The sequence below is a fragment of the Sinohyriopsis cumingii genome, chromosome 9 (genome assembly GCF_028554795.1).
Source record: "Sinohyriopsis cumingii isolate HCF-2022 chromosome 9, ASM2855479v2, whole genome shotgun sequence".
Lineage (NCBI taxonomy): Eukaryota > Metazoa > Mollusca > Bivalvia > Unionida > Unionidae > Sinohyriopsis > Sinohyriopsis cumingii.
Window position 1 is genome coordinate 70,023,140 of NC_142969.1, and position 72,089 is coordinate 70,095,228.

The 72,089-nt window shown below is 34.8% G+C and overlaps 2 protein-coding genes across 2 annotated transcripts; both read left to right on the forward strand.

Annotated features, from left to right (window-relative positions):
• Positions 1-6,993: 6,993 nt before the first annotated feature.
• LOC149791994 (uncharacterized) lies at positions 6,994-15,548 on the forward strand. Its single transcript, XM_089969513.1, has 5 exons — positions 6,994-7,115; positions 12,566-12,655; positions 14,575-14,734; positions 14,985-15,128; positions 15,469-15,548. The coding sequence occupies exons 2-5, from the start codon at positions 12,605-12,607 to the stop codon at positions 15,546-15,548; spliced, it is 435 nt and encodes a 144-aa protein (XP_089825639.1). The 5' UTR covers positions 6,994-7,115; positions 12,566-12,604.
• Positions 15,549-16,233: 685 nt separating this feature from the next.
• Positions 16,234-51,893, forward strand: LOC149791995 (metalloprotease mig-17-like). The gene is made up of 9 exons (XM_089969315.1): positions 16,234-16,318; positions 16,770-16,847; positions 22,726-22,880; positions 23,630-23,673; positions 26,462-26,570; positions 27,352-27,519; positions 45,723-45,858; positions 50,350-50,460; positions 51,771-51,893. The coding sequence occupies exons 1-9, from the start codon at positions 16,235-16,237 to the stop codon at positions 51,804-51,806; spliced, it is 921 nt and encodes a 306-aa protein (XP_089825441.1). The 5' UTR covers position 16,234; the 3' UTR covers positions 51,807-51,893.
• The last annotated feature ends 20,196 nt before the right edge of the window (positions 51,894-72,089 follow it).

Sequence of the window (72,089 nt, forward strand, 5' to 3'; positions counted from 1 at the left end):
TAATTATGTTTATGCACGTGAGGTTTAGTTTGGGGTTGGTACTCATTAAAAATACTGGGTATATTTCCAGGGACCTAATCGTGTTTTGCTCCTTTTATAATTTAGTTCTTTCTGTCTGTAGCTTTGACAGGTATTGCATATTTGTTACGTCTTCTGGAGCCAGTCAGTGGTAGCATTTAATGTTGGAGGGTTTAGGTCTATGTATTGCCAAAAGCTGCTGGCCAGTTTAGTTATACCGGTGTAGAATCTGTTTATGAAATTGTTGACTTTCGGTGAATTCCTAGTTCTAGTAATGTCTTTTAGAATTTAAATTTTAGTACCTTGTCTGTTTCGGTTCTAGTGTCCCTTCCATTTGGTATTAATATAGTCTTTCGCTATGCTTAGTAATTAGCTGACACTGTAATTAATGACAATATAGGTTGCGTTGTTTATTTTTCTTTTGTTTCGCTCTTTGGCTTGCTAATTCGTTTCCTTATAGATCAATGTGGGCTGGTATCCACATGAAGTCAATTTTGTGTTGGTTATTATTTAGTTCTTTGATTGATATGTATATTTGTCTGAGGAAATTTCCCTTGATTTTGTGTTATCGGTAAGTAAAGATGAAATGACTTCGTTTAGCTAGTCACTCATTCTTACTATTTTATGTATTTCGTTTTCTTTAATCCACATGACGGCTTATGTGATGGGCCAGAATTCATCTGTTTATATAGAGCAGTGGTAAGGTACTCCGTTTCCCATTTTAATGTTCAATTCGGCTATTGCTACTGATGCTGCTGTTTTGGGGGAGGGGGGCTCTGATATTTTGTTCCCATCAGAGTATATTTTAATCGAATTAGGATATTTGGCCGTAATTTCCATTTTAGGATAGAGTTCGCAAAGTTTTCAGGCATAATTTATGTCAAATATAACCAACCTGGTCTTCTCCTGGTGATGTTTCCATTTTTGATTCCAGTGCAATTTCCCACTCAATAATGATATTTCGCTCTTTACATTGAATTCTTTTGAACCTAGATCCTTAAATATATGTTTATGAGTTTTTCAACTTTATCCCTGTGTTGTTTGAAGGCTGGGGTGTTGTTTAGATTGCTACTAAATACAGTAAAATGGTTGGCTAGCTTGTCTGTATTAGATTGCTTTTAGTTGTGTGCCTTTCATAGTGGTATGTGACCATTTAACGTTTGTATTGAAATAAGGGAGGGATAAGGGATGTTGGCTAGTAATTGTTTGATTTGTCCTTATATTTGCTCTAAGTTTAGTTTGTTTTGATAAGGCTGTTGATGGTTTCTGTACGGATTTATTGCATGATCTCTTCTGCTGAGGGCGCCGTTCTGATTCCATTATTTATATTTGGGTTTGCCTTAGCTGTTGATGGGGGTTGGGGTGTTTGTTTACATTTGTCGTGTTTAAGTGAGGCTGATTCCCTTGAATTATGGTTGTCTGAACTTGATGATTGTTCTGGTTGTTTGGGTTTGGCAGCGTTGATTGATTTCAAGTTACTGTTTTATTTGGATATTGCGATTCCTGTCTGTTTCTAAATTTTGTTTAGATATTTGTGATATATTTTTGCCTGAACGGCATTACATATTTTTGCTGTTCATAAGTTATATGATTTTGCACTCCCAAATTGCATAATGTCATTCAGGGGATTAAGGTGTATGTTGTCCCCTCCAGTTTGTGCACTTTCCCTTATGATTATCCCGCATTGTTTAAATTGTCTGTTGAGTTTGCATTTGGACGGGTAGTGCCCCCAATGCCGACAGTTACTGCAAAATCTGAGTTTGTTAAGATATTTATGAGTATTCAAAATGTATAACCTTTCAATGGGCGCCCCATTTACCTTGCGTTTTTTGCTATCGTTTGATTGTCCATCCATTTGCTGGGGTCTTCTAGTTTTATGCCTGGCTTAAATTTAGTATTTTCCATCGGGGGTGGTTTGTTCTGGTTTTGTTGTAATGTTATTGTCAAGATGGGATTTATTCTTGGTTTGTAGGTTAGTATATTGATTTTTTATATTTTGTGGTGTCTTTCCGTTTGTTTGATATTTTTGATTGCCTCCTGTTCTAATAATTTGGCTACTTGATTTTACTTGGTTTTCTGGTGCTGTACTACACGATTATGTAATTTGTGTTAGGCAGAAATATCGTAAATTGGCCCTCATGTACACTTTGAAGGGCACCTGTTAAGCTGTTGATGCTTAAGTTGATGAAATGGTACTTATACATACATTGTGTTCTATTGAAGGGAATGGGAAACTAGTTTGACTGGTTTTATTTTGGGTATTTGGGTTGTCTTGTTTATTTGGTTGAATTGCTTTACCTGTTTCTACTGTTGCTTGGGTTGATCGGTTAGGTTCTTTAGAAGATTTCCTTCTCAAGGGTTAATTTGATTTCCAATTGGTTGGATTTCCGTTATGAACAGCGGTTTCCTTATTTGGTGTACGACTAACTGTTTGTTACAATTTCCTCACTAGTGCTAGTTACGATCTGACTTTCGGTTATTAACCCAGGGTGTCCTGGGAATTTATTGTTGTGGTACTTGCTGGTGCTTGTTTTTACTGGATTGTATTTGAGGGAGTGGGGTGTTAGGTGGCGCTTCTATGGTTTCAGTTGTTTGTTTTTTCTTTATTATTTGTTTCATGAGCCGTAGATTTATTTCCACAGGTTGTTATATCTAGGTTGTTTGTTGGGCCAGTGGGTACGGAAATCAGGATTTTAATCGGTGATTGTGTTAATTGTTTTTTTTTTTTTTCTTGTTTATCATGGATTTCCCTGTTGCCTGTGATAGGGGATTGTATTTCTAACTCTAACATAGGGAGGGTTTCATCCAGTTATTCCGTTTCGAGAGTTAGTTTGAGTCCGAAAAGGTTACTGGGGATATGGAGCTTAGACGGAGTCTAACAGCTAGTGTTTGTATTTGATTATTACTTTATGTAGTTGTGTCGAAATACATGAGCTATTTCGCGTATAGCTCCTTGTGGTTTGGTTTTGAGCTGAAAGCAAGTAGTCCTAGGTTTATGTTTGGTGGGGATTTGTGCCTTGGCGAAGATATAGACCTGCTATATTGTTTTCCTGACTTACCAAGCTTTCTCATGCAATATATGCCATGTCGATGGGTATTAATTTGTTGAGCCATTTATTGTAACTTAGTTTGAGATGATTTATTTAAATTGCTAGGTTTTTATGTTTGTTATAGTAATTTAATGTGCAAGAGAGACTGTTAAAGATTAGTGGTTGATTGAAACAGTATGGCATAGTTATAAGTAGCCCTCAACAGAAAATATCACATTCATACATACGTACATTCATACACACATGCATACATACGTACATACATACGTACATACATACATACAATAATGGAAAGATTGTGATGAATTGCTAAAGAGTCCACCGCCATCTAGCATAAAATGTGGTCAGTAATAGGTATTATATATGTCCAAAACGTTGATTGCTGTTGAAAACGCTAATATATATATGTGTACTAATATTTGTACACCTGACACAAACATGTTTAACTTGATACTTAACAAGCATTGACAAAACAACCTGGGATTTATTATGAATCGCTGTATACATAAATTGGAAAGTAGAGACGACAAAAACAAATGATGTAACGCTGGACTGAAAACTAAGTGCATTTACTTATTCATTCATTGTATAAGGATCAACTCTCAATGCCTCGAAATTGTCCCAAAGCATTTTCAACTTTAAAATAAGAAATCACATATATTAAGCTAATGGACTACCGCTTCATTTCAGACTTACATGCATGCATACAGACGTACATGCACCGTATTTGGCAAACACTGAACAATGTTCCCAATCTCCATCACATTGCCCTCATTCGTCATATAAAATTGGATAAATAATTATTTTTGTATGACCCATATCCATAACGAGTGTCATATATGAAACATCGTTCGTACTTGTGTCAATACAATCATTCGTCCCTGAAGCATTTCATCAATCCATACATCCATCCATATATTGATCCATTGATCCATCCATCCATGCATAATAGTATGCATATATATATATATATATATATATATATATATATATATATATACAACAATATATTTAACAATACATCCATTCAAACATACATACGTCCGTCGAGCCATCTGTCCACCCAAGCAGCCAGCCAGCCAGTTATACATACCTATAGATACATATATACATGCATGCATGCATACATACATACATGCATACATACATACATACATACATACATACATACATACATACATACATACATGCATACATACATACATACATAGCTACATACATACATACATACATACATACATACATACATACATACATGCATGCATACATACATGCATGCATGCATACATACATAGCTACATACATACATACCTGCATGCATACATACATAGATTCGTACAGACATACATGCATACATGCATGCATGCATACATACATACATCCATACATCCCTAAATACATACCTACATACATACATGCATGCATGCATACATACATACATACATACATACATACATACATACATACATACATATCAATGCGTATATGATTAGATGGAACGAATCTTCGTTTCACCATGATTGCAAAATATAATTATCCATATCTCTCAAATGTCTAAGTTTAAAAAAGTATTTGAGAAATTTTAATACATTACATTTATTGTCGCTTTCCTGTTATAACCTATGTAATATGGGACACATGAACTTGAATAAAGTGTTCTTCTATGTTCACAGACGTTTTATTACGTAAACGAAAGTGCACTAGACAACTCTGCAATGTTTGCCACGTTGCTGCTTACTTTATGAATAAATTGAATAGGAAAGCTGAAACGTGTCAGTTCTTCCTTTCAGACATTGCCCACAGCAAATTGTATAAATAAGAGTCATTTTAGTGGATATTCAAATCAGTATTGTCATTTACGCCAACTAGACATGGCAGTAAATACAGGTTTCTACATGGCTACCGTGTCTTTTCTGGCTTGTATTCTGTCAGGTAGGTACAATTAAAAATATTCACCTCAACGTATGATAGGGAAATATGTGAAACCATAATGCATATATGCTATTATAATCTTATGAAATGAAAGCTGTTGAGAGTTTAGATTTCCTTTACTTTTCATCGTTTGTTTTATTTCGGAAGACGACTTATTGATGCCTTATTTTCATTTTCCGATTTGTGTCATTATGCTATCTGCCATTACATGTATTTGTTTCGCGGTCTTTTAAAGAACGCTGTGCACTTTTCGTCATGAACATTTTACACCAAGCCTTTATGCATTAACTTGGACTTTTAAGCGCTAATGAGGTTGAATGAAAGATCATATGTTGCAAAAGAAACAAGAAGAATCCGATATATATATATATATATATATATATATATATATATATATATATATATATATATATATATATATATAGTCCTGTCAGGGATGTTTTAGCCTTGGTTAATTGATGATGATTGCATCAGTTTAATAATGTTCATAGTTACCCTGAGGACAAAAGTTCAAAGTAAAACTTTCATCCATTTTTCGATAATGTTAGACAAATTGCGCGTCTTCTATGATGTATAACCTTTCAAACCAAGGCATCGTATTGTTTTTAACTTCATTACAATATATTACCCTATATGAGTAGCGGTACTTAGCACCGGTGCAGTCTTACACATTCGTGGAGTCGACGATCTCGATAAACACACAAATATGTTACTGGCTTAGCTAAATAGTCCTACACGCTTGATCACGCTTGACGGCACTAGTTTGTATATTATAGTGACTTGCGTCATACTTGTATATGAATCGATTCTAATTATTTAAGTCTTTCCGTTAAAATGTATGTTCATGGATTTTTGTTAAACTTAAAGCTATCCGTACTTAACGGAGGAGTCATCATATGAAACCCTGCAATTTCTGATGTAAGCAGTTGTAGTGGTGATTAATGTCAGCTGTTTATATAAAAGGTAGCTTCTATAAGTTTTGTGCAATCCAATCATGTCTAAATGAAGGCTATTAGAACTTTGAAGTTGAAATTAACTTGACTTACATCCGACTTGTCATACAAGAATGAATCATTATACAGCGATAGTGAAACACATTCTACATTTGTTTACTTGATATTTCCATTTACAGAGACACGACACATCTGGATAAACTTACTTATTCTGACGTGCATCTTGGTAACTTCATTATTGCTTTCTGTATCATTATATTTACTTTTTGAAAACAAATGGTAGGGTAGGTTTGTTTGCCTCAAGGTTTAGTTTCGTGTTCATTCACCATCATTACGGCAGGTGATATTATGTCAATATCGTGCCCATCCGTGTGTCCTTGTCCTACCAAATTGGTTTCAACACACTGTGTTGTTAACATTACGGGTACAAAAACTGAGGTCCATTATATAAATGACTAAAAACGAATTTCTAACAGCAAAGTCTCTATTGTAAGCACCTCGTACAGTTATTTGTATTCTACAAGAGTCTTGGACACTATCAGTCATTGAATGTATATGACTCATCAGTATCCACCATACATACAGTACTTTATAACTCCAACACTCTGAGACTAATGGGACGGATTGTTAGAAAAACAATTCTTAATTAATGTACTAATATCACTTTTACCTCGATACCAATAATTCTCATAAACGATGGATAACTCAAGCGTTGGTAAGCGCTGGTCGCATACCGAAATTATGGGACAATCGAAAACTAGTGTAGCACAGCGTTAAAATCAAAGTGAGAAAGGAAGAGCATAAAATTTATTTTAAAAGGAAAAATTCAGTTTATTAAACTTGTTCTATTTTGGTGTTATTGGTACCTTCACAAACTATTGTAGAAAACTCTTTTTTTTTCTTCTCCCTTTTATCAGCAACCACAACCTGGCAAACTGTCTTGCTAAAGGATGTGACTACAATATCTCAGGCGCACAAACGTACACTCAGCGATACTGACTTACCTAACGAGCTGACATTTCATCTCATTATGGGTTCAGAAACTCGGACACTAAATTTGAGGAGAAACCATTACATTAATCCCAATGCTGACTTTTATTTTGCACGAAAGTTGAATGATGGTCAATCACTTCTGGTGAAATCGGAAAAACTGGAAAAGGAGGTATGTGTGTGTTTTTTTATATTTTTTACTCAGACTTAACACAGCTATTCATTTCGTTTCGACAACTACTTCATTATGGCAGTGTTTAATGAAGTTTAGCGTTGGGGAATCTTGTCCCACTCAGTCAGATTATCCCTGACACTAGGCCGACTAGTCCTAAAACTAACCTTTTAATGCCTAGTACCAGGATAGGCTGGTGTTCTTTTTTATATGAATCTGGAACATACGGTGGCCCGGGGGTAAAGCTTTAAGCCCTTATGCCATCGAAGCGGTGGCAAAAAGGAGGTATGTTTTCAATGTCTTACTTACAAAAGTAGAAACAACCTTAAAATTCCTGACGATACGTTGTTGTAGTGTGCAATTATTAGAGTATCGATGTTCATTTTCTAGTTCTGTAATAGTACTGAGATCTGACGTTGTTTAAATCAAAGTCGCTACAGTCAGATTGCATGTTCACAGAGTGGGGCAGGTCCAATTAAATTGGTTGACTATGTAATGGATGTAATTTATGTTCCTTTCAACTGTTTAAGGAGCATATAACCCGAGGAGATATCGACTAGACCGCCAGAACACTATCAAAAGGAAGAACACTCCTTTACATATACATGTTTTGCATTTGTTTCATTTTTGTTTTGAAGTGTGAAGATTAGTTACTATACTACTTTTGAAACTGTATATTTGAAATCAGACTGTGTTGTATTTAAATAACCTGAATAGTTCTCAGCCAGATATCATCATTTATAACGACTTAAAAGCTGTTTCGCTAAATGATTTCCTGGTACACGAAAATCCTCTACACACTGATTCGATTTATTTGAAAAATATAGCCGAATAATACCGTTCAAAGTTCGATATATTTCGAAAACCCTGAACGTAAACCGCGATAGGCAGAGGATTTAAACTATTGGATTTGACATATTATAAACATATCTTGATAGTCGTTTAGAAGACGCAGACATAAAATATGACTCTTCACAAGATTAGGTTGTTTTAGGAAGTCCACAACGTGTAAAATAATTTATGAACGTTTTTACGACGGTTGTAGTTTTAATATTGGTCAATTGCGTTACCTCTAAATATCTTATGAACACGTAAAATGGTCAACGAGTATGTTTTGTCCGGCTTGGTCTTAGGAATTCAATTTACACAATATGCCATTATTCTGCTAATGGTTTGTCAGATGCAGGAATATGTAACAGACTAATCGTACGTGTATACTGATGACATTTGACATGTGTGAGGCACTCTGCAGTATTTGGTAACATCACTTTTAGGTTTTGGTGAAAACAAAACAATGCAACATCTTGTGATAAGTCTTAATGAAGTCCTAAATAATAATAATAATAATAATAATAATAATATTAATATTAATAACAATGACATTGTATAGCGCCAAATATTTAGATGCTCTAAACGCTTTACATCATTAGAAAACACCTATAACATAAAAGAACGTATATAATGATATGATTACAACAAACACACACCATGTAATTAGAAAATAAGAAAAAACATGCTGAAAATATTTAAGATAGGGAACATTATTAGGTCTTTAAGTTTGTTCTTGCAGTCGAAATAAGTGAGTTTTAAGAGCAGTCTTGAATGGGATATCTGTGTATTTGTGTTTATGTTCGGTGGGCAATTAATTCCACGTTGCTGGGTCTTCGTTTACATAGTAGGAATAATGAGTATACGATTGTGAGAAGAGGAACGTAGGTATCATGTGTGTACACATGGGTGATGTCAGATAGGTATGTTGGACTGGAATCCGTCAGTGAAATGTGTTACTCTAAGTATGACCCGAACAGCTGTGTTTTGAACATTTTTAGTTTCGGGAGTAAATATTGAGATGAACCAGACAGAACTGAGTTAAAATAGTCCAGTCTTGAAAGTACTAATGAACACATAAGTGTATTAGTGGCATCAACTGAAAGATTTTTGCGAATGGAGCTGATGTTGAAGATATGCCGCCTGGGCTGGAGTGCATTCCATTTGCAGACACGATTTGTGTCCTGTTGACCAAGTATGACTTGAACCACATTAAACTTATATCATGAATGCCAAATAAATGCTGGAGACGGTGAAGTAATATATCTTGGTCTATTGCGTCAAATGCTGCAAACAAATCAAGGAGGGTGAGGACTTTAATCCTTCCGTTATCCAAATCAGAGATAATGTCATTAAGTACTTTTGGCAGAGTTATTTCAGTACTTTGGAAAGGGCGATATGCAGATTGTAAATTGCTAAAACGATGTTTGAATTAAGATGAGATACAAGATTGGATAGAAAAACCTTTTCAAGATTTTTTTTAATATTAATTGGAGATTAGAAGAGATTAGAAACTGTGCCGTAGTTCTTGGAATCGTTATGATCAAGTATTGGCTTCTTTAGTAGAGGCTTTACAATGGCAGGTTTGAAAAATGATGGGAATTCCCTTGATGAGAAAGAGATCTTAATAACATCAGTTAGTGAAGGCAATAATGAATCTAAGCACAGCAGTGATGTTGGAATAGGAACAAGTTTACATGACATTGCTGCACTCTGCATCAGCATTGTACGTTCGTAATCCATTGAGACAGGATCAAATGCTGCTAATGGTTGCCGCTGAAATGCTGTATCCCAACTGTATGGTGACGTCTAGTCAATTGAACTTGTGATGTCAAGCTTATCTCTCATGGTTTGTACATTGTCACAGAAGAAATTTGCAAACAGGTCCGGAAGGTAGACTGGAGCGAAGGTAGTTGGAAGTGGTCTACATTTGTTCCTTGACATTAGCTTGTTAGTAATCTCGACGAGCTCTTTGCAGCTGAAACTTTCCATAATCTTAGTACTGTCGGGGGCTGATTTCGCTGCATGGACTATATTTGTGAGATTTTTCTTATCGGCTTAGGAATAGTGAGTCTGGTGGAAAGCCAAAGCCTCTCAGCTTTACGGTGTTATCAATTAGCAGAGCAAAGCTGGTTCCTATCTTTCCCTATTAGAGCCAACGCGACCTAACCGCTGGTGACCTCTGGCCATTTAGCAATCAAATTGTCGTTCCGAAGTCAAATTGAGTCTTTCAATTCAGCATATTTACTTTTACCTTCTCTCCTTGTTTCATATCTTTACTCGATTGATGTTTTTAGTTTGTTTTGTGAGCAATTTGTTCATTGATGGTCATATTAAAGCTATAGTTAAACACCTTCTGCAAAATCTGTATCAGACAATGCCATCTCAAGAAGATATTACGCTTGATTAAATCCGTTGCTACAAAAACAAATATGTAATGGATTTAGTTGTTTTCAATGAACATTTTTGGCAGCTATTTTCGATTGGACTCATGAACAGGAAGTGCGAACAATGGTATCGTATGCTTCAATATGGCTACTTCACAGCCACATGAGTTTTGTTATATTGTGTATACCATATGAAAACATGCGAAATGTATAAATCCACAAGACAAGAGACAAAAGCAACAAAAATAAAACTATGGCTATTGCTTTTGTAGGATGGGGGTTGAGGAAGGCGGTGTATTAAATATATGGTTCACGTTTTGTATCATTCAATTACAAAATAAATCCTGAAAGTACAAAGTGAACATGTATAAATAGAATCTACAGTATTGAAATTACTTCAAAAATAGTCAAAAAACATTCTATCACATTTTAAAATGTATAGACTTCCAAATGAATTCCAGAGTTGCTTTTTTAAACTCCCGAATTGACTGTGTTGAGTTGCAACTAGTGCTTAATTGAAAATGCCAACAATCGTTTCAGGTATTTTTAAGTGATATTATTAAAAATGTCCTTGAATGGATTCAAAATAATTGCACAAAAATGAATTTGTCAAAAAAGTATTATACCGCACGTTGTGATTCTAGTGAACAATTACATGGAACAAATAATTATAAATTGCACACATTAATACTATTTATCCCTCGGCGGATGTCAATGTGTGAATGAATAATGTTGATGTGATATAAGTAAATTAGTATGCAAAGCTTAGACAAAAACAAGATGCTAATCCTTTGCTATTATATAACATTTTAAATTGTCTTCATGATGAAAAATGTCCATTCAAGAACGGACGACCGATATTTAGGCATAAATATAAATATCCACCTTCATTAAGAACGATCTGACTAGTGAGTATATAATGAGAGTAAAATAGCATATATATATAGTCATCTTTCGGACCGTTACCAACCTCACAGTGATTATATCATTATAAGTTGCGTAATGCTTAAAAGGAGTTGGAATGCATGTATCTTAAGAAGACTAAAATCAACGATTATGAAAAGACCAGAAACATAATTAATCAACCGACCACTGACGTTTCTTATTAAACTCAATAAATCATATTACGGTACGTTCCTCTTACATTTTCACTTTATAACTTTGATAATAGAAATATTTATGAAGTTTTACAAATCCTGCTGATTAACCTTCTTTACGTTACCTAGTTTATTATCATAGATTGGTATCATTCTATATAAATTGCCGAGTAGGTCAAATTATATGAGGCCTAGTTATGGAACAATTACGTTACCCAGGTCAGAGTTTCAGCTACACATTTATGCCTGATTGCAATCCCCGGAACCTCTAAGATATATAAGAGATTCACAGGAACCTATTGCATTGCTGGCTGCAGTTGTTATACTCTAATTGCGGTAATATATTAAGCTGGCTGGAATAAACAAACATTGCCAAGTTATCAATACTACTTTATCAGGCTATTTATTAGTTTCACTTGTTTATGTTCTAAGTTTTAATATTTTGAAGGAGCAATATAAATATTGAATATATAAGAAGTCATGCATTCGAATAATTTTACCCGTTTAGCATTTTAAGCAACTTGACCTTTTTCAATTACCACCCTAAAACATATCTTCTACAAGATGTATTGTCGGTTGAATACAATGTTATCCTTGCAAGAGCAACCATATATATTTCTTCGTCTTATTTGTTATATTTGTGTGTCTTTGCTTGGGTTGAGGAAATATCGACAATCAAATATTACGTAGCTGATATGAATTAACTAGGTTGCGGTTTCCTCTCCTGATGTTCTTGTCTCGCTGATCTTCGCAAAAAATCTTGCTCTCATATTACTGTCGCTCTCAAAGCTTGTGTAATTCTGAATGAAGATAGATCAATGTATGCAGTCGATAGTTTTCTTTTCATAATATTACCTTTAAACATGTGATCACCGCTGTATCATTAAGGAACCTCAAGCATAATATCAGCTTGTCTATCTCTGTTTACCTATTCCATCATTCAATTAACCAATTAGCTAATCTTCCACATAACTAATCGCCGCAAATAATGTTTGCCGACCGATTACGTATACATTAGCTATAGTTCAAAGTAGATGTTTATCTACTTATATAAGTATTACACCATATACGTTTTTAAATACTTGCGTACCCTCTATAGGACTTTCAAACGTATATGTACGCGTATATATTTAAACAGGATTTGGCGTATTACCAGGACAAGGGAAATTGGGCATTCATGACTGTCAGATGTGTCAAAGTAACAAATAAACAGTGTGTCAGAATGATCGTAAGTATATTTATATATTAAAATGTACATATATTATGCAGAACTAGCGGCTGGAATTAGACATATATTTCCTATAAATAAAGTCCACTTAGCTAGTGATTTGGGGCAGGTGATCAGTAAAACTCTCTGGAAAGATTCATCCCTGGCATGTCATTTAATATTGTCTGTGAGGTTAAATATTCTGAAAACATTGTAACACCACTTGTGTGTGAGTTATTCGTATACATCTATTAAGTTGTAATTTATCACGCATGACAATCATCCAGTGTATTTAAATCAGTAGAATACCGATTCATCATTGACAATACGTACTTGAACCAAACAAAATGATACGCGTCCTCAAACAGCACAACATGTTTAGCTACGTGTTCCGGGCAGTGAACGTTGACCCAGCAAAACACTTTGATGATGTCCAGATGTGCAATTATGTAAGATGCGGCAGCCGGTCGGTCATTTTGGAATCCACCTGATAGTTCATAGTCCAGCTTCTTGGGTTGTCCTCCACGAGAGATTATATGGTTTCCGTGGAAAGAACAATTCTTTTATTATTGTGGATCTAACAACTTTAAATTATTTTGGTAGGTTGTCCGAAGAAGCATGGACTTGCCCTTTATGCACACACACTAAACTTAGTATGAAATATAAATATGGGCTGAAGGCCAGCTAGACTTCGTTAAATAATTACATTCTGGTTCAAGTATATTTAGGTATGCAACGACCTATCGACAAGGTATTAGAAAATTTGCAAGCAATTTAAAAAAATGTCTCTGACTTTATATATCATAATGATAATAGTACACCCTTGTTGTGTGGCAAAAGTTTCATTCGATAGCACGGCATAGGGAATACATTGTCAAAACCGTATAAATACCGTTATGATCTAATAGTGTTTCCTCACTACGTCAAATATATCCTTTCACTCCAACGAATAAGTTGATGTTATGTTATTCTCATGGCATGGAGGGTACTTATGCATATGCCCTTCATATTAAGCATCAGCATTTACTTCATTATCAATTGCGGGTTAGTGACGCTTTTACGTTATTTAATATTAAGTCGTGACTATCATTGTTAGTAGCATACTCTTGATCAAAACCGAGCTAGACTGTACGCGATTGCTAATGTTAATATGACTATCATTAATACTTTCTAGGCATGTCTGTTTGTGATTGTATATATTATTTTCTATTTCGTCTTTATCACGGTGTACCTACTTTTTCTTTCTGCATCCTAACAATTCTGGTAGTTGCAATAGGCACACTTTATGGGTCAACTATGTGTACACATGTTTGAAATATGTTTACATCTAGAACAACTTTTGGTATTTGTTCGGTTATATATATATATATATATATATATATATATATATATATATATATATATATATATATATATATATATCATTATACATTGACTCAGCTATTCGTACTTACTTAGTCAGTGATTATTAGCGTATATTTGTGCAAATATGACACAAGTATTTTTCAGTCCTCATTTCAGTCGTTTCTGCGGGTATGATTGTATTCACTCTTTGATATACTTTTGTCTCATGCGAATCCATATATATGAAGCATTTTCTTGTCTGTGTTATATTCAGTCGAATACTTGACATACCTACATATATAGTAAGGTGTGGTAAAGAATAACACTTTATCTTATAAACTTGCATGTGGAGTAGATATAACAAAATGATAGACCAGCTTTATATATGTAATGTATTTTATATCCGTTTTAATTTATCATACTTTTCGTACGGTAGCACTAATCCGTGTAAGCAAATATCATGAATCAGGATATAAAAGAATTATATACAACAAACATATTCTACAGCAGACATGCACGAATACGAGTCAGACCTCAAACGAAAACACAACTTGATTGAAATTTTATAATTATATGCAAACATAAACATTTTCTAGAATGGAAATATACGAATAGGAGACCGAGCGTACGATCTTCGACCAGCAGGGATTGATGTCAAATCACGACACCTGTTGGAAGTTCCGGGAAATATTGGCAAGCTTTATGTTTTAAAGGACCTATCAATTAACCAAAGAGACATGTTAGCAGAATGGGAAGGTTTGCTGAAACAAACACACAAACATACTCTTTTTCTCTTCTACGTATTTTCTCCGCTATTGTTTCAATAAAGGGACAATTGATTTATATCATTTAATCAGCTTCATTTCATTAATGTTTTCCCTTGATTTAAGATTAGAACACTGAGTTTGTTGTCCCATTAAAGTAGCGAACAATCACATGAAGCAGCAGATAAAAACTGAATTTAACTCATGCACTTTTTAGTTAGTAGATAATATATATCCTTCAGATGCACCACACGTGAACGAAGAGAAGGTAGCAGACAATCTGATGGCTGTTCTCAGACGTTTTGATGGACACGATACAGATAATTATTTTCATCCCTCAGACAATACGATACTATTACCAGTATTACATGGCAGTCAAACAACAGGTTAGAGCCATCATAGTGGGCAACGAGAACACCACATCTATAGCTAGATATATAGGTCAATACTATCATATATAAAAATGGCTAGAGAAATCAACAACAAATTGTTACATAACTCAAAAACGAAAGATATATTCCGTTTATCGTCATATATACATTTAATGATCTTAGAAATTACATGTGGTATATATATATATATTACTATTGAGGATTTTAAGATGTATTATGGAACATTTTGAAAAATGAACTTTACATATAACCTACATTAAAATATAATCACGATAAAAAATGTATGTTGCTAAATATCATGTACATGCTAAACCATTACGAGTTCTATCCACAGGTAAATCTCGCAGGCAAAATAAAAACGAATATCATGTCAAGGTAGCCGTACTGATAGATTCAGGATTATGGGACTTGTGAGTAATCTGTTAGTATATATGCTAAGTTCTATTATGCTATTAATGTACATTTACCATCTCCAACTTGAACCTATTTAATATTGTGCACATTTGTGTATATCCCTTCTAGTTATGCCAAACAAAGATCGCTGACGGTTTAAATACAAAACAGTGCAATCGTGCATTGATTACGTGTTGTTAATTAATTATGTTGCAATGTATTATCGTGGATCTAATGTTCGTGTGTTCATTTATACAGACGTGTATTTTCGGTGAATTTAAAGTGCTGCTTTAATTGCTAATCAGCAGTGCAGTTAGACTATACAAACCATGAGAGACTATTGTGATAATTAAATATGTATATTCTTATAAAGAAATTGGTTAGGAAAAGTCACCTACATAACGCAGTAGTCAAGATGGAAACAAACATCATCGAAGTATTATTCAAATATATTTTTTTCCATGTTGCTGAGAGCGAAACTGTTTGATAATTCCTCCTCTTGCATTACTTTATTTTTGTCATACAAAAACCTAAATGCAAAATCACTGGCACACACACATAAACACACACACACACACACACACACACACACACACACACACACACACACATATATATATATATATATATATATATATATATATATATATATATATATATATATATATATATATATATATATGATTCCAACTTACAGCTATTCATCGATGGTAAAGATATTAAAGCCCCTGGAAAAACGTCGTAAAGTGATGGAAAACATAAGGCAATCATTCTCACACATTATGAACGGGGTAAGCAATTGATACTTTCATCAAAGGAACGCATTTTTATTCAATTAATATGTAAATACATATTTTAAATAGCGTGGTCATTTGGATTAGAGGGACGGCTGATTCATCAAGACATTCATCATTTGTTTAATATTCCCTACAAAAATAGATTTTCAAGGAGGCGTATCGAATTTATTTACAAGGCATCATCAGTTGGAATTGGTCTATTTACAAAGACATTTAATTAGAATATCAATCTTCAAAAGAGGTACATCTATTAACTTGTTCCATTTTCATCCAATCTCCATAAAAATTACAGGCACTGTATGATTTACGAAAAGAAAACAAAATTTGAATGAAGAGCCTTTACAAGACACAATATTTATTCGTGTATTGCGTACATCTGTAAAATCGCCAAACGTTGATTAAATAGTTTTACAAAGCTCACAATTTTGTTTGAATTATTTCACAGGTAAACCTACTCTATAGAGGAATAGAAGATACTAGTATATCAATCAATGTTATCCTTAGTGACTTTATTGTTTTTAAGGTAAGACATTTTGTTAACTACGTATTCCTGCAATACCTTAGCGGTTGTAAACGAATGTATGTTTCGTCTGTGAAAATTTTGTTTAGTGTAACACCCAATAAAAAATAAAGTCAACCTATTTCTGCATAAATACCAGGATTTTATAGAAAATATTTTAAGCTCATCAACATAAATCACAATGATGAAAGCCCCGGTAGTAATGTATTGAAATAGTTTTGTTTTTATTAACCATGCGGGTTTGATAATGCATGTTTAACTAAATAAACCATATATTCATAAGTTCAGTCATATAGAGCGTCAACATATTTCGTTAGTCTAAGGAGATATAGCGACAAGAACGTAAGTGTAACGGAATAATATCGCCAGATTAGAAATATGATCTGCTAAGACACAGTTCAGACTTATGACGGCCCGAAATATGCAGTCATATTTTCAAATACCAATGGCTTCATGTCCAGTTGATTCAGATGTATAACCGTCATACTAATTTATGTTCTATTGTTCTACCCATACAAATATACATTTCATGGTTTCACCGTTCTTTTGTGTGAGTTTGCCTTGGGAAAGGAAATAATTTTTTTATCTGTTTTGAGCAATTTTGCAATTCGGGTATTTCCTTTCATGGCAAGTATCCACGTATCTCATGGCTACCAGTGTGGGATCCACTACCCCCTACCTCGTTCCACTTATCCTAATATACTAGCAAATACTTATCAAACAGTACATAAATAATATGAGTATACACATAAATTAATCATGCATTCATACTTATAACTGTGTTGCACTATGCGAGATTTGTTTATAATAAATAAAAAATAAATAAATGAATAAATATGTATATAATTGTATCCAATTACTATGATATGTATCCCTAGCTGTAAACTGTACTGAATATAATTTGTTAGTTGTGTCTACTGGACCTGTTTCTATTGATGACATTGAATTACAGACGGCCTATAAATCGATGCTTACGTGTGTTTTATCCAGTATTAACACCACTCTTGGTAGTAAGATGTAATATAGAATTTGGGTTCATTTCTCACCGACTGAGTGGCTTTCGACGTTTCTAGAAGTATTCGTTAACTTCACATTAGCTGGGCTGGAACTTGTCAATAGGCAAGTTCGACGTAAAATTAATATTAGATCTGTAATATTTGGTATACTGCACTATAAGAGTGGCAATATTTGGTGAACTTCGTGGAAAATTAAGCAATGATATTTTTTCCTGCTTTGGACTGATTCGCAATTTTTGTGTTCCTAAGGCAATTATACCGACGTCGTTTTTGTTTAACATGGATAAAATTTGATAGGAAAAACATTTGAGTGGAAATATAAAGTATCATTATTTGGTGTATATAGCGGGCATATATATTTAAGGTTTTGAAATTTATATAGAACTATTTAGTCATTTTGGACATTCAATTAACTTTGGGAGGATTATTATGGAGTCACATTAAAATAACTACTAGCACATTTCATATATAATTTTGATAATTAAATAATTGTTTAAGTTATGCAAACTTTTCTTTTTTTTGTTATTTAGTTTATGACCACAGAGCCGTAACAGAATTTGGGGCATGAAAAGGGATACGAATTTTAGACATTAAAATTTATTTTTTGAAATTTAAATTAATTTTATTTCGATATTTGCTTTTATGTCATAGTAATGGGATTTTACAGCGAGCAACTCAGGTTTTCACAATGTCATAAACAGTGGAAAACTTTATTTTAAATTGTACCCTGGAACGGTAAGAGTCAATGGAAAGGATATATTGCTCCGACGTTCCAGACAATATGATCTTCCGGAGTTAACGCTATCTTTGTTAAAACACCGAATAAACAATATTTGTGCTTTAATTGTGATAGAAAATAATACTTTCGATAAAAGTACTTGCGTTTGATTAGTAAATCATCATTTCATTCTTACTTGCAAGTCAAGAAAGTTAAATATGAATACAAGAATTAAATGGTGTTAAGAAAACCTGCTGTTTAAGTTTTTGAAAGACGAGGAGCGAGAATATTTTTAGAAAGAATACATCGATATGAATATGAAAATACAAATGTAGGACTAATAAAGAGAGATGCAAAGGTAAAATGGAGACAAAATAGAAAAAGGGAAGAGCGGAACATTCAAGTGCAAACAGAAGGAAGAAAGAGAGATTTCAAGCACAAAAATAAGAAACAGAGATGCAAATTAAGTAGAAAGTACAAAAGTAAGAAATAGTTTTGGAAATGCATTTTAAATTAGGAGAGTTAGATGTGGTGAGGATGAAGCACTCAACTCGAGAATGTTTACGTTTTAATGTCACAAAAATATTTAATTGGTTCCATCCTCTTTAAGGAAATAGATGTTGATTTATATTTTGAAATTTTGCAAATAAATCAGATAATTTAATATGGTTAAGTCATCGATATATCATGCTATTCCAGTGTGTACTTATCGAAAAAGCGTGTGATATATATAATTAAGCAAGTGCTCATTTTGGATTGGTCAAAGAATGTATCGGTCAAACCCATGTCGAGTTTGCTAGGGAAAATAAGCGACTAGTTGACAGGTGGTGTGCATCTAAACATATTAACACATATTTTTTAAATACTTAGACGACATAAGAACCGAAGAGTTAAGAAACTACTTCCACAATGATATCAAATGTTTTCTTGAAGAACAAAAAAAATATGAGTACGTTGCTCTTACGACGGACAATTTCTGTCTTTTTTTCAATACTTCAAACTAACATTTATCTCAGTTAGTATAGTCTGTATGCATTTAAAATAGTGATTTAAATTACATACACTTCGGGAAGGCGAAAATAAAACAAACTCCGCCAACAGTTATGTACATGTGCTAAAGGTGTATATTGATCGATATAGCTCTGTGCATCATTACAAAAATATGAATTTATTCTTGTCCCACACGATGCTTACTTGAATGATTACGTCCAAGCGTTTTGTAGGGATTTTGGTTCTGCGAGTCTACTCGTTAGTCATATTAAATACTATATGTAAAACGTGTTCAGATCTACAACCACCAGAAAGAATTTCGTTCAAATATATAATGTATGAATATGAGCACTTCTTTCAGGTTGTTAAAATTCGAACAAACAAATAATATAACATGACGTTGAAATTGTAGATTTCACCTCAATAAAATAGCAGCCGTACAAGACGAATGTGCTCAAGCAAACATTTCGCAAGCAGGAGTTTGAATATTTGTTGAACCATAACTTTATTGAACCAAGCAAAAGTAAGGGGAATTACACATTTATTCTTGTGTCGAAAGCAGATAACTATTCCCGTATGTGCACTGACTACAGGAAACCAAAAGAGATTCATTTCCGATATTGATGCTAATATTGAATGAATAGGAAAAGCAAAATACGTAAGTTTGAATTTCTAAAGGATTCTGACAGACTTACGGATAGTGCAAACTAAATGTGGCCTATGGAAAAACAGATGGACTATATCAATAGAAAATAATCCTATTTAGTATGGACACTTATCTATCTACATTCGAGCATTTTATAAGCAAGATATTATTTGGTATGGATGGTTGTGATCTTTGCATTAACGAGAGCATAAAGTACATACTTGTAAGGATCACCCGGAAACTATGCGGAAATTATTCGTTCTCTAGAGTGAGGAAAAACTGATAATTTACTTAGGTTAAAATGAGACTTGCCTCCACACTTCTGTCTCATTTTAGGACATAATGTCGGATATAGTCAGGTCAACTCTTCAGAAGCTAAGGTTCATGCTATATCTGAATTGCACGTGCCTAACAGTAGGAGAAAACGACTGCAATATTTGGGTATGCCCGGATATCATCCAAATGTTGAAAACATGTTGAACCCTTTGCCAATTATTTAAGTCAGAAGGTCACATTGTATTGGTCGGATGAACGTCAGGAGGCTTTCGATAAATTGCTGACCATAGTTATAGAGCAAAAGCTAATTCAGCTCCAAATTTCAATCATCATATTACAATGTTCGTTCATGCAAGTGATGCAAGGGTTAGTGTCGTATTAATTCAGGAAATTAACACAGTCGTAGTCAATTGGTTATGATATTTCTCAAAGAAGATAAACAAGCACTACATACTTTATTCCACAATGGACATGGAGTTCTTGGCTTTTATTTTGGCACTGCAAGACCTTGAAGTGCTTATAAACGATGTTCCTGTTCCGAATGTTATATTCAGTGAATACATCCTCGAAACTTCCATCAACACAATTAAAAAAGATAAAAACCAGAAGTTATTGTGATAGTTTTTGATGTTGAAATACTATAGCATCGTTTTTCGGTACATCAACTTAACATTTTACTGGTAGATTCACGTTTGCGTGTATATTAGTTTTATATAGCTGCACTTTGATTATGGTCTTTGTACCATCATTATATCTCTTTAAGTGTACCTTTTTATTATCATCGTTTGGCATATGTCTTTCTAGTTCTTAAGATAGCATGTTTTATATTTGATGATCATATAATCTTCTTGAAAATTATTTGCCAATTTCCTTGTTTGTAAGCTAGAAACAGTTTGATTACTGATGCTTGAACTCATGTTGAAGTTGTTTATATTATGTACACGACATGTAAGTGAATGTTTGACCCATGTACTTGTCTGTTGATTATGTCTTTAAATGGTATAAAGTGTTCTAAAACAAAATTATTAATTCCGCTTTACGTTTATTTGTGTTCATATCCAGCCTGTGATGAAGTGTCATAAGATTAGTCATTGTCATAACAAAATGTTAATTTATGTTTGGACTACATCACTATTTTGGGATTACATCGATGTCACACAATGTCACTATCTATCAATGTAAATTATTAGCACATCGACACATCCGCCACTTTTATTCATTCGTAAATCCTTGCGTTTTGGTATTTTGACAGAACATTTAAAATTAATTAGGATCTTTTCAAATGATGTAGGTTCCTTTTGATTTGTAATTTTATGTAAGAATGAAACAAGTTATTTTTCAGAATTTACTAACTTTGGCCTTTTAGAGTATTTGCTACTTAAGTTAAACGCAATAAGTGACCCTGTTTGCTCTGAGCCAACGCGAATGCACATACAGGGACAAGGGGAATTTTCCCACACTCTCAGGATTTCACATCGGAACATACGTTTTGACCTTGCTGTTAAGCGTGTCAGTTGACCACTAAATATTTGCCCGCCTTAAAACATTTATGCGAGTCCCTATAGTCCGAGTACGGGATTAAATCAAGCCCTTTTCCGTCTTGTATATGTCATGCTAATCTTTGTCCGCAGCAGCTCCCAAGCAGACACTGAGGTGAATTCATAATCTTGTGTATATGTAAATATAAATGCATTTTCAAAGTTAACTTTCAGTGCTATTCCTGACCAATAATGATTCATTAATATAGCATTTTTGAGAACGAATCTAGAAATGAAACAAACTGCCTCATCAGTGGTGCTTTAACATCTCTTACAATATTAATGTGAATATCCATTTGTTTCTGCAGTTTTCCTGTGGACATCTGCACCTGATACCGTTCATCGTTGTTTCTAATATTATACTTGTGTGTTCCTCTTGGCACTAATTGTCTTATCTTTCACACGCAAAGTTTTCTTGCTTTCATTATGGCACTAATAAATATACCTACGGTTGTCTTCTTCAAATTAGGATCCAATATGCTTCAGGATAGCAATTCGTCTAATGGAACATCTTCATGGGAAGAGTATGTTTCCTTGATCTGCCTGACTATCATCATCCTAGTTATAATCCTAAATTAGGAAACGATATAGAAAATAATTATATATCGTTGTTGACGTTTTTAGTTTTGGGTAAAGAGCGAAACCTAATTTCCTCAATTACCAGATATTTTCCTTTTGTATCCTTTTTACATTCTAGCGCAACGTTTTTCCATACAAGGCTTCTATTGTGGAGATAGAAGGCGAAACTAAGTTTATTGAGGCTGAGGACTTTCTGGTGGATGCCAAAAACTGGGACAAGACTCAAGGAAAAAAGCACGTACCTGTTTTCGACCACGGAATGTTCTTTACGAAGTATGTGTACATACATCGGTAATAACTCTATAGGATGAAAATGTACTACAGACAGCTGAAGATGCCCAAATAAAACTAATTATGAGTTTACTGCTGTGGGTCAATGATCAGCAACCACTTATTTTCCGTTTTTTGTCATTACATTTTAACATGTTGTATAACACGTGTAGCTCATATAATTCCAGAATGCATATTTGCTCTGAATATGTAACTCGTTTTGTTAAACATGACCTTGTTTTCCATGTAATTATATCGCTTTGGTAAGGGTATGCAAGTAATTCAACATAATATGTTAATGGTATAAATTATTTACGCTTAACATGCTAAGGATAAGCATTGTGATAACTTTATTATATGGGTATAGAATACAATTACTCTTCCATATTGCCAACAATTTTATTAAGATTCTATCTGAATTACAAACGGTTCAACTTACAAATGATGGAGCACATCTGCACAGCAAATCTTTACTGACGTGCTGGAATGTTAACTACTCTTTACTAAGAACATTTTACTATTATTGTTGTTGTGGTCCATGGATTGTGTCATGCAATTATTGATTTTGTTTTTTCTAAGATACTCTTAATTTCTGCTCCTTGTAGAAGATTTATTTGTTTTAAATATAAACCATCGCCAATCCCATAACAGTGTTAACAAACAACATAAATCATCCGATTTCAGAATAGTTAAGGTAATTTTAGGTTACAGGCAGTATTATATAATGTATGCGTCTGCTGTTTTTGTTTCAGATACAGGATGTATTTTGATGAGACTGATAATACAGGTCTTGTCGGTACGAAGCTCTCTCTCTCTCTCTCTCTCTCTCTCTCTTTCTCTCTCTCTCTCTCTGTTTCCCTTCCAGCAAATTATTCATGTGCCTCATACATGATGGTGATGTAGCCTAGCATGCCGCCTGCACCTTATGTGGTAGGAATCGTTCATGGATTATGCTACTTGCCATTTATTATTGTAGCTGTTAATATACGGTATGGTAAAACGGGCAAATCTCTTCTGCTTTTATGGGTTATAACATTGAAATATGAATATTTTATATTATCATCGAAATGCCATTTCAAAGTGATCATATTCAACTCTTGTAACGGTGTAAATATCTGGATTTCTGGAAAAAGACATTAATTATAGTGCAAGAAACAAACTGGAATATTTAGTAGAAAGACAAAATATCTAAGACATTTGATGCATTAAAGGAACAAATGACTCTATAGTGCATACAGTAAGCTATGACGACTTATAATCCTTCACCGTAAAACATTGAAATCAAGAAAAACAGACTTAAAAGATGTCGGATTAGTGTGGTGCTGATCTTAGTAATCTGATAATCCAAATACTGAATGTTCTATTCAGGCCTTTCCAAACTAAACCCACTACAGCAGGATGGTCATATAACCGGCCCGATTGTTTTAGTGGGTTGATCTCTGAAGTTTTACACTGCCTTTTTATCCTTTCTAGGTCTTATTAGAATACATATTACCTCGGCTCATATGATATGTAGTAGCCATTGCATTTGTATCTCGTACAATATGGCACAGAACGACAGCGTAATGCATTTCAAAATACATGTTATTCACCTAAATATAACTTAACATCAGCTGATATGAGTCAATAAAAGCTGCGAGTACCGCAGAAATATAATGTGGTTTATATAAATAGGCAGCAGTTATAGTAAATCTGGGTTTGATAAGATATGGAGCATTAAAACTAGATGTTACATACAAGATATCAATAGATGTTACATACAATATATCAATAGATGTTACATACTAGATATCAATAGATGTCACATACTAGATATCAATAGATGTTAAATACTAGATATCAATAGATGTTACATACTAGATATTAATAGATGTTGCATACTAGATATCAATATATGTTACATACTAGATATCAATACCTGCAGGTAGTTTATAAAGCTTGTTTTTGGGTAGAAAAGACACAATATAACTGTTGTGTTGTAGAGATTGCCAGTTTGCGGAGGTTCAGTTAGTGTTAGGTAATCGTTACTGGGACCATACTAGTTGGTCACTCATTTAATAACCTAGCCTGTTAGTGAGGTTTCACTGTGTGTATATACATATCTGCTAACCATTGTCATGTGTATATGATTGGCATCATCATAAAATACAGGGATAAAAAAATCCAAAATCTGTCACATGAGACACTGTAAATACTAAAAACAGGTTGTCTTTTTTCGTTGTCTACTATATATCGCGTTGGTGTTACTCGAATTATGGAGACTTGAGTGACCAAGTTGTCTAAAGCGTTAACACTTCCAGATTACTGCCTTCTCACCCTCTCTCTGCATGGGTTCTAGTCTTGGGCTTCGCTAACGTGGGTACGTGAGAACGCTTGCAGTAACATCTTGTGGGTCTACTGTTCTACCCGGGATTTTTCAGGGTTCTTCCTCAACCAGTTATACTGGCCGCATTCATAGTCTAAATTGTGCTGAAATTGACGTTAAAGCCCATAACAATAATATTATTTATTACTGTGAGTGATCTCTAGTATTTATTTTCACAATACTGATGGAAGGGAAGAACATCTATGAATTACTTGCCATTATACAATGGAGTATCATTTTATTATTTTGATACTGTACATACATATGTGTTGTATCCACATTATGTAGGGCTGTTTACCGCTTCTGTATTATTGATGTTCAATGAGCACGCGCAATGTTATTTGACTAATATGCCAGGTCAATCTCTTTTTGCATGTTTTATATGCTTTAGAGTAGCGGTTTAATCTACATGTTAGGACAAACTCTTTTTGCTTAAATTTATGCAAGTAAAAGCACACATATTTTTAGCGTTAATATACGCACGTGTTGACGTGCTCTGAACGATTATATAACATACAATATATGTGACATCCATATTTAATTGTTATGTTATGTTACTCTTCATTTAGGTAGAATACCAACACTTTATAGCTAAGTTGTCCATGAACATTTTATGTTGGAACCTGTTGCGAAGGTCCTCGCTATATAATTCAAATGCAATAGTGCTAAATCTGATTTGTTGACTTGTTTATGAAGAATATAGGTTGTATAAATACTGTATTTAATGAAGCAATGCTTTAAAGTAACAAACAAAACATAAGTGGCAGCAAGAAATGTAACTTTGTAACCTGTTTCAGCTGTGAAAGCAGGAAATAGTCGACCTTTAAACAATACTATGTCTAAGGCTGTTGTTCGAAAATATTATCGTCGATTAAAAATGATTGTTTCAATTTTTGACATTGAAGTTTTTATTTTAGTTTTGCTATAATGTTTAAACGACACAGGTTAGCGTCATTTAACAGTATATTGATGAGCTTTTAAATGTAGTTTTGTACCTATTTACTTTTACGTTATCGATACAACATTGGGTGCATATTAAACGTGTCTATAAAACTTGGGCTTTTAATCAGTAGCAAAGATTCTTGTAAATTATACACTGGATTATGTGTTTTGGAATCAGTATATATTCTCCATCCTGACGGGAGCATTTTGCATGCTATGTAGGATATCATGATATAATTTAATTATGATATACAATTGTCTCCTTCCTTTCATTTAGGCGTTACGAAGACTGGTGGTGTATGTGACGTAGGTAAAAGACTTTCACTTATACGGGCACGTGGATTGTTTTGGACCGTGCTTACAGCAGCACATGAACTTGGACACAGGTAAATCAGTCCGTTGGAGACATATGTACATGAAGAAATGTAACTGACCTACAATCCCAAAGTAGTAGTCTCCTACCGGTTGTCAGTTTTCATACACATTAACTCTATCATCCGGTGAATGTTACATCAATATAAAATCCATTAAGATGTACTGTCCAATGGCCTTTCGGAGTTGGGAAAATATCCTACCAACTGATTGTGCAGCTAATTTATATAAAAATTTTAATTTTACTTCTCTGTAATGAGATATAATGTTAACAACCTGATAGTTGTGAAATAAGTATTATATTGTATTGTTCATAAAATTGTTTGGCTACATTCCAGGAATAGTGCATTTATATAATATATTATTTATAATAGCATACACATGACAGAACTAAAGAGCCAACATGAGCAGGAATATACATGCAATTATATAAACAATTATATTTTGGAGGCAGATCAGCTTTAAAATCAGCTTAACGTTTATAATAGTTTTGATTATTATGTCATACAACCTATCATTAGGTGCTCTAGTAATGGTGTAACGCTATACGGTCAGGTTCATTAGTAAACAATTACCAATTGTTTCGATCTTCATGACGATGAAAGCACATGTTAGTGTTGTGAGACACATACATCTTGAAAGATGGATAAAATTGTCAGTTGTCGCTTAAACTGTATAGCCTAGTTACATCACACACACAAGTATACATACATATATATATATATATATATATATATATATATATATATATATATATATATATATATATATATATATATATATATATCTTTCCAGTCTTGGATCATTTCACGATGGCGAATACAATGCGAAGGATTGTAAAGCAAGTGATCAGTTTATTATGAGTGCAAAAGAGGCTGCCTTGAACATAACCAGTTCCTCCAAAAACCCCTGGGTTTTCTCAAACTGTTCTGTGAGATCTTTCAAAGAAGTTTTAAAGCACAAGTATGAATAATGGATATAGAGTCATAACATTATAATCTTCCATTTCTTTCAGGCGTCTTTTGATTTGGGTAAGTGACAAGACCTGTAGTCGTTTAGAACGAACCTAATTTACGTATTTTCTCTACGAAATTTAACCCTATGAGCCAATGTACCAACATGTTTACATTATCCCGTAAAAGTGCCATGAATTAATTGGTACATGCGAAATAATAGCCTGACAATAAATATATTTCAGTTCTTTCAGATAAAGTCATGTAAGGGGTCGCAATGTTAAATGAAGCAAAATGTACTTTTCTAACTGTAAATAAATTTTATTTTGGTTTATAATATTCATTATACATTACTAGTTTGAAACATCAAATGGCGCATATGATTTCATTTGTTCCATGTTTACCGCAATAGTCTAAGCCCCAGTTTCTACAAAAGGAAGAGAATCGTATATAAATGCTGTTAAGAATTTTCGAGTAAACTCTATAGAGTCTCATGAGTTTCTAGAGAGATTGGAAATATTATAATGCCATCTTTAATGGTATAAAGTATTCGCCACTATGTCTCATGAAATGCTTTCGTATCCTTCTTTGAATGTGTTTTTCCTGTAATGTATTATAGAAGGCACACGCATATATCCTAAACATGTTTCAAATATTCTGTTCTTCACATCTGTCACAAAAACTATGGCATATGTGGGTACACCGACTTTTGGAACACGTTGGCCACACAGACGTAGACTATTTGTGTATTTCGTTAAATAATTAGAATATTAGACTTGGAACCAATAGTCCCATGTTTAACGTGTGGCTAGTTTCTTAAGCAATATTTTTAACGATTACAAACGATCAATCAAACAAGAGATAGTCTTTTGTTGAAGTCACTTCATCGGGACTACATCCGATACTGCTATGTATGATTAAGTGTACTAGGTGTGGTTATATGTAAGTGTTATTTTGTTATATGTCGGTGCATGTTATGTTGTTTCGTAAATTATTGCAAGAGATACTTAACGACGTACAAAACACTTACATGTGGTTCAATAATTTCAGTCAAGGCAATGCATTTGTAATTGTTGTGTTTTGTCTGTTTCTGAAAGCTTGGTTAAGTCAGTTGGTGTCTTAGTAACTTTCCTATATCACGCGGTTTAAACCAAAATATTGAAAGGTGATTTAAAAGCTGTACGGCGCTCGAGTGTGTATTCTATCCTAAGCGAACCGCGAAAGACGATTTGGATAGTACACCGATGACAAAACTTACATACATGTCCATTAGATTGTTAAAGTAACTGTTGGAGATGTGATAATTGCTGCTCGATGTTTCATTGAATAAGTGCTTGTTCTGGCTTTACAGCGTTAATTTCCTCTCCAAAACGAGTCTTCATTGAAATCTCCTCTACGGAGATAAGGGTTTGCTTATTGTACTCTACGACGCTCACATTTTCTTCTTATTCTTCGAGGATTTCCGGTTTTCTTATTTCGTCTTCTTACCTACACTGTTTAAATCAGTTTGCACAAGCGAGCACATATTGGACTTTCCTGAGAATCCAGTTATATTCCGTTTCGTTATAATTTGTTTTTCCCTTTTATTATCGATCATTGTCTGTCTCATAAATTTTTCCATCACAATATAATGAACAGCTATGCTTAGTAACCTTTTGTTTGTGTATAATGTGATTGAAGTTTGTACTACGTGTCTTTCTTTGATTTCGTGTTCGTGCCACGGGAAGATTAACATCTTCTTGGTTGGGTCCTATGATATTTTCGACAAAAATAAGATAAATGTGACTAGAAGCAGCCACGTCTGTTATATGAACAAAATCAATTTGTTATCTTCCATTAAGGAGCAAAACGATGCACATCCTCGTAATTCCATATAATATTAGATATAGTACGATATAAGTTTATTCTGAACCTTTCAGTCCTTCCAAAAACTTTTCTTCGCCTCGTTATTATGATAAACAAGATCAATCTTATTTACCTTTTTAAACTATGTATTGAATTTGCTTCCTGCGTCTTTTGATTCAAATACGCTACCACAAGTTATAAGAATTCATTGAAGGACATTGAATGACATTACGTTACACCAGGATATTGAAAAGGATTGGAACTCATTGGGACTATTCTTTAGGTTTTGACCTAGGTTTGTCACATTTGCTTCTTCATGGTGTTGATATAAGATAAGATACTTTTCTCAGAGATTGAAAAAATGATAAATGCTATATTTGTCAAATGAAATGACACTGGTATTTTATACTATGACAAAACTGAGAAAGGTAACATAATGCTATTTGAGAATCGAGAAAACTGAATGATGCATCACAATTTAAGACAAAGATAATGCCCATCCCAGTAGATACATTCAACTAAAAACAATTTTTAAAAAAAACACTTGACTTACTTGATGTATTAGAAATAGTGTGATTTTCATTCATGAAAATATGCTGACAATGTAATCAATTCAATTCTTGTTCTCTTTACCGTTTTTATAGTATTATTATGGTAATAATATATAAATAGTTCGATGACATTGTTTAGTTTAGCATTAACGTACATGAAGCTGTATTTATTCTCAATATAGAACTTGGTGGAATAGATAGTGTTCTTATGGTTTGGCAATATGGCAGATACATGTCAGCATCACCCATCGTCAACCTCTACCACCACCACGTCCTAACGCATTTGTTGTTGTTGTTGTTGCTGCTGCTGCTGCTGATAGTGTTTCGTTAATGATTGATGTAGCCACTGATATTTTAGAATAAAATTATTGCAAAATTGTCTTTTATGGTCACTTTACCAATGAGACCACGAAAACATTTTTCATGTTTTACCGCCATTGAGCAGCAGGGAAGTCGTACAGACCAGGTGGCTCAGATAAAATTAAGCCTCCCACATAAACTTTCTCCGTAGAAGCCTCAGATTGCAGAAATAAGCCCTCCTACGCAAATTAATCAGCGAAAATTCGACCCAGGATGCAATTTCAGACATAAAAAAAAACAACAAAATTTAGGGGGGGGGGGTAGGAAAATAATCTTATCATGTGTGTACGAAAGATTTGGATTGCAGATGCTAATTTTATCTCACAATAAAACAATATAGTTGAAAATAAGATGAGTCGAAAAACTAGCACAGTTGGAGAACCTCATTCTGCCAGATTAGCGCGAGAACAATTAGCGGCATTAAAGAAGCTTATTCCGACAAAACAATTATTTAAGAGAAATGTTCGTGGTTACGAAGATGTACAACATGGAATTTCAGAAACTTCGGCAAAATGGTTGAAGCCAGTTACTAAAACAATTGAACAAACTGTATATGGTGACGAAAAAGATAAGGAAGATGAGGAAGCCAGAAAACGTGGAATTTTTCGCGCGTTGAAAGGTATTGAGGAGCAATCACGAACATTACCCGATCGATTAGCAATAGCAGCAGCGGCAGCGCAGCAGGGTGGACAACCTGCAATTGCATTTAAAGTAGGTCGTAAGGGAAAAACTGAAGCAAGACCTAGAGGTAGAAAACCTGGAGTAAAAAAAAGAAAATTTGATATCGATGATTTAAGAGAAAATTTCATCGATGAGGGATGGAATATAATATCACAACCGCTATCTACGATATATAGTTTAGATCAATTTGGTCAACTTGCTGAAGATATGTTCAGTATTCGAAATGACTATTTGTCTGATATAGGAAGAGGAAGATATCCAACTCGTAAAAGTTGGTTTAGTATGTTATTTAGAATTTATGATGGAAAAACGCAAGCGAGTGAAAGGGATCCATCTTTTAGAAGATTTATGGCAGCAGCAGACGATAGATATGATCATAATAAACAAATGGCGGAAGAAAGAAAACAGCAAGAGAAAGAAAGAAAACAGCAAGAGAAAGAAAGAAAACAACAAGAAAGAAAAGAAAAAACTAAAACACGAGGAAAAAAAGTAGTACCACAGGAAGATATTCAACCACAGGAGCCAATATTTCAACCAGAGGAATTAGGAGCTAGACCAAAGGAAGATATTCCACCACAGAAAAAAGAAAGAAAATCGAAAATGAAAAAAGATCAGAGTGATAAACCAATAATTGTTCCCGAATATATATCATCACCGGCTAGTAGTTTGTTTACAATTAATCCTAAAATATCTGCTAGAAATTATTTGGATGAAAAAATGCTGCATTTAACCCGCAACTATGATTCAACAGTTCAGATGGCTGCGGATAATTCTCCGGAAAATAAAAGATTACTTTTACGAAAAGATATTGATGTTGATAAAATTGACGAAATTGATTGGCTAGCAATAATGTATTTTGGTAGTTTAGAACAGCCGATAATATACGAAGATGAAAATTTTGGAAAATTTTCATCAGATGTTATTAAATACAGATTTGCGAGTGCAAAAAAGACAATTTCGCCACCTGAAAGTAAAAGTTCGCCACCTAAAAGTAAAAGTTCGTCACCTAAAAGTAAAAGTTCGTCACCTAAAGATAAAGGTTCACCGCCTAAAAGTGATAGTCCTGAATCATTTCCTTTTGAACCTCACCACTCTCCTCTTCTCTCTCCTACATTATATCCAAGGGAACCTTCTGCATTCCCCTCTTGGCGACCCCCACCTCCGGAACCAACAGCGTCAAACTACAGGGGGCCCCCTCCCCCTGAAAAACCAACAAGATGGGGAATTGACCCCACGGAGGGTTGGATATTTAAGGGAACCCCCCCCACCTTCACCAGAAATATATTCACCACTGACGTCGTCGGGGTCATCACCAGGGTCACCATCAGAGGAGGAGAAGAAATCTTCAACGCCGTCAGACGATTTATTCTACGTAACGCCATTACAATCTCCAGAACAAAAAAAAACAGGAAGTGGATATTCAGTTTGCCCTGACAGTGTTGTCAATGATGTATCTCGCCTCGAAGTATTAATCGGAGGAAAGCGAGCCGGAAATAACTCCCGTGAGATAGTCAACGAAGCATCAGATATTTGTCAGCGATTATTCCGTGGTGGTATCATTAATTCTCATATTTATAAAGAGTTTGTCGATGAACTCATCGATTAAATCAACACAATTGAAATAATATGATTGTTCACAAACATCAACGCAGACCTAATCAGGTCCGCATAGTAAACTCTCGATTGCCAGTATACAAATATATTCACGGTAATGGATTCGGCGATATCATTGGAAGTCTTGTCACGCGAGTAATACCTAAAATTGGACCAATGGTAAAACAACTAGGATTGAAAGCGATAGGAAAGATAGGTGAGACTGCTGTTTCTGGTATCGGTAATTTGGCCAGTAAAGGCTTCAACGCTATCAAAAATAAAATATTAAGTTTAGTACGTAAAAAGCAACCCGTCAAATTACCCATTACCAGCGAAATGCCACCTGAAGTCAGTAAGGCCATAAATGATGCGGCAAATAAAAAAATAAATGATCTAGCACAGGAAGCTGCTATAACAAATCTAGCGCAGGAAGTTGCTAATACAAATCTAGCGCAGAATGTTGCTAATACAAATTTAGCAAATACAAGTTTTGTTTCAGGTGATGGTCTTCGTTTTAGACGATATTATTAATAATAAATGTTCGCACAAGTGTCAAATGAAGTATTTGACATGGACGAGCCAGTAGGTAGGGATACATCAGTGCGAGATTTCCAGTATTTCTCGTACGATGTAGTTGAGCCCGATTCAAGAAATCGGAAGGAAATTCAAGTCCACGATACAACAAGATATTTTCTTCCATCTGAGGCGTATATCGAATTTGTTGTAAAATTGTTAGAACCAATGATACCAACTTTGGAGCAAATTTTAAAGTTGGATTTGTCAATAATGGTATTATGGCATTATTCAAGAATGCCACTTACATGATCGATGGAAAAGAGATTGAATCAATCACGAATAATGTTGATATAGCAACGACGATCATAGGACTAGCAAGATACTCGGATGATTTTACCAGATCAGCCGGTCCTAGTATGATGTTCGCGAAGGATAATTCTAATGAAGCTGAACATAATCGGTATAACATCGCTATACCAATGGATGCAGCTGGTGCTAATCCAGCCACTCAGATGGCTTTAATAACTGGCGTCAATGACGATTACAATCTCGGATTTGCCACGCGAAAACTTATGTTGGTTGGTCCGAGTTTAAGATTTTCCTGCGCAATTCCGTTATCTCATATTTTTGGATTTTGCAGACATTTCAGAAAAGTTATTTACGGAGCAAAACATACGATATCTTTCGTTCGAGATGCCAATGATGACAGAGCCATCTGGCGAGATGCAAGTGTGGATCCCCTTGATATCGGTAAAGTTGTCCTTGAAAGAATTACCTTGTGGATGCCAGCGATAGTCCCATCGATGATCATTGAAGAAAAATTATTATCATTTATGAATCAAGGTGGAAAATCCGTTATGTCCTGGCTGACAACTATGACCGACTCCTATGATGTTAATATTAACGGAATATTTACCTGGCGAATTGCTTCACAACAAGGTTCTTCCGCACCTAGACATATCTTTGTTGCCCTTCAATCTGTAGATAGAAATGATCAACTGCATAGCCATATGATATTCGATCGATTCGAGGCGACAAACGTATCATTGAGAATAAACGGCCAACAGGAACCATCCGAGGAAATAGCCATCGATTATGTCACCAATTCCACGGCACGCGCGTATCATCGATTATTAAGTTTCATGGCCCGCGATCAAAATATTGATACTGGATTGCAAATATCACAACTAGATTTTAATACACTCTATCCCATCTATTATTTTTCTTTGGAACATCTCGATTTGGTAAAGCAGTCGGTTGTCGATATTCATTTCAAGGCCAGAATTAACACGCAGGGAAATAATGCAAGAGCAATTGCAGTAATTCTCAGCGATAGAACAATGATCCTGGAAGGCATCAGTGGTAGAATGAGAGTCATCGATGCACCCGTAGAGAACATGTAATAAATTCCAAATTTAGATTAAGTGATTATTAATATGCCATACGATCACGTCAGCGTAACTCTGACTCCCGGTCAGGTGAAAAAACTTCAATCGGCAACAACAGCGCGACGAGGTTTAAGTTTAACCTTAAAAAGCAATCAACTTCACGGTGGACCTAACAAACTATCGTTAACTAAAAGTCAACATGGACATTTCACCAGAGCCAGATCAGCAAATACTGGTATTCGCCTGAATCTCTCAATAGGAGTAATCAGAGATATGATCAAAGTAGGTGGTATTTTTCCTTTATTTGCCGCTATTCCGGGATTGATAGCTGCGGCGGCTCCCGCGATTGCGAAGGCAGTAGGATTAGGCGCGCTTGGAGGGATAGGTTCCGCATTAGCAAAAAAAGTTACCGGAGGAAGATATCGCAAAAAAAAGGGAGGGATATTCCCCCTTCTTGCTCCTCTTCTTCTTGCAAAAGCAATGCAGCAACGACAAGGATCCGGCCTTTATCTAAGACGACCCCCGTACGGATCCGGGTTAAGTCGAGCCTACCAGCCTCAAATTTAGATTTAATAAGTGAAGCAAAAAAAAAGAAAATAAAATTTTTCAGAGGCGTATTTATGCGAGATCAACTACCAGATAAACCAAATCCTACCGAGACAGGAATAATAAATCTCGATAAAAATTCCGGTCCTGGCACTCACTGGGTTGCTTACGCGATTAATCCTCGCGAAGTTATTTACTTCGACTCATATGGATTAGCACAGCCAAATGAATTTATCAAATACGTGTCAAAACTAAGACTTAAGGTTTGGTATTCAACGCTTCCAACACAAACATTAGCGGATCCACCAATATGCGGCCCGGAGTCAATTAATGTCCTTGATGCAATTTCAAAATCATCCAATCCTTATCGCAAAATTTTATTTGAATATACCGTAGATAAATATCATGGTTGACATTTACGGTAGATCTCTTTTTAGGAAAGAAAAAAAAGGAACGGGCGACATCGATACATCAAAGTTTGCCACGAGGGATGATATTAACAATCTTCTATCATTGTCAGAAGTTGATCCTGGTGAAGTTGCTGTTTTTCAAAATGTTGAAGGGCGATTACAAACTAGCAACATCAAAATAACTGATATAATTAAGCGAGAAGAATATAATGATCATATCAGTCAATTTACTCGTCAATCGGATTTGGTACTAAAATCTATCGCTGATATTACCGATATCATTGCAGAGTTTCCACCAAAGGACGATCTCGTGAATATAAAACAAAAAAATAATGAATTATCAGCGGCATTAGTATTACACAACGACGCCCAAGATAAAATAAATAAGCGACTCAACAAACTATTTAGCGATATTAAAAAATTCGACGAAATATCAAAAAATATTAACAAAAAACTTGATGATGATATAAAAAAGTTCACGGATGCCTCCTTAATTACACATGACGAACTCAATAAAAAAATAACAAAAATCAATGAAGATATCGAGCAAATAAACGCAGCTCGAATATTGACGAATCAGAAAAATAATGCAAATTCCGCAGCGAGTAAAGTATCGAACGATGATATCGAAGCGATACGTGAATTAGTGCAACAAAAGGTCGATAAAACATCACATGATGAAACAAAGAAAACCATTAAGGAAGTTAACGACAATATCAATAAAATGTTTGAACTCACACATAAAAAACTCGATCCATCAGTGTATTACGGAGAAATAAAAACTATCAATGAGAAATTTCTTACCTTAACAACAAAAACCAACGAAATCAGCACAAAATTATCATCAATGAACCTTGAAAGATTATCGCGAATTTCGATACCAGAGGAAGTAGAAACAAAAAATCTTACCTGCAGTGTGCCACTTGTGGTAGAGGTACGAAAAGAGGCATGGTGGACACCCGTGAATAACACATTTAAATTTAACCCGCCAATTAGTGGATATTATCGAATATTCATTCAATCTTCGGTAGGTTTTAAAATAAAAGCCGCAGGTGGTAAAATTTTTGGTGAAAATTTTAATTATATTATGCACACAGGTTATGATAATATATTTGTGTTAGAACCACCAGATAGAACCAATATGGGACCGTTTGGTTATAGTATAGTTTTCGAATATTTATGTAAATATATTCGGGATTAAATCATGCAATTGATATCGTAGATTAATAAATGACCGCATCGGATTACCGATACAATCAGGCGCGATCATGGCAGGATTCGTTAAAAAAACTCCTCGACGATTATCAGATAAAAATAAAGAAATATCAGCGCAGATTAGTTACCATTGATGTTGCTGTGTACGCGGTATCTGCTGTGGTCGCTGGTGCAGGAATAATTCTATCCGCGGTAACAATGATAGCGCCCATCGTAGCAACAATAATAATATCATCAGCAACAACAATCGCTGGTGTTTTAAATATCATCGCGAAGAAAATATCTTCGTGCACAAGTGAGAAACTATCTTCGTACAAAAGTAAACTAACTAAGATCAGTGACGCGTACTCGAAATTATCATCGTTACTTTCCGAAAGTCTCAACGACGGTATTATATCCGATCTAGAATTTTCTTCGATTATCAGTATCTACTCGGAGATTGAACAAATGAATATTAATAATGTCCGAGCTAGCCCAGATCGTGACAAACACGACGCCGCCGACAACAACGTTACTATCGTTAAGTTCAACGAAACCAGAATTTAGCATTAATTTTTCAACACCAATCAGCGTCAACGAAATTGCGTTAACACAATTGCGCGTCTACAATAGCTGGCCTAATGTTAGATCAAAATCATTCGGTAATTTGATGCCAAATAATTCACTTGTTTTTGCAAATAAAAATAAACCCGATGGAACACCCGATTGGATCGTCGTTGGTATACCAACGGGCAGTTATGAAATTGATCAGCTGAATAATGAGTTTACCACTAGAATATCAAATTTAACCGGCGATGCTACTCCGGGAATAAAGATATCTTCACATGATCCAACACTATCGTCAATGATAGAAGTGAAATCACCGTACGTGGTAGATATTTACCAATCATCGATTAGAAATATATTAGGTTGGCCCGAGGTCGCACCTCTGGTAGAACCAAAAAAATCGGATGTTATTATTCCAGGTTGGTATGATGAAACCCTTCCAGAACTACCGGAACCAAAAAAATCGGATTTTACCACCAACGAAGGATGGTATGGAGATATCAAACACAAGCCTCTGATCCACAGCGCCATCAATCTCATGAATAACCACAAAATTAACCTAGTAATGTTCGCTTTCACTTTTATTAACGAAAGAATTCTCTCATGGCTACCTCTTCCTAAAATCCCCCCAGATGTGAAAATCTTCGACGCTACCCACATTAACAGGATAATAGCCCCCATAGACGGTATCTTGGTAAGAAGAACACTAGACGAGTTTATTCAAGAACACGAATTACAATTAAATTTATTGCGAGGATCATTTCATGAATGCATCCTAAATAAATCTGGTTCATGTAGCGAAATTATAAAGCACGTGAAAATTTTAAATCAACTTGCGAATGATATTGAATATTATCATGATATGTTTATTCAGGCGATAGTCGACGATATATCAATTGCCGAATATGTTCTCCCTATTAGCAAATTCGAGTTGATCAAAAACTCAGGAGAAAAACAAAAATTCATAAGAGTATTTGAATTAACCGAGGAAACACTGCCAAATTTCAAATTTCCCAATTCTGATTTTGATGCGATGAGAAAATCCGTCACTGATACCATTGATGATTTATTTCCGAAATTACATGCCGCATGGACCAAAAAAATACCTTCAGAATTGATTCTTAAACACAATAACGATCCTGACAAAGGTGGACGACATATATCGCCGGGTATCGTTAATATAACGGAAGTTATCGCGATTTATCTTCACGCGGATGTTGTCGAGGGTAGCTATAATGTTGATTCGTCAGTGTCGAATCAAGCGAATCAGGGATTTGTATTGTATTCATTTTCACCTAGCGCATCCCCTGGTTATTTGATAATCAAGGAACCAATGAATCCGTTTTACCTGCGATGTCATAATCGGTTATTGACAAGAATAAATTTCAAATTAACGGATCAGAAAGGAAATTTACTTGATATACGCGGGGAAACTGTAAGTATCAATCTTTTGGTGAAATCGTGAGCGAGATTTTCCAAATCTATCTCCCAGGAAAAAATGGGCGAAAAAAATAAATAAAATCCAGGGAAATTTTCAAAATTAATCTTTTTTTTTTGTTTTGCGGAGATATTCAATTATTCTTCGTCACTCTCCGAATCAAATATTATTGGTACATAGGAGAATTTGATCCACGAATCAGCATCATAAGAAAATGTTGCGTTGTATTTTCCTTCTGCCACTCGTTTTACTGAATGCGAGTCAATAACGAAATGTTTTGCTGCTGCAGACATCGATGTAAACGCGATTTCCTCACCTGTTGCTTGATTCACTGATTTAACAGTCCTCGAATAATTAGGAAATCCACGGTTATTACCAAATCTTGAATTTTCACTCTGGGTTACCGCGCGCAGATTGGAAAGTTTATTGTTAAGTTTATTACCGTCAATGTGGTCGATAACAAGTCCGATCTCTATTGGTCCTTTGTAGCATTCGAACACAAATCTATGATTCGAATAACATTCTGTTCTTTCATTTCTTTTATGGACTGTAAATTTGAGATATCCCGAATTACAAATACTACCAACACGTTTCTTTGTTTTGATGTTTCTGACATTACCATCCTCAGATGCTTCGTAACCTTCGATGATGGGATGCGATTTATACTCGCATGTGATTTTCATTGTGGGAATCGCTGATTTCATTTCCATATATGATATTCTCTTTGTTTAAATCGAAATTTGCTTTGAAACGATTAATATAATCTTCTTCGCATTTTATTACCGAGGAGGATCTTTTCTCATAATATCTCCGTAACTCACGATATTTTTTCCCTCCACAGGAGAAACACAATCGTGTCTTTCCTCGAATGCCAACTTGACAAATTAAACATCGCTGTGGTCCTTTGTTACCTCGTCGAATTTCGTATATGTGAGCGCCACAATATTCACCTCTACAGGATTTGTTACATGATTTTGTTGATCCGACTGTTATCCATGAACATTGCTTCATTATATTTAGATATTTGTCTAAAATATAATAATGGATTTATTTGATCTTGATGAGGCAGAATATATCATTCCTGAAGTTGATCGTGCGAAGAAGGAATTTTTTGATGATGGAGCGATTCATGTTTGGTCGACATGGAAAACTAACTTTGTTGATGCTACGATGAATTTGGAGCGAGCGAAAAAGATAATCGAACATATAAAAAACTCACACAAAGAAGAGAGATTTATTTTCGGAATAAAATTTATTGCACAAATGCCCGATGATATTTGGATTATTCGTGATAAACGAGATCCGGTACGCGGCGGTAAGAAAAATGTTGTTCTTGATAAAAATTCGAAACCAGGATTGTTATTAGGGATTGATGGTCCTTATTATGCTAGGGCGTATCCTTCTAGTGCTGTTGTCTATGGAATTTATCGGCTGAATAATAATCCTGATGTGAAAAACCTACCTACGATGAGGGAATCACCGAAAATAAATTGTGTAGCTGAGCGCGTCATCGAGCACATGAAAAATGCTCGTCGCGGATCTGGTCTAACTCAATTGAGATTGGATAAAATTAATTCATGGGCAAAGACAGTTGTTGATGGCGCATCGATTGACGATGTTGCTGTGTTGAGTAAAAAACTTAAATTTCCTATCATGGTTAAAACGCTATCGGGTGAAATATTATATTCGTCGCCGTATAATTCTCGAGGAACACCAATCGAAATTGTTGATCATAATTCACATGCGTGGAGTCAGTCGGTAATGATATTCCCGCGAGATCGTGTTGTTAAGTTTTATCCCGTGGAATCTGAGAAAGACAATTCCGATGCAATGTTTAGGTTTATCAAACTATTAGCCAAGTCCGATCCAATATCGATTTGGTTATTTTCTAGCGAAGAAAGATACGATCAATTTATCTTACCACGCGGAGATATTTACCGTGATGAAATATTACACGAAACAATGAGAAATATCGCGGAGAAGTATTCATCAAATCCAGATCAGTTGCTGACAAACTGCTTTACTGTTCCGTCTGTTGCCGCTCATGCTGCGAGAGAAAGAAACTCGTGGAAACCTACGAGGAATGAGTTTCTTAATGATATTCAACTTAGTTGTATCGAATACGGCCATGGAGGATTATGGAATACCAAGTATTATTTCGAAGATATGATTTCTGTTGATATGAGCGCATGCTACCCTGGAAGTTTCCTTGGGTATGGCGATTGTGCAGATTACTTTGCTAAATTCGGTCATCCTACCAATGAGATGACGAGAGTTGCAATTAACGGACCGTTACCCGATTTTGTCATGACCGGATTCGCTCATGTTAATTCGTTCGAACTTGCTGAAAATTTGCATAAAATTTGTTATATTTGGTTTGGTCGGCATTTATCTCAGCGAAGATGGGTCCCTACGGTATTGTTGAGATTTATGTTGGATTCGTCGATGTTAATATCATTGACAGTAAGTGAAGCAATTATATCGTATAGAAAGCAAACCGAGGTGTGGTTGCCGACAGATTGTGAAAACGCGAAAGATATTGGAAGAAAAATAATTGGTAAATTTACTCAAGGAGGATCAGTTGATCATAAACATCGCCACGCTAGGTTATTTATCAATGATGCCGAGATGGATTTTATTATTGCTGATACAGTATCGCGTGGAATATTTTGCAACAGAGAAAATATTATTATTGATGGAACGAAGTTAGGTACAGTGATCACTTATCTCGATGGAGAGTCAGCGCAGTATACTCATTTAAGATCATCGATGCTCGCTTATGTGAGTATCAATTTGCTGTCGATGATAAATAAATTTTCTGATATCGCGGTAAGGGTTGCAACGGATTCGTTTTATATCGATAAGAAATTTCAGTGCAGGCTGGAAAATTTAATCACCGATGGTTCCTGGGGAACTTGGAGAATAAAAAACGAGGATATTCTAGATTATTGCGAGGACGCGGATGTGGAAGATTGCGATAAGTTTCATAAAGATAAATGTGATGAAGTATCAACGGCAGTATCTGCGTTTGATCCGATTTCACGAAACAAATTCGTTTACCTAAATGGTCCTGGCGGTAGCGGTAAAACAACACGAGCGATAAACTTATTTTCAAACTCTGATATGATCGTGTTGACTCCAACTCATAGATTAGCGCGAGAAATAAAACAGCGTGGCGTTAATTCTTGTACTTATCACAGTTATTTCAAGTACAGCGGTGGATTGTGGGATTCAGCTCGAATGGGAAATAAATATATCAACAAGATTATAATATTTGATGAAATTTGCACGGTAAATTTAGTTGTGTTAAAATTATTCCTGGGTTGGCTAGAAGAAAAAAATACCGCTGTAATAATGTGCGGAGATCACGGCCAACCTGATCCTATTGATGGTGAATCTCCTCACAGGTGGCTTAGAAATTTTGTAGATTATTATGAAGAAATTGACGCTGATTATAGATCTAATGATATTTTACTGACCGAGTTTAAAAAAATGATTCGATTGCAACCTAATAAATTTCAATGTGATGTGATGAGAAAAATAATCGACGAAACTTCGATGGATAATTTTCTAACTTTGTGGCGTCCAGATCATCTGATTGTTGCTAGCAGAAAAATTGTTCGCGATGTTATTCAGGAAATATTATTCAAACTTCATTGTGATAAATTTCCAACATTGCAGGTGCCGTTGTGTTATAGGCCAACTGATACTAGGAAACAAAATATCAATGTTATTTTGCCATGTGGAGAAGAAAAAATATTAGTTTTGAATGATATTATTTTCGTTGATATTAATCTTGTCAATGATGCAATAAACGCAGAAAGATCGCCATGGAAACTCGGATACGCAGCAACGATACATTCATCACAGGGATTAACAGTAGATGGCCAGGTCTGGATCGTCGATGATAGAATTTCCTGGTCAAATTTAGTTTATCTAGCAGTTTCTCGAGTAAGAAAATTATCTCAGTTAGGTAGAATTAAATTTCACATAAGTGACGACGGCGGTAATTGAGTATCTCTCGGTATTATTTGTAATTCTTCTTTGGTAAATCCGCGTTGTGGTGCTAGTGAATCTAGAAAATAAATTGCTGGCCTTCCTGATGATCTTGTTACGGCTGATATTTTATGTGTCGTAACGCTCCAAGTTGGATCAGTTGCTCTTTTTCTGCCACCCTCGGCTTCTCCTTCTTTATATAAATATCTGACAATAACACTACCCAGCACAGGCGGAATTGTGGAACTTCGCTTTAGTGGTATATTTGGTTTTGTAATTGCAGTTGCGGGCTTCATTGATATTGTTCGTGTTACTTCGTTATTTAGTGCGTTAATCACGTGAGGTAATCTTGTTACCCAATCGTGAGATCGTTTATCTTGGATAAATTCGCGCGCGTACTGATATCCGAATAATCGTTCTGCAAGAGTTTTATTGAATCTCTCAACGATAGCTTGATTGTGATGAACACCTACAATACCGCGACGGATTTTAACATTATTCTTTTTCATCAGTGAAGTAACCGCGCCAAGAAATTCTCGACCTGGATCAACCTGGAGAAGCTTCGGCCATGTTAATGGAGATCGTGAATAAATTTCGCTAAACGCCTTAGCAATCTCTGTTGCTGTTTTATTCGATAACGGTTCCGCTTCCTTGTATCTGCTAGCGATATCAACAACCGTCAACACGTATTTATATGTGACTCCGTCGACGGTATCGTAAGGAAGAAACATAAGATCAGCCTGATGGACTTCATTAGGGACGCTGACAGAGAAACTCGCATATGATATTTTCTTAGGCGGAGGAATATAAATTTGCCAGACTGCTTGTCTCGATAGCCACGATTCAGCGACAGATTGCTTTACTTTTGCTGCCTTAGCAAGTTTGGCAATTGCTGATTTTCCTCGCCAAAATCCTCGCGGAGAATAATATATTTGCTCCATTATAAATTACCAGCACCTAGTACTAATTTACCTTTCATCGCGCCTTTTATTAACCAAGTTGCCAATTTCTCTTTGAAATTTTTATCAGGAATAGCATCTATTGCGTGAATTAATTTAATATCAGCGAGATGTCTTTGTTGTAAATCTTCGCTGCGATATGCAAGATCGTGATAGTAGCATGCGTTATCGATAGCGTTTACTGGATCCTCGCCAGGATTTGGTTGATTATTATCGTTAAGTCTTATATCTAGCCTTGTACCAGGTCCGCAGTAATTATATCCTGGTAAATGCTTCTCTCCGGGATATTTCGCCCAAGGAGCTCCAGGCAGATTTGTTAAGGAGGTTGCGATGTCTCCTCCGGTTCTACTTTTTTTTTTACAAATCTAAACTTAATTGTCTTGCAAACTTCACATTCTCCCTTGATTGCATTTCTGTTGTTGCGTGTAACGACTTCGATTGGATTTATCGTAGCAGTTCGAGTGCGACACTTAACACAATATGAATCCATGTTATTCTAATAACATGAATGTAATTGATTTTTCAGCCACAAAAAAACGCGAGCAAGTAAAACATATCGAGGCATTACCAAATTCGATTAGAATGATAATCATTGGACCATCTGGTTCTGGAAAAACGCAATTGTTGCTAAATTTGATTATGCGATGGTTAAAATGGGACAAATTGTATTTGGTTGCGCCGTCTGTTGATGATCAGCGATGTTATCAGGTATTAAAAGAATTTAGCGATAATACTGAGGATGGCACGATAGAATTTATAACGGATATCAATGAGGCTCCATCAGTGGAGACTTTAGATGGCGATGTTAATAATCTTGTCGTATTCGATGATGTAATGCTGGATAAACAAACTAACCCAGCTAGGATATTCTCGCGTGGCCGACACAAGAACACCGATGTGATTTACGTGACGCAGCGATATACGCAAATTCCGAAGGTAATTAGAGATAATTGTAATATTTTATCGGTATTCAATGGCGTTGATACTCACACGCTGAGGAATATTCATCAAACTTGGTGCAATGGCGACATGGATATAAATAAGTTTAAAAATTTCTTCAGTCACGCTCAGGCAACACCACACGGTTTTGTCACGATTAATCTTCATGATCCTCGTAGTAGGTATCGAGTTGGTCTTGATCAGATTTACTCATAAAATTGCAGCCGGAATTTGCAATCACACATAAATTTTGTTGTTTTTTTTATGTCTGAAATTGCATCCTGGGTCGAATTTTCGCTGATTAATTTGCGTAGGAGGGCTTATTTCTGCAATCTGAGGCTTCTACGGAGAAAGTTTATGTGGGAGGCTTAATTTTATCTGAGCCACCTGGTCTGTACGACTTCCCTGCTGCTGCCATTGTCATATAACTGAACAGAATGAAAATTCGGCTTTGACTATCATAACTCTGTTACTATTCATAGTTAGATATGCCAACAAGCATTTGTTATGGTTTGACATTCTTGAAATTATTGATTCTTGAAATGATTGATTCTTGAAATGATTGATTCTTGAAATGATTGAAATTATCTTTTCCGATGAAATCGAAACATAAAAAATCAGAACCAAATCAAAGTGTAAACCAAGTCACACCAGGGCAGATAATATCCAGCAGCATTGCATTTATGTATGTATGTATGTATGCATGTATGTATGTATGTATGTATGTATGTATGTATGTATGTATGTATGTATGTATGTATGTATGTATGTATGCATGTATGTATTCATGTATATATGCATGCATGCATGTTTGTGTATGTATGTATGTATGTATGTATGTATGTATGTATGAATGTATGCATGTATGTATGCATGCATGCATGCATGTATGTATGTATGTATGCAGCCATGCATGCATGCATGTATGTATGTATGTATGCATGTATGCATGTATGCATGTATGTATGCATGGATGTAGGTATGCATGTATGTATGTATGTATGTATGTATGTATATATGTATGTATGTATGTATGTATGTTAGTCATGTGGGACAATATTAATATATTCCATATAACAGCCAATTATGTTGTTTATATGTAATTCTAAAAGCGAACTGCCCCTATATAGTCTCTTTAGAAACTGACGGCCTCAAGTTAATTCAACGTTTTATACATCGTCTAATTGGTCATATGCTATTATCTATTATAAATATATATTCTCATTTCAGACAATGCGTGACATTGCCTGGAAGACTATATGACATTCAGGAATATTTTGATTATGTGCAGCATAAGCCAGGAATGGTGTACAATCTTACCGAGCAGTGTCGTTTTATTATGGGGCGCCATTCTAAATTTTGTGAGGTATTATTATATGTGTCTATATGTGTATGTGTAGGGTAGAATGTTCTTACGTGGATTAGCTTCTTTATCCAGGTCATATAGGAAAATTTACGATAATTATCAGCATAATATCACATGGAACGCAGTCCACACAAAGCTGGATGGTCTTCATTTGCAAAATTACTCATTTGTTTTTAATATCTTATGTGCGTATTAGGCTCAAAGTGCATATTAATTGTTACGAGGGCAGCATACATTCTAACATTGAACCGCCAATTATATTGTTATGTAAGAATAACTACTGCATACTCTGATGTCACAAGACAGTGATGTTAATACAAAAAAAGTGTTTTTGAAAAGCCATATGAAGGATATCTTCAAAAAATTAGGACAATAGCAAGAAGTTGATTCCAGTCAAGGATTGTGTTGCACCTGAGTTTTTTAGAAGCGGCATGATTTTGTTTGGGAAACTGGTCCAAATAATGACATGGCAGGCAGTGAGCAACTAACTATTAACTTTAAAATATTTATTATTTTCTTATAAAGCTTGAAGCCTAAAACCAGAAGAGATCATAGTGGCGCAGTGTGAGTGTTGATGAGAGTTTGTTACAATAAATATTTCGCGAATCGTACATTTCGTGAAATCGATGAAATGTTATTCTAGCACGTCATTGCTATTCCTTGGAGTATGCAATGATTATGTCATTAGTGCGTCAGTTCCACATTTTCTCAAGGTGTAATAAAACAATGCCAAATTGCTGATGGCCTCTGTCTACATTACGGCTGAATTAAGATAGGTATGCTAGATCTTTACTTACGAGTAGCAGAGTGGATATGCATTCCTTGATAACAATAAATGCAAAACAATATGACAGTTATTTATAATAGCTATAACTATTCCACGTGGTAATTTCTATGATGGATATATCACATCCACGACTGCTTCGTTTAAAGAATATCATACTTCGCAAATGGCACAAACATGTGACACACAATGTTGAATACGTTCCTTTACTAAAATATCTCTATCGATCAGCAGCCATTAGATGTGCAGTGTTGGTTTTGTAACGGCTTTGTAGTGGAAGATAGTCGATACGTATGAATTTAGTTTGCAAAGATTTCAAAGCCATCATCAAATAAATAATAATAATAATAATAATAATAATAATAATAATAATGATAATAATAATAATAATATTAATAATAATAATAATAATAAGAAGAAGAATACTACTATTAATAATAATAATAATCAGATGAAGGAGAAGATGATGAATGGTAATAACAAAAATAACATCAGTATTAAAGGTGACTGTTATCATCATTTTGTATTATCAGGTACATTACATTTAACTAGCTGAATATTATAACATACATATGAACATTTTAGGAGGTGAACATTATAATTTTGGCCTGCTAAATTAATACAAGGCAATGGTTTTTATAATCTACCATCCTGGATAATTTCAAAAAAGTGAAGAATAATTAATGGGCTAATCCAGGAATGAGTGCATCCGCACATATATTCGTGAATCGTGTTGATTGCAAACCACCCTGACTGAATCACATATATTCGTGAAACGTGTTGATTGCAAACCACCCTGACTGAATCACATATATTCGTGAAACGTGTTGATTGTAAACCACCCTGACTGAATCACATTTATTCTTTTCTAAACACCAGTATAGTTGTAACCTTTAAAGAACATAACTCCTTCTTATAGAGAAGATTGAATGTCATGCCATGTATATCAGTTGTATTCACAAGATCAATCGTCACATATCTTATTAGGTGACAATGAAACTGGACATATGTCCAACTATTTATATTATCTTTTCCCGCAACATACATTTAGTGATATACTTACTACTAACTGCAGCTGATCAAACGTGGAGTTCCAAAGCCCAAAAATAAAGGAATCCTGCTGGATACTCTTAAAATAAGGAAGTCGAAATATATCACATGAATATATAAAAACGGACACCGATTCCAAATTCGAAACTTATTTCATCATATATTTGGGACCTGTTTTTATTCTGTGAAACAATTTAGGCTATGAACGCCTTAGCCACTCACCCATCAATACTTACTACAGCTTTTGCTTTAAGTGTTCTATCATGTGTGTTGCTTATTGTGAACGGTTGCCCGTCAATAATGTGATAGCTTGCCTTCAACGCTTTGCAGAATTACAAATGTAATCAAAAGAATAAATACCTCTTGATATGTAATTGTGAATGAGCGTACTGCATTTTGATGCTATATATAAAGTAACATTTTCTTCGTCAGAAGGTGAGATCCAGGGCGTTTGCTCTATGTTGTAAAGTCAAAATTTTAACTCATGTAAGTCCTGCCACTTCCTTCAGCACCAGGATACTTTCGAAAACACACGAGGTGGTCTTCGACTCACCGCTTTTATTACCCGGTTGTAATTGATATATCGAGATGCTCCAAGTATGTGTCCGAAGACTCGTTAGCGTCTTCGTTTTATGATATTTGTAACCGATGGTTCTTTCATTACGCGAATGATCTCATATGTCGGGATATTCTGGATACCTGTGATACGAGGGATTTTGCAGAGTTATCATTATTAATTAACGTTTTATGCCGCAACGAGCTAGTTTAATTCACCACTGCCAATGCAGAGAAATGATAAGCCGACATACAGAAATGAGTCCATCATTTTGAAACTTTATGTGCCTGGGATGTTTATGTTCACATGCTAGCTTATGAACTGGTAGTGTGGATGTTAGCCTAACTACAGGTGATCCTGCTAGTCGATACGTATTATATGTAACTAATACTTAAGTAGAGCAACATTGTTGGTATAGTCAAGGTCGATGAAAGTTGTTTGATGTATGATTCTTCCATTCTTGTGCAGCTCATTTCATTTTGAATTCATTCTGGATGATGATACATCAACGTTGCACCCTGCTTTTGACATGCACCTATTGTGGAAGCTGTTAGTATTAGCACGTATGTCTTTTGATAGGGTGTTGACGAACTTGCCAGGAAATGCAATACTCTTGAGTAAAAGCATGAAGTAGCTTTTAGGCAAGCGCTGGGTTTTCTTACTGGCTGGTTCGATATTGTGGTTTCCATTAATTTATTAGATCATATCGATACCGTCTATAATTACCCTTCCTAGTGTAAACATTGGTAATATTTCATTTGCAATTCCAGTAAATTGACTTTCCCCATTCATATGAGCATATAAACATTCCGTTTTTCCAGGCACTGAATGCAGTAATAACAAAGAGTTAATGCGGCCCCGATTACTGCATTTGTCTTTCTTTAAGAGCATGACTAATGAACTAAATGGATGTACCAGTGGCTGTCGCGCCAAGGATACGCATTGACTGTGTAGTGAATCCAGTATTATTTGGCTTGGAGGGGACCAACCTGTTTAAAAATCTACTCACGTTGATTTTAAGTAAATTGATTCTTGAAACAATAAAAAAAAACGTAATCGGTGGGTTTATCTGATCATGGCAGGACACATACTTTAGTATCGCACAGGGTAATATTTATTTTAATTCCCTGCCAATGTAGGTTATGTAGGTTGCTGGATGAGTGGGTGTTTTTGGATAGGTAGATAGGTATTTCCCGGTAGGCCATCACAATACTAATTTACAAACATTAAACCTGAAATAAGACTTAAAGTTGCAATCCAATGGTAAGGAACTGAATGATTTTATTGTACGAGTGTGTGCGTAATTGTTTTTTTTTTGTTTTTGTTTAATTGTTTTGGAATAGTGCAAACGTATATAAAGTTTATATTTTAACATATGTATATCATTATGTTGATTAGAAAACTTACCAAAGTTCCTTTGTGCTGATACATATATAATTGCCCACACTTTTCCTTGTGTAGAACGTTAATCTTGTCATGCTGAATGTATGGTGTCACCTTTATAACTTCGGCATATGTATTGTTCCTCACGAGTATTTCATAAACACGTATATATATATATATATATATATATATATATATATATATATATATATATATATATATATATATACAAGCAGTTGCATAGAGCTTCAATTAGTGCAGTACATATCGAAGACCAGCACAGTGTTTCGTCCGTTTATATTGTCCTCTTTACAGATTGTTTCTCTGGAAATGATTTTACTGAACTACTTCCATTCAAGGAACATGTGTTTAACTCCCGTCCATTACTGGTTTAAAAATATCAACGTCCAAATAACGTCAGTTAATGTTACCAAAGATTCTCTTAGTTTTGAAAATGATATTTGGAGCAAACTGAGTGTATATATTTTCAAGCTAAGAAATAAAGTATTTTATTTTTGCCAATTCATAGCATATTCAGATATTTAGAAGAGAATAAAAATTCGTCCGCTCGAGTTTCCAGAACCTGCCAATCATTTACTGTCAGACGTAATTTCAAATGTTTACTCTAAATGAAATGCATTATATTTTCTAGCAGTATATGTCTATACATTTTACGTATTATTGATCGAGCTCTGCATGAGTTTACGATTTTTTTAAGACTGATCCACAGGATGTTTGCGATAAGATGAGGTGTACAGATCCCCCAACGGGCATATGCCTGGATGTATATCAAGGTGCAGCCAGAGGAACTGAATGTGGACAAAATAATGTAATATCCTGCTCTGTCTCTCTCTGAGTCCCTCATTCTCTGTATATCTGTATGTCTCTCTCACGAAATAAAGAAATACAATTGGTTTCTATGCTACAAACTGCTCCGTAGCGAAAATATAAAATGTGCATTCCAAACAATGAAAAAGTATGGGCAATATTGCGTTATATAGCAAAGGAATATTAATTAAATTTAAAAAGTTAATATAATTTAAAGTAAGACACACTTACGTAATGTTACTGTACACTAGCAGATCTCTTGCATGAAAATCCATTTACTAACACGTATGGGTCAAACAGCTGCTTTTATTACCATAGACTGCCAATGGCAACACATTAATGTTGGCCTCTATAGCACATGCACAGACAAAAACGTTAATCTCTGGAATCCGCTTTATGCCTATATGTAAATGCTAACATGAAGTTTCAAATAAACTGAGAATAATATCATAATATATCATGTAATGTGTTTGATTAAGAGTCATTATCTTTATATATATATATATATATATATATATATATATATATATATATATATATATATATATATATATATATATATATATATATATATATATACACATATATATATATATATATATATATATTATATATATATATATATATATATATATATATATATATATATATATACATATATATATATATATATATATATATATATATATATATATATATATATATATATATATATATATCGATCTATCTATCTACCAATCTATCTATATATCTATATATCAATCTATCAATCTATGTATGTATGTATGTATGTATGTGTGCATGTGTATGCATGTATGTATGCATGTTTATATGTATGTATATATTTATGGAAACATGCATATATGTATGTATGTGTGTATGAATGCATCCATCTATGTATGTGTGTATGACTGACTGAATGACTGACTGACTGACTTTCTTTATTTCCTCTTGAGAAGAGATTTCATTCAGTTAATTTTTCGTTAATACAGAAAAGATAGGAACACAGCTTGACATTAATGGACTTACAGTACACTATCTATATGTATGTATGTATATATGTATGTATGTATGTATGCATGTATGTATTCATATATTTATGCAACTATCTTCATACCTATCTACCTAACTAGCTAACTATATATATGTCTGTCTGTCTGTCCGTCTGTCTGTCTGTCTGTCTCTCTCTCTCTTCTCTCTCTCTCTCTCTCTCTCTCTCTCTCTCTCTCTCTCTCTATATATATATATATATATATATATATATATATATATATATATATATATATATATATATATATAATTTTACTCCAGTGGTGCATTGACGGAAAGTGTGTTTCAAAGGTTTAAATTGCTCGGATGGAAGAGTTGAAGCCATTGCTGATTGATGCAGTTGCCTTTCTCCCAATTATTATGATTTAAGTTCGACAAATGACTCAAAAGATGTATCTGAATTATGCACATTGAATCTTGTACGCTCCGTTAAATGGAAACATAGTGAATTAAAGACAATTCAACATGGATATTTTAGTTTCGTTTGTTAAAATAACAAGAATTATTAATTTATCTAAAAATTAGGGAAAATGGAAACTTTGCCGTTGTTTCGATGCTAATTATTATCTCTATTTATGATGACGATATTGATAACGATTGCGATGCTGATGATGTAAATGATGACTATAATTATTTGAAAATCTTATTGAAACAATGTTTCTGAAAATAAATTTTGCGCAGATCTTTTGCTAAATCAATATGACAGTATGTTTATTAGGTGATGTTTTTCTTGCAAACCAAGCTGCAGCATACCTCAATCAAACATCTGTGAAATATAGATTGTGGAGGGACTTTCAGCGTTTTAATCTATAGACATTCATCCCTTGAGTTCATTGAAAAACATTTATGCATATATTTATGTATACTAATTTAATATTTACAAACAGTTATTTTAGTTTCGATAAGCACTATATTAAGAATTATTCAATTAGAATTGCACACTGCTTATTCCTAAGTTGAACACATTTGACATGTTTTTGATGGATCTTCGTGTATTATGCGGATTTATTGTATTTCGTTTTGCATCAGTTCCATGCGTGTCTTGTGTAGAAAAAGCGGTTGAAAGGACAAAGAAACACTATTCACTTGATATGATGCGGAAGTAAGTCCTGTGTCACATACATATTCCTAATGATCATTTATTGATTATTGTACTAACTGTTATCTGTCTAATGCGTTTATGTTACAAAAGAAACATAGGAAAACTAATTCAAATGTTGGTTTCACACATACGCTAAATTCGTTTCTTTCGAAATCGGGTAGGATTAAACAAAAGTAGAAATAACTTGAAGTATATAATTTCTAGCAATGTTGCAAAGGAAAGAACGAAACATATAATGATACCAAAATGAAACTTATTGCTTAAAAATAAATTTTATAATTCATTTAAAACCAGTGTCAAAAATAATGTTACGAATAACTGAACTTACGTTATACTCTATACGTATGTGCTACCTACTGTTCGACAACAGTTACTTTTCTATATGAATTAAAGTACACATTTTTGTTCCAATTACATGTAGAAAATTGTCTTATCAACATGTATTTATTATCAAATAGGTATTGCTTGAAAAAGAAAAGAAACGTCATATTACACATTAAGCAACTAAACACATCGTGTAAGTCAAATGTCCTCTAAAAAGGAAAGGTAAATCAAGTAAATAGCATAATATTAGCAGACGTTCATAACATGTAATTACATGACTTTTTTTCACCATTTTACAACTAGTCGGTTTGTAGAAACCGAGACCTTTTAAATTCTAATTATTGGGTGTATTGGGTTTCATTCGTGAGCGCTTTATTTCCATTATTTATTTCAATTATATGTTTATCATATTGTGTTCCAAATGGTTGTCATCCCTAGGTGCGGATGCGGAATATAAGCACTCACTTCCCACTGGCTTGCGTCTGATAAATCTCTTACAACCAAATACAGATCCAGGCCTTCACGAGTAGCGGAACCTGTTCAAACTGATTGAAGAAGGGATGACAGGCGCGATTCTGGCGCCTCAAAACCAAACGCTTCGGGCAGGTGAGGCTCGTTAATCTTGGGTGGTCGCCCATCTAGGAAAAGGTAAATTCCGATTTCAAACATTCGCTGCCTTGCGACTATACCCACACATGGAAAAGGGTAAGGGAGTAAACCCAAACAGAAAATCTACAGACGGAGTCTCTAAGGCGACTTGGAATTGCATTAAGTGTCATCTCGGCAACTCCTGCGAGGAGAAGAGGGATCAGCTGCATGGGCAAGAGTTGATTTTCCATATCACCCTGCCCAGGCTTGCTCCCTGGAGAGGACACTACAGCTTCGCTCCAGAGCGTCGACAAGACACAGGAAGCAGCAGTATACATTGTATAAGTCACCGCTCGATTTACGTAGAGCCAGACGCCAGGGGTTACTTTTGACAGTGAGACCAACATGTTTCACTGGACACCTACCACCCTCCTTTAGCTGGGCAGCCCGCAGACAATAAGGTGCCGTCCCACCACAGTTCGCCTGTCTTGCTGGGTGCGTAAGGCTTAGGATAAGTGAATACCGGACAAGTGGACTGCAACTACAGCTCCAAGAAATAACAACAAAAAAAATAATACCAATAATCAAACCTACAATCCTCAAGCTAGGTATATGGAATATCCGGAACATGCTGATTTGGCTTTCAGATGATCTTCAGACAATCAGTGATATTCGAAAGACTTCAGTCATCAAGAAAGACTTGCATCATTCCAGATCGACATCACCTAGCTCCAGGAGACATGAGTACCAGATTTCGGGTCCCTCAGAGAACAGAACTACACGTTCTTCTGGGAAGGGAAGAACGCCGACGAAGCCACATAATTTGGTGTTGGATTTGCTGTCAAGGCAAAATGTTGGGGATGATATAACCATGCCAATAATGAAATGGAAGACTGCTCTACATCAACCTCCACAACACAACCGGGCCTGTTAACCTGATCAACGTTGACACATCCATAATCAGCGCCACCACAGATACCATGGATGAGCTCTACGATGAGATAAACTAGCTTATCGACCAATTTCCCAAGAAAGAAAAGTTGAGTTTGGTTAGCGACTTCAATGCTAGGGTGGGTGTCGACCATGACTCTTTGTCTTTCGTCTCTTATCATGTGTGGCGTTCGAAAGATGAATGGAAACGGGCAGCGCCTTCTAGAGATGTGCTCGTACCATGACCGCATCATCGCCAATTCATTCTTTTAGACAAAGCACAGCATAAAGTGTCTTGGAGGCATACACGGTCTAAACACTGGCACCAACTGGACTTGATCATTACAAGACGGTCTGCCATGACTGGTGTGTTTCTTACCCGTACTTTCCACCGCGCTGACTGAGACACCGACCACTTGTTGCTGTGCTGCAAAATGAAACGGCATTGACGTTAGCAAAACATCATATCCAGACAAGGCTGAGGAATTCACCTATACTCTTTCAAAGACGTTTGATTCACAACCTCCCACTTGCAGTGCCAATGAATGATGAGATCAGATCACATAGACTGTTTACATCACTTCCACAATGATCGTTGGTAAAAAGCAATCAAAGAACAATGACTTGTTTGAGGTTAACTCCGCCACACGCATGCCAGCCATAGTAGAGAGTTGCAGGGCTCACCTGCAATACAAGCGAACCCCCTGCCAGAAGACAACACAGTCATATAGGTCTAACGGAGGCAAAATGCAGATATTAGCATATCAGGGTGCCACTTAATACTTCCTGAGCGCGATTAGACCAGCATACATCGGAAATATCAAAAGCATGTACGATGGCGCACAGAAAGAAATGGGTCCCATGAATATAATGACAGCACCACATAAGTCTACCGTAGGCGACACCACCCACAACTAGGGCAGGCATTTGGAGCATTGGGTGGAATAATACTCTGAACTGTACTCCAGAGAGAACACGTGACCAACGATGCCCTCAACGCCATCGAAAACCTCCATATCATGGCCGAACTGGATGAGAAACCTACTGTAGCGGAACGAAAGAAGTCATTAGAGAAACTGTCCTTTGGTAAATCCCCGGGGAAGGATGGCATCCCAGCAGGAGACATCAAGTGCGGCTGGAGCGTGCTACTCACACACCTCATCTGCCAGTGCTGCGCTGAGTATGCAGTGTCTTAGGATATGAGAGACGCCAACATCGTTACCTCGTACATGAACAAGGGAGACAGAAGCGACTGCAAAATCTGCAAAGGCATATCCTTTCACAGCATCTTGGCTAACGGTTTCGCACGTGTGATCATGAACGGACTGCAAAAGCTTGTATCCGTATTCGCAGTGGTGGGTTCAGCGCATAGTGGTCCACAATCGATATGATCTTCTCCATCAGGCAACTTCAGGAGAAATACACAGCACAACAAAGACCCCTCGTCCTGGCTTTTATATACCTCATGAAGTCGCTCAGTCTGGTCAGCATAGACGGACTCTTCATAGCAGTCCTGCTCAAGCATGCCTTTGGAACCTCCACAGAAGTGATCTACCTCACACACGATCAGAAGGCAGACTGTTCAACCTGGCACAACTGAATGAAAAGAGCAAAGTACGTGAACCAAGCATCAGGGACATGCTCTTCTGAACTACATTACCTGATGTACCGCTTTGCTAAAGCATGCGATGAGTTAGGGTTGACCATCCGCCTAAAGAAAACAAACATGATGGTTCAGGACGCAAAGCCCCCAAACATCAGCATGAACAACTGCGAAATTGAGGTGGTCAGTCAGTTCACGTATCTCGGCTGAACCATCACCATCAACCTTTCGCTCGATGATCAGCCCAACAAGCGTATCGGAAAGGCATCAACAATTCTCTCCAGGTTGTCGCAGAGAGTGTGGAACAACAGCTTGTTGACCATGAACACTAAGATCTCCGTGTACAGTTCCTGCGTGCTAAGCACTTTCCTGTACGACTGTGAAACCTGGACTCTGTACGCCTCACAAGAGAAAAGATCGAGCACATTTCACACGTGATGCCTCCAACGCATACTCGGAATCACCTGCATAGATCGAGTAACAAGCAGCGAGGTGCTTGAACGTGCCAAGAGTCCCAGCATGATCACACTCCTACGTAAATGTCGCATTAGATGACTGAACCATGTACGTCGGGTGGATGACGGACGGATACCCAAATACATTCGCTATTCGAAAAGTGCCTCTGGCAAAAAGGTCGATCGGACTGCCACATCTCCACTTCAAGGATGTCTGCAAGCGCGAAATGAAAGCCCTTGTCATCGATGTCACCAACTGGGTAGAGTTCGCTCAAGGCAGGTTAAGCTGGCGACATGCTCTGATCACTGGTTTGAAAGCCGGCGATGAAAATTTGCGCCTGCTGGATGATAAATCGCGATTGCAGTTGAAGAATAAGCAGCTCCTACCCACACCAGACAAAACCTTCAAGTGCAGCAAGTAAAGCATGGACAGCTACTGCCTTATTGGGCTACATAGCCATAGCAGACGCTGCACCACCACCAAGAAGGACATCTCTCATGTGCACACTTCCTGGTCTCTCGAGACTAACTGATGCCAACAGTTATCATATTGGTTGTTTTTACAATTTTTATATTTGCAATATGTGTGCACGTTCAGGCCGAATGGGTTAAGATTGTTTGCATATTATTAGACAAAACTATTAGTGATTTAACTGTCCATCAATTTAGCTAACGTGGCTATTCTATGGTTACTAATTCATTCTTCCAAGACATAAGTGTTAGCATTTGAGAAAAGAAAAAAAAATTGTACCCAAGATGACTCAGTACGCAGCATACATAAATACATTTACTGACACTGTTTAAACGATCTGTACAATGACACAATGCTATATTTGACACGTTTCAAAGCAGATCACAATTAATCAGGGTAGCGGTTGAATTTACCGTGATCCTCTGCTTCATACCCGGTAAAAAAAATATAAGTTAAACAGCCCAGACAAACGTTCAAGACATTTATCTGGACAAACATGTAATTTTTGCAAAAAGACAATTACCTCTTTAATCCATTATTTAGAAGTAGAATCACAGTTGGAGATCTACTTAACAGGATGAGAATGTAGTAAATACCAATTGTGTAAACATGTATACGAGGCGAAAACATCTTTTCTAATTACATTTCAAACTGTATGCTAAAGATTTTAAGAATAGATTAAACGAAAGTGCGAAAAGACAACATGAATAAATTATAATTAGTGGTTTCAAACCTCGATCATAGTGCGATATTCATAACATTAAGGCAAATGAATTACGTCTAGAACGTAATTTGTGCACAAGGGATGTCACGTCCGGAAGTCATTGTTTCGAAGTATTAAGACATTTGCAGAACTACTTAACATAATAAAGACACATTTTTCAGCAAATGCCCATGTTGTACACATGATAAAATAGTTGATTCTTATTTACATTTAGAAACGCATACTAATGATACCTCGAACACATGAAGAGCAAGGTTTGGCACCATTACATTAAACTGTAGAAGTATATGTGTCTTGAAGATATGTTAATAAGAACAAGCTATCCGTTTCACATGTATTTGAGGTCAATTTAAAATTATATTAGAATGTTCAATACCGTTAATGACTTACAAATGCCTTAATACTACAATTAAGATAATCAGTCTAAACAAGTCGACCTATAGTTCAATTACTTTATCGTGTATCATAATGGTGAGTGTTATCTAGAAGGGAAGCAAGTTATTACACACATTATTATGATTGTAAATTCTGAGAAAAAAAAGCTGGATATTGCTGATAAAGTAATTTTCAAGAAACCTATAGCAAACATTCGGCGAAATACTATATAGTAGATACGATTACGGATGGTGGATGCGGTACAATAAAGTATAACTCCAGCATTATGCCAGAAGGAAACATAATAAGTGTGACTATATGTTAGCTATGCTCCAACAGCCTCAAAAAGTAGTCTAAATCGGAACATTGATTACGTAGGATATACAGTTTAGGTCATCTTGTACAAAATGGAGCAAATAGTATAATTATTAAGATTGATTAAAAGGTCCGTTATGAAAATATATGTTAGGTGAACATGACTTTGCTTCTGATGATAACATCGGAATTTCATAAGAGAGTTTAGTTCTTGAACTACCTATCGAGTTGTTGACAATGGTATGATTTTGATAACGAGTGAAACGTTTATACATAGTTCATTACAAGTACATTTTTAACGTTTATCAACTTATTTAAACTACCATTACTCCAGATGTAATGAATTACGAAAGAAGATATGATAACTATAATACAAATAAATTTAAAAAAATTGTACAAACCTGACTAATGATAATGGACCAATGGTAGATATTGAAGAACGAACGATCAGGAAATGAAAGTATAAACGATAGATCGGTTGAAATTGCAATAAAAGTTGTGAACTTGGCTGAACAAATAAAATACATTATAAGACACGCTAGACGCGCTTCTAATTAGGTACGTGGTTTCCGAAAGTCTTGTAATGTAATTAATTTTGTTTGCATTTTAAATATTGTTTTTGTTTTCTTTACCTATTTTGGTTTTCATCTACGTACAAATTGTAGCTAAAACAATGCGTCCAAGTTTTATCAAAAAGGCGTTATTACATTTTAATGAGAATTATCCTGTCCAATTCAAGATAGCTCCTAATTTATTAAATAATCTATGATACAAGTCGAAGCTTATTTATTTAACTTAAAATAAGTGTCACCAATAGCTCTTATGCATTTGTTATATATATATATATATATATATATATATATATATATATATATATATATATATATATATATATATATATATATATATATATATATATATATGATTTTATTCTAGAACTTTGGATGTCCTTACCATGCAAATTGCAAATTTCATCGCTAGCACCATTTCATCTAAGTCATTCTTTTAAACTTCTTTTGCATTTTTTATGCCATCCAAGGAGACATTACTATCCAACCTATATCTTAACAATGCAGCAATTGTTGTGTCATTTACTTGGCATTTAACCTACAAACGTTTCTATTTCAAAGATATTTTTTAAATATGTTTGGTAATTTAAATAGTTATATTCACATAGTTTACATTTACCACTGAACATTAATTCGTTAATTTTAACTTTGCTTCATGCTACTCAGAAAATGTTTTTTGTGTTTGCTGTTTCTTTATCGTAAGTTTTAGACGTATGATTCATATTATATAAGTTTGTCTAATTACCTCCATGTATCCCATGCATTTTCTTTTCACTTTCATTGCAATTCATTAATAACAAGCGCTGATTGACAACATAATTTGGAACACAAACGAGACTTAAAAGCTACCATAACAGCTAATTGAATATCCAATAATGTATAAGGTAACCAGTTCGCTGCATGCAGAATACAATATATTCTAAATAAATAAGGAAACAAAAAAAAAAAATAGTTGTTAATTCCAGAAAAGGTTAACTATGAAAGGTCCTATCATATTTCGTAATGATAGCAATAACATATTAACAAATTTGTTGAGTTAATTTCATCCAAAACATGTTACTGTATGAGATAAGAGATAAAATGATTTTTTTAACAAAGAACGGAATCGCATAGTTCACTGTCTTTATACATTTCGAGTTTCATTATTAACATCAGCAATATATGATTGTTTCATAACTTTAAAATATAGAATTGAACAGAGAAAAAACAATTAATCGTGCGCGGATTGAAGAGTCGACAGGACGGCAGATTCGTGGGACACCGCTGCATGAGGAACAAGTTACTAGGAAAGTAAACAATTAAGGAAACTCTATTTTTATTTACAAAGTGGATAATAATCATGAAATCACTGATTTCTAAGAAAAGGATGGCAAGGACGGTTACTGTATAATAAGGTCATTTATTAACGATAATATCACCTTGGCAATATAGAAAGTCCAAAATAATTTAGTGTGATAATAAGATAATACAAAAAATGGTTCGTCGGCACAAATTCACAAATATCTTCCTTAAATGGAGGCAAAAATGACTAGGTCTATTTATGTAACTGTTGCAAGACAGTCAGACAACGAAACATGTATTTCAACGCGGTAGAAATCAGAGAACATACATTGTATTTGCTGATCACACTACACTATATTGTACTGGAAACATTGCGAGAAAGAAACCAATAATAAAAACATTATCAGCAGGTTTATACAATTTAAGAGTATCCAAGCCCAAAGCAAATTGTGAATGCACCCTAATACCGACAATCGAAAAAAGATATATGGCGCATGGTATAAGCATGCAAATAATTTCTTAGTACAGGATACCAACTGTTGCGAACTAAATAATATATCTTGTTATTCTAGTTACTACGGTTTTATTGACAGTAATTTGTACAAATATATCATGATAAAATATGTGGATGCATGTTCCTCGTTCAGCTGAAAAATATAAAGATCTGCTGCCATGACATTTAATCCATTTTACCAGACTGTCTACCTAAAGAACGTTTAGACAATGATAAGTTGACACTGAGAAAAACATCTAACAATTCTGGATAAGAGTTTCACACAGACTGTTGCAAAAACCTTAACTATTCTGAGGCAAATATATGACAAGAAGAAGAACAAGGCTTCTATTTGTCAGGACTTATATACCAAACAATCAGTGTTATACATGCGTTACAATCTTCTTTATCGGAAGAAAATAAAATAGACCAGTATAAAAATCCTTGCCAAGTGCACGGGGCAATAATTATGAAGTCATCGCTAAAGGGTAGTTAAAGAAAAAATATAAAACATGAATGTGCGTGAAATGACCATTAACTAAATAATTGACCTATTTATGTCGATACAATACACTTACATAAATATTATAATTTATTAACCGTCCATATCATTCATCACTTTGATGCAAACAAATATTCTTCAAAGTAATTCAAATAAAACACAATTTCATCGTTAGGTAGAGTTAAGAAAAGAAACAAACCATTTATGAATGGAAATAATGATCATTTTCGTGTACGTAAGGACAGAGATACAGAGATTGTTTTGCTTGCAACTCAAAGCTGGTGATAATACTATTATGAGCACAAAACATTTATTGTACAACTAGACCAGACTAAAAACTCGTGTATTTCATGATAATAATACAACGTTAAATGACAAGAACACCATGTTCAATAAAAGCGATGTAAAAATGTTGAAATGTCTGAACGTGCATTGCTATTTGAGTTTTGTATTTACTGTATATGGGCTTCTTGTTGATATAAAAGATGCTAATCCATACTCTTCTGAAAGATCTGAAAGACAATCGAGTTTTCGTGGATGTGCTATAGTTTCAATCCACCACCAAAATCTGTTAGTTCTGGATTTGAATATGCCCAAGGACAGTTTGGTTAATACATATATTAATATAAATGTTTTACACACACACAGAAAGAGAGAGAGAGAGAGAGAGAGAGAGAGAGAGAGAGAGAGAGAGAGAGAGAGTTGTTTGATATGTTACAACAATCAGCTTTATAACGTTCCAAAATTAAATAAAAAAACAGGCTCTATAGCCGACCGTACTATTTTTCTAGAGTAATTTTTCTTATTTCGCATTAAAAGAAAATGAAAAAGTATAAACATATTATAATACATTATAATACAAAGGTAGAACTATATTATTTAGAAGTAGAAAAATATTTTATATTTGCTAGTTATGCATAAACTGTAATATCGTTGCGTATTGTCATTGTATAATTTATGCAAATATACTATCATTAATTCGATGGCAACATCAGGAGTTCAGATATTTGTCGGGGTTTTTCTTACTCTGATGATACTAATAAAACAAAAATGACGGTGAGGCAGTTGAAGAAATACTAACACAATATAGCAACAAACAAAATAAACTAATGAGTTCATTGCTAATAGGGCAAGTTCAATATATTACTGAATGAAAGATCAATATATTTGGTTGTTAAGTACTCTTATAATTAGGACAGAGCTTTTTATTATATTATCTAATGATCATTTATATACAAAAACATAGAAAACCTAAGCTTTAAAGGGTTCTTTCCATTTTTCGGACACGCAGTGTATGACTAAAGGTCACTTGTGTTTTTGTTTGCTGTTCCTATCGTCCGTTTTTGCAGACTCTTGCTTAATAGTACCGTGATATATGGACAATATCTTACTCTTTATGAGCATGATGTCTCAGTGTGCTACGTATTTTTCTTAACTGATGACTGTACCTGAAATAATGGTCGTATATCATTATTCATGTAGTATGATACAGAGAATAATTCCGCTGTCAGCAGTAATGGAAGATAGTACTACTAGTGGTATTTATACGGCAGTGATGAATGACGACAACCTACGGATAACGTTTCCAGATATAAGTTTGATAAGAAAAATAACGAGTTATTTAAGATATGGGGTTGTTATGGAAATAAGCTTGACAGTATTATATATTTTGATGACATCCAATTTATATATTGACATATCGTGCCCAATTGCTCTTGCACCTGTCAAGAAATTAACAATGACGTTGAAAATAGTCCTTAAAAAGATAAACAACTAAAATCAAGAACTTAAGTGAACATTTGTCTCATTCACGAGATAATCACAACTGAACTGAATATACTTATGTGGGAATGTAATTAGATTAACACATCAACACTTATACAGATAGTACATTTTTCTGGCCAATCTAAATATGTTCTGAGGTTCAGATACTTTTTTAATATATATATATGCTTAGATTATAAATGCTGTTCATGTTCCGAAATTTAGACATGATTTATTAAAATGAATATGATTGTGACAATCGTAATATTTTCTCGTGTGTCTCTTTGGAGATGGATGCAAACGAAACGTTATCTAAAATATATGTTTAGGGAAGATACAGTCTAGTCACCAAAACTCTTTTCATAATATGCTATGGAGAAAGAGGAAGTTTCGATGGAGTTAAGGTTCCTACGGATAACTAAATAGCAAAGTTTTAGAACTAGGCCTGCATGACACTGACACCAAACATAGATCATCTTCAGTCAGTGGTACATTAACATTATCAATAAACTTTGGTTCCAATATTGTATTACATAACCCATTGAAGAAAGTGTATAAAAGGACTATGATTTATAAGCGTAATTTCTTTATAAGACATTAGTACATAAAATATATAAACAAAAATTAATCTGGGATACAAGTCTTGGACACCGATTACAAACTGTAACGTAAAAATATACAAATGGCGGGTGAATACTAAAGTTTGAAGAAAGATTTTTGCAGATATGTTACATAATTAAAAATTTCGAATAAATTTAAATATATTAGGCCAAGAAATAAAACAAGGTTCAGTGCGAGTGGTTGTGAATCATTTTTGCGATAGAAACGAACAAACATTGTCATGCAGTAACTGTTGACTTTCACAAATGTTGTAGCCACCTTTCTATGGTAATCAGTTCCATAAAGAAAGCGTATATGAAACATTGGACCCGATAGTTTCAAGAATATTCGTACGTTTGTACTGGTGAACATGAACAATAAGCGGTTAAAAGTATTTTTGCCTAAACATTTGAAAGATAATCTATGCACCTGGGGAATGATATATATTCTTTATATCTAACAGCTAACAGCACCGTCAATGCAGTTGACATATGATAACCTTGTCACGCAAACTGTTATGATTAAATAATTAGTTCCATTAAGTGTAGATAGAAAAATACTGTACTAATACAAAATATGATAATATTGGAGGAGAATAATTATGCTGTTTGCATATTTTTTATTCAATTCAAAATTCCAAAATGTGCAAGATCTGAATATACAATGGACATTGAGTAATTTTAGCAATTATATGCATCATATCAGGTGGTCGAGAATTTTCAAGGTTCATTTGCTTTACAAGTGATAAGATGAAGTTAAAAAACCTCAAAGTTAACAAGTGAATAATATCAACATACTGATTTTTTTTCTCTCGTCCAGTTTGTAAGTCAATGAAATGTTTTATTTTTATCAGATACAGCAATGGTATGTTTACAGATACACTGGAAGAATTGTAAGCAACCCATTGTACTTGGTTCCTATAATCACACTGGTCAGTTTCCCGAACAAATAGTGCAAAGCCATGCACATTGTTTTTGTCACATTGCTTGGATTTTGATTAGTGTCTGCTCCACAGGACAACGTGATGTATTATATTAATGTAATTCCCAATAACTCATCAAATGATAATGATACGAAGCTAAACATGTTGGCAGGACTACAAACATTACACATATATAACCGTAGTCCACTTCTCACTGACAGATTTGACATCGATAAATCAGACATTCAGTGTTGGGCTCCATTGGTTTTACTAACTGCATCTGACATAGTTTATGTTGATGGTAGCATACTAATTTCGGTGGAACTCGAAATTTACTAATTGAACGGATTCAACTACATGTAATGTAAGTTATTTCATCTGTTTTTCAGCATCTTATTTGCAACTTGATTGGTATTTGGTGAAGAACGTATCAATAATACCGCGAACACTCCTTGTGCCACTGTGTACAAACCGCTAACGTTACCGAATCTAGTTTCGTAATATGTCGGGTCTAAAGGTTTATCACGCTAATAACAACCACAGATCTTACATGTTTACGTATGACAGTTATTATAATAAATATCACGCCGACCTTTAATGTGAATTTTAATGGTTAATATTTCACTACAGATATCAATATCCAACCCGATTAGATCATCAAGCATTAAATACATATGTGTCAACTGTTTACCGTACCTCGAGGGACAGAACGAAAAAATCGGTATAAAATCACTTGGCTCGACCATGGTGAGAACGCAAATGCTATAAAACCTGGAGATGGGGGTGGCTGTGCCACCGGCACCTTTTGTTTTAGATATGATTTCATAACTGCCACTGATGGTGTCGTAGCTTAAAGGGCCTGCTTTGTTGAGATAATTCTGACTAAATCCCACGCTATATCATAGACTGTCATTTTAATTCTTGTACGTAAACATCGTTTATTTTCTGAAATACCTTTAGTACGGCCAGGAACATTTCTCAAAACCATTTTTAACGAAGACTGCCAAATGTGTAATAAATATTGATGAGGTTCACTAGCGATGATGGAGATGAATGTGATTCATGTTTACGTTCAGAACGTTTCGAATATGTTCCGGTCAATGTCGGCATTCCTCGTCGGACCTTATCTTTGATATAGATAAGGTCATACTTTTTTATAGGACGTTCAACCATATTCCATGTTATTCCACGATCTAGTGAAAACATAAATATGTTGTTGACGGGTGAAGTATCTAACTCCATTTGAATGAGACATTATAACAACTCTTATAAACTATCACCATCGCAAGTGAGATCGCAAGTTTGTGTTATTCCACAGCGGTAACACCTGCAGAAAACGTAACATTGAAATCTTGAAATTGTGATAATTGGGGCGATGCTTTGAGTTGTATCTACATCAAAATCACCTCCGAAAGTCTATATCATTTTATTGTAGCTGACACCAAATTTCTCTTTGTTCACTTTCCCATTTAATTAGTTTCTTCCGGAGTTTGAAATCCAAAATTATCCTACTTCCTGGTATTTTTTCCTCTGTAAATTTACACAAAATTGTGATGTTTAGATATGTTTTAATTTTATATTTAAATTTATCTCACTGTTCCCCTGTAACCTTACCATCTTGCCTTAAATGTGAGCTGCTGAAGTATTGAAACGAAGGGTATGTCCTACGTGTACATAATTTGTGAAATCTTTTAAAAGGTAAAATGTTTTGCGAGATCATTTATAATTTCCTGCAGAGGAATTCCGTTAAAAAGTCCATTCCTGACCTGCAGGGTTAACTGGGAATTATCCAATTGTGTTTGAGGATGCTCTAGTGTTTTTCATCTCCTTGGTGTGTTTTTCTATTTTACGAATAAGACTCAGATGTATTTACCTCTTTGAAGGTTGCTCACTTTACCTTTTCTTTAATCCAGGGCACGCTCAATAATTGTATATTTAGGTTACTCAGCGATGCATATGCATGTTCAAATCCCATTGTGGGGTATAATTTTTGCCGTTTTTTTGCGATTGTTACGTATCTTACAATATTTCGGCACGCAAACCTATTATTAATGAATCTTAGGTGTTGAATATCAGATTTATTTCTTTTTATCTATCTCATAAATTTTATATAATAGTTGTGATTGTTAAAGTGACATAATCCAAACTCGCATGATTGTTCAACTAAGTCAGTAATGACATAAGTATACTGATCATTGTGGTCAACGGTACAACAGTTATAATGACAATTTGAAAGACTGTTAGCGTCAATACCACACAGCTATATTAACATGAAACTGTTGTCGCGCATTACTCTAGTCATGTGTGTATAAAACTGTGTCAGATGATCATGACATTGTGTTTAATCTAACCAAGTGAAAACATTTGAGCGGGTTTGAATTGGTGCTCAAGTGTAACATGGTCTTACACAACAATAATGTTTTTGTTTCCATCCAAATCGACAATCATCGATACTTGAAAGGGAATAAACGGTGGCATTGACAACACTGTTCAATGCATTATAATTATCTTTAAAACTAATCTAACACAGTTGATGATTGCATACAATCGATCACACTTCAACGATCATATGCTCTTACTGCGCAACACTTGTAGTTTGCTGACAAGACATGTAGTTTAGTTGTGCTGGTCTCTCCCCAGATAAGAGTTACTGATGCGTCTATCGAAACAAATTACTGAACGCGTTATACTGTAAAATTGGATTGCCACATCAACACAAATAATACAGCCTTAGTGAAAATTGGCTAATACCAATATAAAAAAACAGAATAACAAAACATATTTGGGCTGTCATGCACACTTAACCAGAAATGTGTGAGCGGCAGAAATACTATTCGTTCAACTTAATGCTGCTCAACACAATACAACTTATGTGGTGCTAAACGTATCAAAATCATAGATAACACAAATACAAAAGACCGCATGGAATATTCCCATTCTTTCCAGAGATTCAAATATTGTTAGCAGCAAAAGTCTCCACAGGTTTCAAACGCGATGGGAAGAGGCACTATCATAACCACATTTTTAATGGCGATACAATTTTATTTTTTTCCGTTAATCGAAAACAAATTGATATTATGCAACAATATCATTCATATATAAAGATGAAAGTGAAATAAAAACATTTATCCTCTCACTGACAGGGTAGATAATCATCTTTTTATGTTTTTCATAAAATAAGATTTTATCATGCAATATACGGAATGGATTCTGTCAGCATTGAAGAAATTGCGGAAATTATTTACGGGCTATTAGAGCTATCTATAACGGATTTTAATATAATGATAGTTGTGTCCCACTTGTCCACTAATATCCGCGATAGGGTGTCCTTACCAAAATCTCGCATACACTGAAATATATTTTTAAGAACGAAATAAAATTTGACAGTTGGGACTACGATTAGTTGCCATTCTCAAATCGAGGCAGATTGGTAAGAGCGCATTAGCACATTAAAACACTCAAATGCTCGCGGACTCACCAGGTGCAAAAACACTCAGGGATTGCTTCTTCAATGGCTAAGTGGTATATACCGCTTAATCCTATCTGGTTATGTACATCAAAGAAAATTTAACACCAACATTTACACAACTGTGAAAACGGTGATCGACAACAGCGCACTTATTCGAGTAACAGTTACGGGGCAAATTATATCGTTAGATGTATATGGTACAGTCGTAATCAATGTGCTAAATCCTCTCTGGTAAAATAGGACTGCCATATCAACATAAATAATGTCCAGAATATACAAAGTGAAAATTTAAGACCAAATGTTAGTTTTTTTGTATCAATTGCCAAAAGTAGTCCTGATAGATCTATCACGGGTCAAAGTGGATATAGTTCGAAACGTACTCCAGGAGTTTTCAAAAAATTCAATATTGAATATTCTGACATATTTGTAGTTTCCATTGTGTTAAATCTTTGAATGAGTGTACAATGGGAACGTACTAACATTCGTTTGATATATCACATGTATATAATTTAAAATGTGTTTGACTAAATTCACAATAATTCGAAATTATAGGTTTAGTTCAATACATATTAGTTGAGCATTTTGTAATTCCATAATTGAAATATATAAATCCACCCAAATTAAAAAGAACCACAACAACATTTCACTGTGGATATTAAGAATAGATTGAACAATGCTCCAATTTTACAAGATTTGTGTAAAAATGTTTAAAACCATCAAAGTTGTCAAGAAGGTTAGGAATTTGCAAGTGGAGATATAACGTTGTAGACTTTTATTTAAATTAACATGTTTACATTATCAATGATCTGAGGTTTGAATCTACAATCAAAGAAATAATATATATGTAGTCGTTGTTATGAAATCTATGTGACTAATCAAATTGACTATTACATGTTTCTTGACAATCACAAAATGCAAATCTAAATTACATATAAGCATGGGAAAAAAATCGTCGGTGTTCATTCCATACCAACAGGCGTGTTTGATTGCAGATGCCGTGTGTGGGATTCCTCAGCTACAAAATTTGGTCTTGTTGTGGCTGAATAGTGGCTTAATCGATATTAAGAAGTGTTTCGAATGTTGATAGCAAATGTTGATATCATTACATTCAATAACACTCGTTACTGAAACTGTATTGGTTTCAAACAAGGATAATTTAGCGTGGCTGAAATGGAGACTAATGGCGGGAAATATAAAATCAGCGACAACTCCTAGCTCAGACAAGAAACCACGTAGCGGATCTACAGACAATATAAATTTAGTAAATACAAAAACATCTTGCCCTAGGCTATGCTCGTCGGTTAAGATCTGCCTCAGTTATTGACTCCTGCTTGGGTAATCTAGTTTCATTGATTATTAATACTAATACTAGATAAAATGAAACAAGGTATTGGAGGACAGAGTTTGGGATCCGTGAGGTAGTGAACAAGAATGAGGGTATTCAAATCAAAGTTATCTTATCGTGGTACTCATGTTTAATGCTAATGTTATAAACCCATCTGTTTATTGTACATGTTAAATGTATGGTATCATTCGATACGTAGTTTGATAGAGAAACGTATAATCAACGTTTAAGTAATACTGTAAAAATACAGATTCTAGACGCGTTACAGTCTGTTTAATGAAATGAAAAACGGGATGACAATTGATTTAATTTCATTAATGCAAAATTTCCCATGATTCCAATGCCGAAACATACTGTTAATTTTCATGCAATCCCCAAAAAATGATAACCGTACAAACGATCTTGACGTAAATGTCTTATTCACCCAAATACTTGGCAAATTCAAACTGGTACCTGATATACTCTTTGTTGAAGAGGTAACTAAGTCATTTAGACAGTCAGTCATAGATAAATGCATGCACGCACGCATACGCGCAGACAAGTATATATATGCATAAATACATGCGTCATATGAAGAAAAAAAAACTACATATAGAATTGCACTGTTATAAGTTTTTCATTTCATTTTCGTTGCTATCTCGGACTTAATGTTAAGCACATAACACTATAGACGTATTAACTTTCCGAAATATTATATTCATCAAGCAACTATTAAAAGATCAGTGCCATGCTCCGCCAAATGATTGCAGATTTGCATAATTGCAGGTATTGAGATATTTTGTTTTGTCAATACGGTAGCTGACACAGTATTGCTATTGTATTTTTGTCAATTTTCTGTTCTATTTTATGATCTTGTATTATCATGAATTTGTTTAATCTGATGTAATCTCTTTTTAAGAGGAAATAAAGTCAGTCAGTCAGGCAGTCGTACATACATACATTCATACAGTCAGTCAGTCAGTCAGTCAGTCATACATACATACATTCATACAGACATACATGCATACATGCATGCATGCATACATACATACATACATACATACATACATACATACATACATACATACATACATACATACATACATACATACATACATACATACATATCAATGCGGATATGATTAGATGGAACGAATCTTCCTTTCACCACGATTGCAAAATATAATTATCAATATCTCTCAAATGTCTAAGTTTAAAAATGTATTTGAGAAATATTAATACATTACATTTACTATCGCTTTGATATTATAACGTATGTAATGTGGGACACATGAACTTGGATAAAGTGTTCGTCTATGTTCACAGACGTTTCAGTACGTTAACGAAAGTGCACTACACAACTCTGCAATGTTCGCCACGTTGCTGTTGACTTTATGAAATAAGTGTCGTGGAAAAGATTGAATAGGAAAGCTGAAACGTGGCAGTTCTTCCCTTCAGTCTTTGTCGACAGCAAATTGTATAAATAAGAGTCATTTTAGCGGATATTCAAATCAGTATTGTTATATACACCAACTAGACATGGCAGTGAATACAGGTTTCTACATTGCTACCATGTCTTTTCTGGCTTGTGTTCGGTCAGGTACGTAAAAATAAAAATATTCACCTCAACGTAAGATAGGGAAATAAGTGAAACCACAATTCATATATGCTATTATAATCTTATGAAATGAAAGCTGTTGAGAGTTTTGATTTCCATGAACATTTCATCGTTTCTTTTATTTCGGAAGACGACTTACTGATGCCTTATTTTCATTTTCCGATTTGTGTCACTATACTATCTGCCATTACATGTATTTGTTTCGCGGTCTTTTAAAGAGCGCTGTGCACGTTTCGTCATGAAAAATGTACACCAAGCCTTTATGCATTAACTTGGACTTTAAGTGCTAATGAGGTTGAATGAAAGATCATATGTTGCAATAGAAACAAGAAGAATCCGAAATATATATATATACATACACATATATGTTCATTCCTGTCAGGGATGTTTTAACCTTGGTTAATTGATGATGATTGCATCACTTTAATTATGTTCATAGTTACCCTGAGGACAAAAGTTAAAAAGTTAAACTTTCATCCATTTTTCGATAACGGTAGACAAATTGCGTGTCTTCTCTGATGTATAACCATTCAGACCAAGGCATCGTATTGTTTTTCATTTCATTAAAATATATTGCCATATGTGAGTAGCGCTACTTAGCACCGGTGCAGTAGTACACATTCGTGGAGTCGACGATCTCGATAAACACACAACTATGTTACTGGCTTAGCTAAATAGTCCCACACACTTGATCACGCTTGACGGCACTAGTTTGTATATTATGCGTCATACTTGTATATGAATCGATTCTAATTTTTTAAGTCTTTCCGTTAAAATGTATGTTCATGTAATTTTGTTAAACTTAAAACTATCCCTACTTAACGGAGGAGAAACCCTGCAATTTCGATGTAAATAGATGTACTGGTGATTAATGTCAGCTGTTTATATAAAAGGTAGCTCTTATAAGCTTTGTGCAATCCAATCATGTCTAAATGAAGGCTATCGAAACTTTGAAGTTGAAATTGCTTGACTTGCATCTAACTTGTCATACAAAAATGGGTCATTATACAGCGATAGGGAAACACATTCTACATTTGTTTACTTGACATTTCCATTTAAAGAGAAACGACACCTGCATCTTGGTAACTTCATTATTGCTTTCTGTATCATTATATTTACTTTTTGAAAACAAATGGTAGGGTAGGTTTGT

Coding starts and splice junctions, on each gene's coding strand:
- LOC149791995 (XM_089969315.1), top strand. CDS start 16,235: ATGGTAAAGATATTAAAGCCCCTGGAAAAACGTCGTAAAGTGATGGAA. Junction 27,520..45,722: donor AAAGAAGTTTTAAAGCACAA/GTATGAATAATG, acceptor TTCTCATTTCAG/ACAATGCGTGACATTGCCTG. Junction 45,859..50,349: donor GCCATTCTAAATTTTGTGAG/GTATTATTATAT, acceptor GATTTTTTTAAG/ACTGATCCACAGGATGTTTG.
- LOC149791994 (XM_089969513.1), top strand. CDS start 12,605: ATGACTGTCAGATGTGTCAAAGTAACAAATAAACAGTGTGTCAGAATG. Junction 12,656..14,574: donor AACAGTGTGTCAGAATGATC/GTAAGTATATTT, acceptor AACATTTTCTAG/AATGGAAATATACGAATAGG. Junction 15,129..15,468: donor ACATGGCAGTCAAACAACAG/GTTAGAGCCATC, acceptor TTCTATCCACAG/GTAAATCTCGCAGGCAAAAT.